The sequence below is a fragment of the Ostrea edulis genome, chromosome 3, assembly GCF_947568905.1.
Source record: "Ostrea edulis chromosome 3, xbOstEdul1.1, whole genome shotgun sequence".
NCBI classification, from domain to species: Eukaryota; Metazoa; Mollusca; class Bivalvia; order Ostreida; family Ostreidae; genus Ostrea; species Ostrea edulis.
Window position 1 is genome coordinate 36,303,383 of NC_079166.1, and position 72,089 is coordinate 36,375,471.

General features: G+C 34.5%; 4 protein-coding genes, 2 long non-coding RNA genes and 1 pseudogene across 8 annotated transcripts; 1 reads left to right on the forward strand and 6 right to left on the reverse strand.

The window, feature by feature from the left end:
- Nucleotides 1–11,535: 11,535 nt before the first annotated feature.
- Nucleotides 11,536–20,096, reverse strand: LOC130053402 (uncharacterized). Of its 3 annotated transcripts, XR_008801980.1 has the most exons (4): nucleotides 19,698–20,096; nucleotides 16,875–16,897; nucleotides 14,855–14,923; nucleotides 11,536–13,041 (listed from the first exon to the last, which is right to left on the reverse strand). It is a non-coding gene; the product is annotated as an uncharacterized LOC130053402 (long non-coding RNA). The 3 variants fall into 3 exon arrangements; XR_008801979.1 differs by lacking the exon at nucleotides 16,875–16,897 and having other exon boundaries at nucleotides 19,698–20,087; XR_008801978.1 differs by lacking the exons at nucleotides 16,875–16,897; nucleotides 19,698–20,096 and having other exon boundaries at nucleotides 14,855–16,651.
- A 5,245-nt stretch (nucleotides 20,097–25,341) lies between these two features.
- Nucleotides 25,342–28,398, reverse strand: LOC125676980 (uncharacterized). The gene is made up of 4 exons (XM_048914875.2): nucleotides 27,115–28,398; nucleotides 25,793–25,895; nucleotides 25,577–25,635; nucleotides 25,342–25,357 (listed from the first exon to the last, which is right to left on the reverse strand). The coding sequence occupies exons 1-3, from the start codon at nucleotides 28,327–28,329 to the stop codon at nucleotides 25,598–25,600; spliced, it is 1,356 nt and encodes a 451-aa protein (XP_048770832.2). The 5' UTR covers nucleotides 28,330–28,398; the 3' UTR covers nucleotides 25,342–25,357; nucleotides 25,577–25,597.
- On the reverse strand, nucleotides 28,385–29,937 carry LOC125672427 (uncharacterized). Its single transcript, XM_056160568.1, has one exon. It carries the CDS (start codon nucleotides 29,771–29,773, stop codon nucleotides 28,385–28,387), a length of 1,389 nt encoding a protein of 462 aa, XP_056016543.1. The 5' UTR covers nucleotides 29,774–29,937.
- A 1,312-nt stretch (nucleotides 29,938–31,249) lies between these two features.
- On the reverse strand, nucleotides 31,250–33,383 carry LOC125677008 (uncharacterized). Its single transcript, XR_007370892.2, has 4 exons — nucleotides 33,106–33,383; nucleotides 32,583–32,783; nucleotides 31,785–31,844; nucleotides 31,250–31,576 (listed from the first exon to the last, which is right to left on the reverse strand). It is a non-coding gene; the product is annotated as an uncharacterized LOC125677008 (long non-coding RNA).
- Nucleotides 33,384–33,752: 369 nt separating this feature from the next.
- LOC125676991 (uncharacterized) lies at nucleotides 33,753–34,500 on the forward strand (annotated as a pseudogene).
- An 11,971-nt stretch (nucleotides 34,501–46,471) lies between these two features.
- On the reverse strand, nucleotides 46,472–50,146 carry LOC125676985 (toll-like receptor 4). Its single transcript, XM_056160569.1, has one exon. It carries the CDS (start codon nucleotides 50,090–50,092, stop codon nucleotides 47,843–47,845), a length of 2,250 nt encoding a protein of 749 aa, XP_056016544.1. The 5' UTR covers nucleotides 50,093–50,146; the 3' UTR covers nucleotides 46,472–47,842.
- Nucleotides 50,147–64,456: 14,310 nt separating this feature from the next.
- On the reverse strand, nucleotides 64,457–67,227 carry LOC125676974 (toll-like receptor 4). The gene is made up of 2 exons (XM_048914864.2): nucleotides 65,797–67,227; nucleotides 64,457–65,445 (listed from the first exon to the last, which is right to left on the reverse strand). Exons 1-2 carry the CDS (start codon nucleotides 67,151–67,153, stop codon nucleotides 64,901–64,903), a joined length of 1,902 nt encoding a protein of 633 aa, XP_048770821.2. The 5' UTR covers nucleotides 67,154–67,227; the 3' UTR covers nucleotides 64,457–64,900.
- Between the last annotated feature and the right edge of the window lie 4,862 nt (nucleotides 67,228–72,089).

The following is a 72,089-nucleotide window of genomic DNA, read 5'->3' on the forward strand; positions in this document are numbered from 1 at the left end:
TGAACAATCAATGGTGAATGGTCTCACCGACTGTGAGCCCTATATCCTGATCAGGTAAACAGAGTAATCCGTAGTCAAATCACTTTGCCAAGAACGACAAAACAATCATTATGAAACACGTCACACAACATTTGACCCAATCATAGGTTGTGTTTACAAATTAAATCATTACAACGACCATAGAATTTGCAAAATACTTACTTTAAACGAGATTGTTGAAATTCATGTACCAGTAGCTTGTTTCTTAATAGTCTGCCTCGATTTAAAAACTGACCATAGGCAGAACAAGCTCTTGTGAATCGAATCAGTTGAGAGATATATATGTAAACACCAAATGTAGGTGATAATAAAATATTGCTACATAAACATGAGAAATTGAACCATCAAGGGTATTGACAGATCTTGAAAATGAGTAGCATTGAAGATGATGACTTGCAAGATATTTCAAACACAATGATGAGCACGGATGCTGCCAATTTTGTGACGTAGTTACTTAAACTATATTCAGTGATAAAATTGTGTTCATCCATTTTCAAAATAAAATAGAACATGAATAGAACATGAATAGCATCATCAAGTAAAGAACAAACGAATTATTAAATCCAAATTTTGTTATTTTCTATAGATGAGAATATGATAATAATTGCCCAGCGAAAGAAAAGGAAAATCAGATTGTCTGACGTGGATTGTTGATTGATTGTATATTGTTTAACGTCCCCGTCGATAATATTTCAATCATATGAAGACGTCACCACTGCCGGTGAAGGGCTGCAAATTTTGGCCTATAATCGGCACTTACGGCCCTTGAGCAGGGAGGGATCTTTATCGTGCCATACCTGATGTGACACGGGACCTCGGTTTTTGCGGTCTCATCAGAAGGATTGTCCCATTTGGTCGCCTTTTACGACAAGTAAGGGGTACGGAGGACCTATTCTAACCAGGATCCCCACGGGATGTCTGACGTGTAAGTGTTTATGATACTTCAATTGTATCAAGTTCACCTGTGTTCTTGGGTTAAGATTAATCACAGCATAAAGATCGTTAAAGGACAATTATAATCAGCTTCTGGAAGATGCAAAGAAAACGAATCTCGAATGTGGACACAGGCAGCTGAAAAACAGAAAACGTGAAGGCATCAAAGATACACTTTACTTGCATATCAATAACGCAGAACTCATAAGCGCTATAAAAATGTTTTCTCCAGCTTCCAATCTTTAGACACAAATATATGTACTTTACAAACGTTTTAATACTGCACATCTTGTACAATACTACAAAGTACAGAGCATATCATTTTGACTGCCAGCCAATTTCATACAAGCTGTAGGGGATGGTACAGTGAATCTATTACCAAAAAAGGTTCTGAAGCTCTTGAAAGTTCACGGGGTCAGTGATTCTGCATCAACAAATACATTTCATGAACTATTAGTTTTGTATTTTATGAAGATAAATTGGTCGATAATTCAAAATGATGTTATAAATGTAATTTTGTTAAGGAAGGTGAATGGTAAGCTGAGAAATGCATAAACGGACCCACAAACTTGCCATAAAAAGACAGATTGATTTTAAGTTTTACTGTATATCGTAAGTGTTCCACAGTGTGCTTACTGTATTGAGGGTTTTTTTTATTGAAGAGACACCATTTACATCTTGATTTTTTTTCTCCTCGACTGTATGAAAGGTGAAGGTAACGAACAGTGATCAATCTCATGGCTCTTATAAGCAATAAAAAACATAGAGTTGGGCATAATTCTACCACAGCATTCTCACTGTAAGCAAACGAACTTATCCTGACATTTTTAGATGAGTTATTAGCCCTGAAGCGGAAAAGTTTCTAGTTAACAAAACCAAACGCAAATCACGTGATTGAAGTTTGTGGTTGACGAGACACCTTTTACATCTAGAGTTTTGTGGCTCTCCAAAAATATAGCAACCCCATCCCTACACCTTTGGACGGCAGCTCCATACTACATTCAAAAGTTGGGGGAGGGGCATGCTGGTCAAGATATATTTTTAAATCCTAAAAACGATGCTACATCCTTGTTCCCTTTTTCGTTTTGAAACCCTTGATCTAGATGTGTATGAAATCAATATGTGATAATGTGTGTATTGTATATAGATGTATATTAATATACACTGTGGAATCACAATATTTGCGGTGATTCAACATTTCTTGATTTAATGTTTCCCCTTTGTCCACAATTCATGATACCCTATGATGAAATGCACATATACTTCTCATATCTATATAGCCCCATTCCATTATCACCTACATGTGGTGTTTATATCGCATAACTAATTCGATACTCAAGAGCTTGTTCTACGTCTGATCAGTTTTTCAATCGAGGCAGGCTACTGACAAACAAGTTGATAGTGTAGAGGTTCCAACATTGTCGTTCAAAGTGAGGATTTTGCAAAGTATATGGTTGTTATACATGTAACAATGGAGTTTGCCAATACAACCTATCATTGAATCAAATGCTATCTGACTTGTTTCATACCGATTGAAAGGCCGTTCTTGGCACACTTATTTTGACTACTGATAACTCCGTTTACCTGATAAAGATATAGAGCGCACGGCGGGTGTGACCGGTCGAAAGGGAATTCTTACTCCTCCTAGGCACCTGATCCCACCTTTGGTATATCCAGGGGTCTGTGTTTGGCCAAATATTTATGTTGCATTGCTTATAGGAGTTATGCGATTGATCACTTTTCGTTATCTTCATCTTTCATACATGAATACCTTGATACTCACTAGAGTTTTACACAAAATAAGCAATATACAAAGTAGAACCACCTTTACACAACAAAGTCAACAATAAACTACAGGTTAAGAAATTTGGAAGCTTTGTTGATAAACTGAAATTAAATTGATAAAAAAAATGAAGTAGATAAACTTAACTCAGAAGTGTTGAAGTAGAATATATTTAAAGTATAGCAAACGAAATTTCATACAATTTTGAGAACTTCCAGTTACTTAACGTCTGTTACACGTGCCTGCTACGACCAAACTGACCAAAATATACGTTGCAAACCTGCTCGGATACAAGCATTTAAAAATAGATCTTGCTCAGTGAGCAATTTTAAAAACCTGATTTAAACGCACGGGTGAAAGTTTGGGAATAAAATACTTGATTATCTGAATACAAATTTGGATATGAGTAAATGAAAAGCAGTTTTGACTTTAAATATGAAATCCCCCATGAAGAAGTATGCAGTACTTTTAAAGGTACACATTTAAGTACAAGCACATTTATACAACATACTCACAAATACAAATCAATAATTGTTGATTCAAGGATTTTATCAATTCACTTTAATGTTTGGAATTTGATTCAACCTTACCTAATTCGGATTAACAAACGACTTAAGAAATATGCATCAACATTGTAGTTTTCCTTGGGTTCGTGTTTGCCCAACTCTCTATTTTATATTGCTTATAGGAGCCATGAGATTGATTACTATTTCAGATTTGTCATCTTCGCCTTTCATGGAAATATTCAGATACTGAATTTATCAGTTTATTTTTGAAAATGTTTAGCAATACAATACTTACGTTCTCTTGCTGGTACCCCTGATGATTTGGTTGATGTAGCATGTTGTTCCAACTTTTTGTACTATAAGTTTCTAGATCAGATGCGTTCTATTGTATTTTTAGCATGCAAGAAATGTGGATTTCAATGTATTTTCATTTCTAGACTTTTATAAATTAATGATAAATTAATGATAGCTGCTACATTTTACAAAGTTATTGAATGATACTAATTTAAACTTAGATTCGTTTTTCTTTTTAAATTGTGACATAGACGTACATTCCATACGAAGTAGTGGAAATTTGTTGGATTAAAAACCAAGAGTTCAAAGTCTGACGATTCAAAATAAAAACCTGACCAAAAGGAAATGTTTGAATCTTCCAATAGTATCTGCCGACCGAGAGATTTATTTTTCAACAATTCTGACCATGAGTTTATCATTTTTATCATATTGCAGTCATATTTGTAACAAGTATTGGCTATATTTCTAAAGTTATACAGCCATTGCTCATGACATTCGATTGATTGGTTGATTGTTTATTGTTTAGGCCTATGCTCGGTGTTACGACCTATGAACAGGGAGGAATCTTTATCGTACCACTCCTGTTGTGACATGGTTCTCAGGATGTTTTTTTTTTTTTGGTCTCATCCGAAGGACCGCCCCATTTAGTTGCCTCTTACAAAAAGCAAGTGGTAGTGAGGACCTATTCTGACTTGGATCCCCGATCATCCCATTCCAATATATAATCTTCAATAAATCTTTTGACGAACATTGGAGCTGTTCTAAGCAAAAATCCCACTTACGTCAATCACCGTATGTTTACGTCACAGTAAAAATATGCGACGCAATTTTATGCGGAAAAAAAGTATTTAAACATGTGACAAAATGAAAACGTATTTACATTAATCAAGACGCTACATAATCGATTAAACCAACGTGATCAATGAAATTTAAGGTGCTGTGAATTTCTCTCTCCAACAATATATTGTTTATTCAATACCTGTACATAGGCATTCATACATTGAGAAATTTCAGAAACATCGTGTGTATGTATTTTGTGGTTAAATGTATATCGACTGCCGTATATTTTTTAACGAAACGCATTGTCATCACATTGTGCTTGTTCTTTGCTTGTAATGAATGACTTACAGGCCTAATGTTTTAGGAAGTATCCCTGAAAATAAAGATGTGGGAGCATTTCAAGAAATGACCCATTCACTCATTACTGTGTACAGTATAAAAACATAGGCCTATTAACGAAAGCTCTAATAAATTTCCTCCGCTATTGATGATTTTTTTTTAATTGGTAAAATATATGGCGCGCTATGCAGAGATTTAAAATATGAAACGTAATTTCAATTTATAAATGTAATTAATTTCTTTAAAATAAAGCTTTTAAAATAGAGTTACTATTGTTTTGTCTTAACATATCTTCGGGAACAATACTTGTTTGTTTTTATTGTTATTTTGAAGTAGATTCATTTGATGAAAAGAAAAAGTATTCATGTGATAAGAATATTCCTTAAAATTCGCCAAAATACAAGTCAATAAACTAATTTATATTTCAAACATTATTGATTAAAAGATTTATTCTTTTGAACTGTGTTGATTACTCGATTATAAATATTAAGATTATAACGGTTTTTTGGATTTTTTCCTTCTTCTTTGTTACCTAGTGGAGGCGTGACAGGGATAGACACTGGGGAGTTGCTTGGGTTATTATTTTATTTATTTTTTTGGTATATAAGTATACTATTTCTGAATGGCTATTGAAGTAGTACATGTGTTTTAATGTTGTTTTAGATATAAAGTTTACACTCCATTACAACGTGAATAAAACAAATTAAATGCAGTGTATTTTGAGTGTATATGAATAATATGTAGTTGACATAGTTTGAATTGTATTATTGAAAGTTGAACGTGTTTTATCTTCCTGTCTATTCTTTTCTAGGAGTAACAAACCAGACCTATTTGGATCATTATAATTGATTAGATGGGTCTTCAGATTCTTACTTTCAGCATTATTGAAAAGTAAGCTCTCCTTAAAATGATGCATGTATGGAATGCGGATGTCTTTAGAAGGTAACCACCCCCACCCACCCCAAAAGAAAATATGAGGCAATATCTGGGAAATGCTTTGTGAATAAACGTATGTTTTATCTTACGTATATTTATTTCGTTTATTATTCGGGGGATCCTTGATTATATTCATTTATTGATTTTCTCCTGGGCGAGCTGCAAAGTTAAGCTGCCAACAGTTTTCATTGACCTCCATCCCTCCTCAAAATCTTTAATCGCTTGTATTACTTCCCTTCCATAATTTCTCACTCACATTGAGAGTCACCAACTGTAGGTAAAATACCACAAATTTATGCTTACACGTCTATGCTTAGTACCCAGGACCGTAGCAGACCACGCTTCACTCGGAACTCTTTGATCAATCTAAAAGCGTCGATATCGTTTCAGATATAATTCAACTACCGTGATTAATAGAGCGAATTTTGAACAAACATGTACGAGTAAAAGGTTGTTCGAAATAATAGAAATATGGCTAATTTCTGTAGTAGATGGTTATGAATGGTTTTATTGCATTTTGTCAATTGGACACGTCTCAGTTATCGACGGATAAGTGACGAATTTGTCGCTTTTTAGGTGCTTTACTTATCGTGGGGCACTGAAGTGGGAACAAGGTAGTTGCAAATTTTGTTTCGTTCTGTATACGTTGGGTGACGACAATTCTCAAACGTTTATGAAAATTATTTTTACAAAATATTACATGTAGTATATTCTAAGCAAAATATATCACAGAAAACTAAATGTCCGCTTCAAGGAATAGAGAAAAATATCGCGATCATAGCTCGAGTTTCCTCAATAGCTCTATTGTCTATATTTACACTATTCATGATCCGACAGCCTATGGCCGCGACAGGGGACTTTCCTTTTTAAGGTATTATCTGAAAGACCTGTGATTATCATTTCTGAATGTCGATGGTTTGGGTTGCACTACATATGTTTACGTCTTAGGTTTGACGCGGTCACTACCTCCTGGTTACGAAGCAAACGCTATATAGGCACATATGAAAGGTGAAAATTACGAACAGTTTTCAATTTCATAACTCCTATAAGGAATACAAAATAGAGAATTGGGCAATCACGGAGCCCTGGATATACCAGAAGGGGATCAGATTCCTAGAAGGAGTAAGCATCCTCTGTCGAACGGTCACACCCGCCGTGAGCCCTATATCTTGAAAAGGTAAACGGAGTTATCCGTAGTCAAAATCAGTGTGCCAAGAACGGTCAAACAATCGGTGTGAAACACGTCGGACAGCATTTGACCCAATGACAGGGTGCATTGGCAGACTAGATCGTTATAACGACTATAGAATTTGCGAAATGCTGACTTCAATCGAGACTGTTGAGGGCCTTCCACCATGAATGGCAACGAAAATAACTTCCTTCATTTTTTTTTGTAACTGTACAGGGGGGTGCAGTTTTTACTATTAATGCCCAATGCCTTGCTAAATAGTTTTCATTCGTAACTTTTAAGCTTACATTCTTCTTAATCATTTGTTCTGTTAAAAAAATTGGTGGGAGAATGTGGGCAGTCACTCAATATATCCTTTTTTGCATTGCATAATAACAATTAGATTAATAATAATCAGTAACACTTACACATCTAATTGTAAGGAAGAACATGATGTTACGAATTGAGATTTTATTAAATGGGCATTGTCTAAAAGGGTGAGGAGCAATCTTCTCAACTACTGAACTACCGCATCCAACAAATGAAATGTGATAAATGCTGAACTTAACACTGTAAATAACATAGGTTTCTTTTATTTCAAGCACCAATGGCAGAAAGTTTCAGACACAGTATACGTATGCACTTTGAAGGGTAACTAATTTCCAATGTCGGACAACAAAACCTGCTAGATTTTTTACTCCAACCCACCCCTCAAACTAATGGAATTCAGCTTTTTATCATAATTTAGATCAAAACATGACGAACCAAAGCATAGGATTTTCAAAGGATTCTACTGAGATGTGTAGAGGCTGGGAACATTATCTTGGTAAGTGGCTAAATATGTTTTTATTTTCTAAGACATACAATTTTGATAGGAATAGTTATAACGATACATGCACTATAAGTAAGGATAAACATGAATCGCACTTACACATCTAATTGTAAGGAAGAATATGATGTTACGATTTAAATTTTGTGCAGATAATCAAGGATATATGCTCGATACACACACACACACACACACATACGTGCATAATGCCGAAACTCACTACACAAGACTTTACACCTGAAACTCACTACACTATGTTCTAGTTATGCTAACCAGAATATAAATTCATTTTTACGTAATGTGGGACATCTGTATATTGTTCTGATACTTGAAATATAGAAAATCCCTCTCTAAAAATATTGAATTTACACCGGATACCTACGACACGGTGTCACATGACTCATGTGAACACACACAGGAAACTCACTACAGAGTGTTTAAACGTGATATATTACCCGAAAGTCACTACATTTAGTCTGGCGATTGATTGAGAGCACAGGAAACTCAAGCATTTCAACCATTTTAACAAAAAAAAAAACACAAAAAAAACCCAACAATTTTTATTTTACAGTCTCCCCCTTTACAGCAAACAGGACTATTCCGGATACTAAAGTAAAGGGGGGGGGGGCTTTACTTTAGTATACGGAATAGTCCTGTTCGCTATAATTTACATGTGTTTATTGAAATAAAATCCCAGTCATTTATGCATTGTTTTACTTCAGGTTATCACAAAATATTATCCGGAAAGTTGGTACCTTTAAAAGAACTAGTTTTTATATCAGACGATATGGCTTCTCAGCCAGTGCATGAGGTTGTGTTTAGCAATGAATATTTTCATATTTCAATGACTTCATATCCGAAGGAGAGCCTCGGTTTGAAGTGTCACCGTGTAACCTATCTATTTGATCATAAGTTAATTAAAGGTATTTGATGTTCTACCAAGGAGTGGATGCAAGGGTTGGAGGACGTGTACCAATCCTCAGAAGCAATGGGTCTGAATAGTCCGACGTTATGCCTTCAGTGCGTCCATGGTTAAGCCCTGGTGGGGCATGGGATGAGACACCTGGTGTTGTAGCGTATACCCCCTTCAGTAGGTTCATCCTCCAGAAAATCTGCTTTATGCCTAGCCATTTAGTAATTACTTTCAGAGAATTTAGGATAATGGAGGATCCAGATGGATATTTACGTCCTAGGTTGAAAATTTAAAACGTTTCTATTTACCATTTTATTAATCGTCTATCATTGTATGAAAGTCCTTTTAAATATTGAGATTAAACTATTTTTTTTTTATATCTTTGGTATAAAAGAAAAAACTCCTATTTTTTTCCCCGACATAAATTTTGAAAAAGGTTCATTTATCATTCGACAATATAGAGCCTTTCATCGAATCACGAATACTGGTTCAATATCCGTTTTTAACATTTTCTATGTCACAGTATAAGTTGGATTTCATAATATGTCCTGTGTTACACAATAATATCAAATAAAAATAAGGTCTGATGAAAAGACGAAGATGGATATTGAAAATGTACATACACAGTAAATGTATTCGTCTGCTCATGCAAAAAAGAGTCCTTGTACAGAGTACAAGAATAGCTTTTCCCCCAAGCTATTTAACTCCCCCCCCCCCGACATTCTGGCTATAAAGCCAAATCCACAGGAAACCTGGCTAACTATCAGTATTACCCCTAAATAAATTTGGTTATATAGCAAAATGCATCTTATTAAAAAATGATCCTTCATAAGCGCAATGAGCATTCAATTCAGTAGTTGAACGACTGCCAAAAGAATTTACCCCTTTAATCAATATATCAAAGATATTAATGAAATTGCAACCAACCACGTATGTGTATTGTAGGGAAGTTTCATTACCAGGGTTAGGGGATATAGCCACCCCTCAAAGGGGGTGACTCACTAAATGCCATAGCCAGTCTTCCGATGGAAATCCAGACCAAACACGAAGGAGGGAGGCTCACTATTGATAAGTGTGGAGGTGGGTGGGGTCTAACTATATTGCCAGACTCCTCTGGGGGAGGGGGGCTTACTATATATAGCCAATTTTCCGGGGGGAGTCTCATTATATAATACCGGTAATTAATATTAAGCAGATCTAAACAAGGTGTTCAGTCTATGAATCACCAAATCAACGTAAACTCAAATAATTCAAGACATCTTTAAGCATTTGAAAATATCAATTCATTTGATGCGCGCAACAATTCAATTGAAGATCTCTTCAAATAATTAATAATATCTACTATTCTAATTTCTAGCGCGCATTGATTAAATTGTTTATATTGCTCTGATACTTAAAATATAAAAAATCCGTCTTTAACAAAATTGAATTTTCACCTGATACCTACGACACGATGTCACATGTGAACACACACCCGAAACTCACTACAGAGTGTATAAACTTGATATATTACATGAAAGTCACTACATTTAGTCTGGCGATTGATTGAAGGAATTAAAAGGGAACTCGAAGTGTTTCAACCATTTCTCAAAAAACAACTTTTTGGGGAATTTATATAAATAGAGAGAGAGAGAGAGAGAGAGAGAGAGAGAGAGAGAGAGAGAGAGAGAGAGAGGCTGTCTAGTGTTTTGTCAGTTGAACTAAAATATACTTTTCTGTAACAGAAATTAATGTTAAAAAGATTTGAAAAAGGTTTTCAGTCTAAGAAGATAAATTCAAGATAAGTTTAATTATTTGAAGATATCATCAATTCATTTGATGCTTGCAACAATTCAATGAAACATGTTCAGATAATTACTAAAATCTACAATTCTGAATTATTGTGCGCATTGATTGAATTCTTTATAGCATTGAATACTTTGATGACTTGATTAGGCTATAGTTGAATTGTTGTTCTCTTCAAATGAATTACTGATATCAACAATTGAATTGATGCCCTCCACAATTTAATTAAAAAGAGCTTCAATTCAATTACTGTGTGCAATAATTTAATTATTGCTCTCTTCAATTGAATTGATATTTATTCAATTGATGCATGCAATACTTCTTCTAGATACAACTATCTAATTAGATCTGTCTTGAATTCATTATATTAATTGAAGTGTTTCTCTCTATATAAGAGTTGATGTGCTCATGAATTTCTTGTACAAAAATCGTTGTAAATAATTAAGATATTTCAATTGAATTAAAGAGATTATTAAATCAATTATACGGGGCTCAAAATCACATGCCGAGCATCAACTGAAGTATTGTAGTCATCAGTTAAATAAATGAGCGCAGCAAACTCATTATTGCTCTCATACATTGAATTGATGGGCAGCGCGCATTATTTAATATATGGGCACAATAATTGATGTGAACACCTAATCAATTGATGAGAACAATGATTGATTTGATGCGCACGTCAATTGATTATTACGGGTAATAATTGAACTGATCTTTTTATTTGAGTTTTTGTTGATTTGGCGCTCCTTATCAGTCACACTTGTAATATAACCAATGTTGCATTCAAAGGCGTCTGTATCCTGGATGTCCTTTATGTCGAAATACGACCCCAAAGGCCATTTAAAGGTGACCATAAAGGAAATATTCCTGGTTACATGACAGTGTAATACAGTGCTTTGAAGATCTTTTTTGTTTAAATATCTGAATACAGACACTTCTCAAGTCACAGGAAGAACTTGTACCAGGACTTTTAAAAATACTGTATGTCCCTGCATCCATCATGAATCTGATCGTTCAGAGTTCAGGATTTTTCTTTACTACTCTTTCAGCAATCTATCAAGAGATACTGAATTTATAAGACTCTATCAAATTGTCTTGATTTTTCATTAGTATTTGAGAAGACACTGAGTAAAATACTCCCAATCCAATTTATCACTTGCAAGTCCAAACCTAATGAAAACTACACCACTTTTAAGACCTCTTTAAAGCAAAGTACAATCAACTGCAAAATATAGGTGTACATATTTATTTCATAAGCATACAAAGCTGATCAATTTAGCTCAAAAAACCTCATATGTAAATAAAGCTACTCTTGAGTCTTAAAACAGCAAACACTTAATGTTCATTCATATTTGAAATTTGAGTTAGCTATCAAACTTGAAATATCTATTGAATATAAATGAAAACAAGTTACAAGTAAGAGTGTGGTACTATCAATTACATCATAAGTACATTATTGTTAAACTGCAGTTAGTTTTAGTTAAATACTGTTACATTATCTTAGTATATTCATTCAGTCTTTCAATCGCACATGAATATAAGGCCATGGAATACCATTAAACTTTTTGTTCAATTCAAGATATAGATGGAGAATTATTTCATGTGTACTGCTGTTGATTATATATTTATCAATTTTGAATGAACCAATGTATGGTGCACAATGAATGACAAATGCTGATAATACATCTTGTATATAAAACTAGAATCAAAACCATTTACAAGAAAGATTTAAGAAACATATATGCCTCCATATTACAATATTGAAAATGATCATTTAGAATGTTTGTAGCAAAAGTGAAAATTAAGGGTTACAATGTATCTATTAGTCAGAGGCAACCATTATATGTGATTTCTAAAGGTTCTAAGCAGACATTTTCAAATAACCAGTTATTTGAGTCCTGACCTTTGACCTTGAGAGTTTAAAACCAATGGGGGCCATCTATTCTTTAGGCGGCATCAGACTACCAAGTTTGATGTTTGTCAAACAAGGGTTCTCAAGATACTGAATGGACAAAATCTGATGTCCAGAGTAGTTTGACCATTGACCTTAAAATGAATACTAGATATCTACACTTATGATGTGTCAGTGTACCAAGTTTGATGTCTGTCAAGAAACACAAACTCAAGATATTGTGTAGACAATATCTTTATTATGTACAGTTTGACCTTTGTCCTTGTGACTTCAAAATGAATAGGGGACATTATGGGACATATACTTCTTAAAAGAAACCATCTACTTCTTAAAAGAAACCAGTATACCGAGTTTGATGTCTGTCAGGAAAGCGTTCTCAAGATATTGAACAGACAATATCTTACTGTGTCCAGTTTGACCCTTGACCCTGTGACCTGTAAATTAATATGGGTCATTCACTATCTAGGGGCAATCATTGTACCAAGTTTGGAAACAGTCAAGCAAAAGAATTCATTAGATATTGAGCAGACAAGATTTGCTCTACAGACCGAATTAGTCATGTAAAACAATATATACGTCCCCTCTCTTTCAAATGGAGGGGGCATAAAAATTGGATTAACTCTTTGTAACATCTCTGCAAGGAAGTAATATTTTAACAGCAAACTTTCCACGACACCATGTTAAACTGGACAGTGATTTCTCCTTCCAAATGGATTTTAGACAGTCAACCTGAGCCAGAGTTTTTCCTAGTTTGATGAAAGTCTCAAATTGTCTTTACAAAGCTGCCTTTTCTGCAGTGGTCCAAGTGTGGCACTGAACATTGGCTGTAATAAAGAATGGACAGTACATATCACTTGTAACAGTTGTACAACAGTTTCTTGAAAGATTGTCCAACTCATTTTCTCTGTCATTTACCATAACTAAAAGTAAATGATTTCAAATCAATAATATATTTTTTTTCAAAAATGTTCTATCCTAAACCTTTAGTAAACTACCAATAGATATTTAATATAAAATAAGAATATTGATAAAACTGATGTATGCTCCCCAAAATACATCTCACCTGAATGAACTATTTCAAATAACAAATGATTCACACAATGCTCAATAAATGTTGATATATTGTTGGAATGAAGGTTTCTTTATCATATATAAGGTATATGTTGAGCGATGTTGACCTTTAAAAAATGACCTTGAGTGACCTTGTCTGAAAGCCATTTGCCTATTACCTATTTGCACGATTTATGATCCATACTTGTTTAAAAACTAATGAAATAAGGCACTTTTCCTTATATATAAGGTGTATATTCTGAGTGAGCCTGACCTTCCCAAAATGACATAGGTCCAAAAGTCTGGTCATGAGTAAACTTTGAGTAGAGTAACAGAAAAATATGACTGTCCAAAATTCCAGCATTAAATTGATGCAGCCTAAAGAACATTTGACTTTTGAGTCATGTGACCATGACCCTCTACAAATAACCTGGGCATAAGGTTTATGACATACTTCTTGGCTATAAGCAGCCTCTGTGTCAAGTATGACTTCCCCATGCACCTCTAACTTAGAATATTAACATTTCTAAGACTTCATAATCTGAAACTCCTAAACTGTGCCCCTAAACTTGTCTGAATGACTTGTGTTCAGGGTCATGACATTTCTTTGATAATATTTAATCTTGTATAATTTTCTAAAGTTATTTCATAATAAAATTACATTATAGAGTAGAATTTTGCATTGCACACCCAGAAACTTTGACCTTGTCCAAATGATTATCATCTGATGCTGGTTGTTGCATTCTTTGAATACAAGCAACCTCTGCACCTAGTATATTATTCTCCTGTTTATCTCATCTTGCAATTTATGGCAAGGACAAACAAGATGTGTTTGTGAAACACAAATGCCCCCGATAATGGCCAATTCTGAAGATGGCCAAGGTCACAAGGACAAATATCTTGGTACCAGTAGAAAAATCTTGTCACAAGAAATGCTCATGTACAATATGAAAGCTCTAATATTTACCATTTAGAAGTTATGACCAATGTCAATTTTTTTTCAAAAAGTAGGTCAAATATCAAGGTCAAAAGGTTTAGTACCCACGGAAAGGTCTTGTCATAAGGAATACTCATGTGAAATATCAAAGCTCTAGCTTTTACTGTTCAAAGGTTATTAGCAAGGTTAAAGTTTCAGACAGAATGACAGACAGGACAAAAACAATATGCCCCCCCCCCCCGATCTTTGATCTAGGGGGCATAAAAATTACATATTTCTTATATATGTAATCTTGTCCAAATGACCCTCTGCTAAGGTCAGGACATACCCTTAAGTTAAAGCAAACAAGCCTCAAAATTTTTCTAATTTCAAAGAAACAACAAAATGATCTAAATTAAGTAAACTTTGTCCAATCATTATGAAAACCCTAGGTGCAGATCTTTATATGTCTTTATGATTTGAGAGAGTGTACAAATTTTAAGAAAATTCCATTAGCTAGTCTCATAAAATGAGTACAGCCAAAATTATGCCTACAGACAAATCGACAGACCGACCGACCAACAGACAGACATGGCGATTCTAATATACCCTCCTAAACTTCATTTGCTTGGGAATAACAAAATATAATACAAATTATGACATACAAATACCTCGCTTTTTTCTTCCCGACTTCCTAGATGAGCTAGGATGTCTCAGTATCTGCATTCCCTCTGAATAGTCTACAACATTGAAGAGATAAAGCTTTAAAATTTTTGTACTGCTGTAAGTTACTATTAACAAAATGTAAATGAACTTTAAATATGTAATATACATCTCGCGTTTTCCAAACACATAAACAAGTTACTGCCACCCTGTGTATGTGGGGACTCAGGCAAGTGTTGATGTCTCTATTTGAGTGAAATCCAATAACAAGAATATTAGTAATTACTTCCCCAAACTGCATCTAACCAATGAAGTTGAACTACTTCATGTAACAAATGACTTGCACAATGATATATAACTTTTGAAATAAAGGTTGACTTTTCTATATAAGGTACATGTTGAGTGACCTTGATCTTTCCAAAATGATCTTTAGTGACCTAATCATTTGAAAATTATTAAGTTGACTATTTAACTTATCTGTGTAATATATGGTCAATACCTGTTCAAAAACATTTTCCTCGTTAAATATAGCCTTTTTTTATTACCGAACATTTTGTCTTCACGCCGCACAACACAGTACACGTTAACATTATTTCACATTAGGAAATACTGGTCCAATCATTTTAAATATCGAATGTTCTTAAATCTTTTTTTTTTAAATGCATTCATTATTTCTAAGTTACATTTTAATTTCTGAGGTGCAGGGTGGTGAGTAGGAATGTTATTTTTGAAATCATCAAAATTAAATCATATCAAGATTGTGAAATTAAATTCAACATGCTTTAAACCAAATTTCAATGTGTTGATTGAGAGACAAAAGATTTTTGAAATCCAAATATAAACTTTGAATATTTTAGAAAGAGATAACAATGTTAAAAAGTTCTTGGATATCAACATGGTTGGTTACTACAGGCTTCTCAAAAGAATTGATCACTTTGTATTGACATTGAAACTCACTACAGTTTAAGTGTGTGAAAAATCTGTATTGACAATGAAACTCACTACATGTGTGATAAATCTGTACTGGCATTGAAACTCACTACATGTGTGTGATAAATCTGTATTGACATTGAAACTCACTACATGTGTGTGATAAATCTGTATTAACATTGAAACTCACTACATGTGTGTGGTAAATCTGTATTGACATTGAAACTCACTACATGTGTGTGATAAATCTGTATTAACATTGAAACTCAATATATGTGTGTGATAAATCTGTATTGACATTGAAACTCAATATATGTGTGTGATAAATCTGTATTGACATTGAAACTCAATATATGTGTGTGATAAATCTGTATTGACATTGAAACTCACTACATGTGTGTGATAAATCTGTATTAACATTGAAACTCACTACATGTGTGTGATAAATCTGTATTGACATTGAAACTCACTACATGTGTGTGATAAATCTGTATTGACATTGAAACTCACTACATGTGTGTGGTAAATCTGTACTGGCATTGAAACTCACTACATGTGTATGATCTGTACTGACATTGAAACTCACTACATGTGTGTGATGTGTACTGGCATTTAAACTCACTACATGCATGTGATAAATGCGTACTGGCACTGAAACTCATTACATGTGTGCAATGCGTACTGGCACTGAAACTCACTGCATGTGTGTGATAAATATATATTGACATAAAACTCACTGCATGTATCAGATGTGTTCTAACATTGAAACTTGCTACATGTGTGATAAATGCATATGTATATTGGCATGATATCACATGTGTGTGCATTGCATGTGTGTGATAAATGGAATCCTTCATTCGTATGAATGGGAGATAGGGAAATTCCACCGAGGGGACAAGATTTACAGTCAAGGACTAGGCTTTGCTGAGTCTTAAGCAGCGAATCTTGTTCCAGAGGTGGAATTTCCCTATCCCACATGAGCAAATAATAAAGTGTTATTTTTCTCATATTTTATCAGTTCAGTACTTTAATTCAAGAGCTTTGAGAAAATTCAAAATTATTGAAATCCTACTTTGAATATATGCAAAAAATAATTACATAGTATGAAGATCTCAGCATACCTGAAAATGGTTTACAATATAAGTGTAAAGTACAAAACCCAAGGTTGTCCATAAAAAAGCTATACATATATATATCAAATTGAAATTTGAAGAAAACAATACAAAATATTTTTCTTTATCGTGTAATGTAAATCAGAAAATATACGACATACATATGTACATCACAAGCAAAGATATGTCTGAGTGTAAGACAGAAAAATCTTGTATGGCTGTCTCACATGGGTTGAGTTGGTCTCACACTAGTGATTATGTGAGAAAGATGTATATTGCCTTATACTGGCATGAGACTCACTATTGGGAGTTCAATGAATATATAATCAATTGAAATATAGTCTGTATATTGATGAAGCAAACTAAAGGCCAATTTCATTTGTCCAAAACTGGTGTACACTGCATTACATACGTTATAAAACTGGTGTAAAACAACGCATTGAAAAATAAAATAAACTGTCGAAAACAAAAATATGGCAGAACATGTTATTTTCATTCTTGCCACTTTTATAATATATGCAAATCATCCAAATCCTTGACATAATTCACAAAGATCCCATAAAAGCATGAACATGATACATGCATGCAAACTATATAAACGGTGAAGCTGTTATGCATGAATTCTCATATTTTCAGTTGATGTTAATTTGTTAATCACCTCATATACCCTGACAAACTAGACAGTGATTCCTTATATTTATGTTCCCATAACTTAGGGTATACTCTGTTCTCAATAACTATACAAGAGATCCTTTATATGCAATCTTTTTAAGATGATTGTACGTACATGTATATCATTTGGATGTGCAGAACGATAGTCTTTTAGTCTGAATGTGCATGCATTGGATTTTGGTACACTAACTTGGGAATCAGTCTAAATTTTTTGTTGTTCTTTGAGATTGTTTAATATTCATATTGTAGGCATTTATTAAGACTTGTAATTTTTAAGATTTTTATTTTTAAGATATTTATTAACTGATCTGCATGTTCAAAATGACCAATCTGCACATGCATGCATTTCATTTTGATTGGATTTAATACTAGAATGTCTGTAACTTTCTTATGAATAAAGTGAATGAGTTGATATCACAGCATAGTAGATAGTATGTGTATCTATAGATTGGTGTAATACAAAAATGCCAACACTCAGTATATGCATATCCTGTCTTTCGAAGGTTCTATATTTTTTCTATATTTCAAGGACCATAATGTTTATGTTTTTCATTAAATTCTTCTGAAGTTGAGGATTTTAGTATGTCTTGGCACTTACAAATTGGTATGGTTAAAATTACTAGCCAGCATGTGCATGCACAATTGTGCTAAATTTTGATTAGACAATTTCAAAATATCCACAGCTTTCAATTGTATATGATGCAAACATGAAATTCAAACTAATTATGCTAATCATATGTACATGATACAAATACCTGTTGGATGACATCAACGGAATTACAGATTGACATATGAACATAACGTGCATTGCTTTCTTTCATTTTTTGGTACTGAAATGACCACAACTTTCTTATTAAAGGGTAAATTAAAATGATTTTTTGCTGTTGATTTACAATATGAATTATAATGCTTACACATGCACATGTCAAGCATTTCATTCTGATTAGTTGCATACGTAATATTTATATAACTGGTAAATCTCTTATGAATGAGAAAAATGGAATTATATTGACATATTCCAGGTACAATTACTACAAAAACTTAGAACGTAAGATATGATTAGTTGTGCAGAAGCACAATGACATAATTTCTTAAATGGGGGGATGTTTGCTTAAACTACTCTCACACATCCTAACTGAAGAGCAACTTGAACTGACCAATGCAAGTCTGTCTTCCATTTTGAGTGATTGATGAAAAGTTCCTGTGGTTTTAAAAACGATAGAAAATGCATTGTTCCTTCAAATATATTGTTGGTGCGAACAGATATTCTAAGTATTTTTACAAAATATGGTCTTTCTCTGATCGATTGAGAGGGGTCGTAAAATCTTATGTCAGTAAAATAAAGGAGACATAATAGAAATTTGAAGGAGTGATTATTGGGATACCAGATCCCCCCCACCCCCTCCCCCCTTGTGTAAATATAGAAGAGAGAGGGTTAATTTGTGATGAGCCACTGTGATGAAATCTCCAAATGTTTTAGATATACATATACAACAATATAAGATAAACAACTTTGTATTCAATATTTGTATTCACCTGAGGATGGATGTTAAAATCCAGAAAGCGCTAGCGATTTGAATATATTTTGGAACTGCATATTTTCCTGCTTTTTTATTTAATTATTTTGACTGTGTGATATCAACTCTTTCTATTTGGATTATATAAATATATATATATATATATAGAGAGAGAGAGAGAGAGAGAGAGAGAGAGAGAGAGAGAGAGAGAGAATTAAATACACACTAACAGTCTTAAGGTTCAAGCCACATAATGCTGTAAATTGTAGGTGGAGGACCTCTGGATAGTGAGTACATGCTGCATAGATGTTCCCTATGACCCCCACCAATGATATGTTGCCTGATAATTCATTTAAAAATGTTTAAGGAAAGAAATTCCAATCTTGTTTTTGATATTGCACTTTCTTCTCATTTATTTTGATAAAAGGGGTGCTTAGTTTATTAAATTCCTGAAAAAAAGCAATCGATTGAAAAATGCTGGTTAAATTTCGAATTGGAGCCTAGTAGGAAAAGAATACAGTACCTAAAATTTCTTGTGGTTAAAAGGTTAATTTCGATCTCATGGTGACATTTCAAAACAATAAACCATGGATGATTTATATGAATAATTTGTCACATACTTGACTCCAAGGAGGTTAGGTTCTTCATAATGATATCCCAGCTAGTTCCTCTCTTCTTTCTATGTCTCTACTGGCATTTTGAGACGCATAGTTTTTGGGTGGTTTTCCACTCCTATTACAAGCTTCCTTATACAGCACCTGGGTAGCCACTTTCAGAATCATTTACATGGTTCCCTGCATGTTTCATCTGTATCTCATAATCTGTTGCGTCAACTATGAAAAAGAAACTTGACATTAAAATCAAATGCAAAGAATCTAGTGAAACATTAGCTTGCATATACACATGTATTTATTCTATTTTTCAATCTAACATTGCATGGTGACACATATGATTAACATAACATGAAAATATTTCCTAAACATGGATTGTTAAAGTACAAATACATGTATGCATATTTAAGAAATAAGTTTAATTTTTGAAAGTATTTAAGGGCATGAACTGCTGCGCTTTACGCCAGCATACTTCATGAAGAGTGTTGGTGCTTCATGAAAAGTATGCTGCATGTTTATGCCCTCTGACATGTAAATAAACATCATGATCTGAATTTTTAACAGATTATGAACACTCAACTTAATATATTTAGTGGTACCAGACTACTATATATAAATGTAAGCTTAAATATTTCTTGTATGTGTTGCTCTATTTCTACTGAATAGAAGTAGAATAGTATTCTTACTAGGCCTACTATATTCATGAACCTTTAATTGATACCAATAGAATTCGAATGCTGGACAACTCGCCCCCAAGACAACTCGCCCTCAAGACAACTCGCCCCCTCTTAGGACAACTCGCTCTCTCTCAGGACAAGTCGCCCCCTTCTCTTGAGTCACTCGCCCCCCAGGGTTTGACATTAACCTTTTTGGGCACTAGACCAATCGGGCTACTTAAAATGATTTTTGCTAGACCTGACCTTACATCCACTAGCCCTGACCAATGTTCCAGAAAAAAATCTTATAAGAGTCTCCATATCTAAATACATGTACTTAATTTAAATGAAAAACGTTAAGTTTGAACTAAAATGCATTTAATTGTCTCAAAAAAATCTTTAATCTCGTCATTCAATTTGATGCTTTTACTTTCAACCCTATTTTCAGTTTCTTTAAATTTTTACCGGCATGGAAATTCTTTAATTTATTTAGAATAAATTGACCTCTATATTTTTTTTTAAATTTCTATTTCATAAGCCCTGCTTTGTTTCTTCCCAACGTTTTCCTTTTTTTTTTTTTTTTTCTTGAGACATCTTTTGCTTTCATTGAGGACGAGATTTCATATTTGATTATATAGACATTCCCGCACATATGTTTAATAAACACTTTCTTATATTCAATTCAAATGAACTGTTTTGGTGGTTTTTTTTAATGAAAATGAATTCAATAATTCTATTTAACCAAAACATAACTTTACACACATTAACAATATGTAGATGTCGTAGAACATCACTTACGACCGCGACTTATTAGAACTAAAGACAGAGATTATGTCATCATGCGGTTCAAAATTGCTCGCAAACTCTTTACAGTTATTTTGTTTATGAATAAAATATCTTATGATTTAAAGTAAAGTTTCTTAACTTTGTTTATATTTTTAACACGACCAGTCGGACTAGTAAATAAACATTTTACCCGACCGGACCTATCATTTAGTAGTCTAGGTCGGTCGGACGTGCCTTAGTGTCAAACCCTGCCTCCAATATTATATATAAATATATTATCACATTTTATTTTATTTTGTGTGTGTTATTTACACTTTTAACCCTATAAAGATACGTCTTTTTCTTTCATACTTTAACACAAATGGTAAATTCTAATAGAATTATACACATATTTAATTATTGCATTTTAGAAAAAGTTATATTTTTCATAAATCAATTGGCAAGGAAAATTATATTTACTGATCTTCAGGTAATTGTCTCTAATACTGAGAATATTTTGAGGGTGTGGGTGTTTCTTTTATCAATATAGTATACATAAGTGTAAAGGTGAAGCATGAATATTCTGATACATGTAATTATCTTTTAATGCATTTCTCAACTAATACCCGTTGAAAAATAATAAAATTCCCATTTTAGAAATTTTATAACAGCTTTACTTTACTGATTCTTTTTACGCGGCGATTTCATCAAAGTGTAAAGAACTCTGATGATGAGTAACTCATAACGTTTGAAGTAAATTTATAACAGCTTGGGGGAAATCAAACAATTAGATTTAACAGACGCAGATTATTGATAATTATACAACGTCAGCTGTAGACCAAGCTAATACTCTCCCTATACCAAACGCTAACGTGTTTCCGCTGAAATTATATATTTTACATGTACATAAAAGTGATGATGAATTTACTGAACCCAAACACTGGATTTCCACTAAAATCTTTCGTCTTGCATAAAAAGACACGAAGTTCGGTGTTTATGTGAACACGTCTTATTGTCTGTGATGTATATACTATCTATAATAAATTCATTAATTTTTGCTAATACACCTTTTGGATTTAGACCAAAAATAATAATTGTAAACATGTATGATATGAAGGAGCGAATTATCTCAAGAGAGGGGGCGAGTTGTCCCGAAGAGGGGGCGAGTTATCTTGAGGGCGGGTTGTCTTAGGGGCGAGTTGTCCCGATGAGGGGGCGAGTTGTCTTGGGGGCGAGTTGTCCTGATACCTAGAATTCATATACACACTATGGCAAAAATATTACAATGTAGGTTCATTGTTAATATTATTAAAATATCATACATACGTGTATATCATACTATTTTACCACTACCCCTACAACAGATATGGGCAATACTCACTATACTGCACAGGTATTTTAATCAATAAGTATATATAAATAAATAAAAGGGAAAAACTCTATCTATAAAAATAGATGATAAATACACTATCTATCTATCTATATGCATTCCCCCCCCCCCCCCCCCCATTTTTCTATTTGTATCTATTTACTGATTAACAGCTGATTAAAAATTCAGATACCTGTAAATACTGGTAAACAGACAGACAGACAATGGTAATACATGTATATGCAGCACTTACTGATGTCTATAAACAATGATATCCTCATTTTATACTTACTAATACATAACTTTACACACAGCACTAAGAAAATAATCTGACTCCTTTTTTTCTTCTACAGTCGGTCTACGGCACGAGAAAAATAATCTCCAAGTGCTGACAAATTCAAAAACTTCTGAATTTTTAACAATACTATTTTACATTTGTAAATGGTGCAAAATACAGATAATATTTTGAAACAAAGGCTACACAAAATTGATTTACATAACTTCATTTATTTGAGAGTGTGAAATAACAAGAGTGTGAAGATTAAAACACTGTTACGTAATCGTTAGAAAAGTCTCGCACAGATGTCTATGAAACTCACGATAACATACACCCAGTTCAAATCTCGTAATGGATTAAATTTTTTTTCTTCTATTTTATTTTTAGAAATACATATAAATAGTATCTGAATTCTTACAATTGAATAAGTAAAAAAATAAACAAAGATAAAAAAAAAATGTCATTTCTGCAACTTTATATGAAATTTACAAAAAGCCATGGGGATCTTCCCCACTGGATTGAACAGTCTGTACACATGTTCTGGTGCCGGTGTAGCGGTGATCGCTGTCGCTAGTGCTCAGGGTCGCTCTAAAAATAGCGATGGCCCTTGACCGAAACCCCTTTATTTTTAAATTTAAGTTACACCGATTTGGCAACACTCTGAGAGAGAGAGAGAGAGAGAGAGAGAAATCTTGCCTTTTCATAAATTCAGTGAACTAAATTGGAGTTTCCATTTACTTAAAAAGTATATCTTCTTAACAGGACAAACATTGATAATTTAACATGAATTTGGTCTGGTATGAAAACACTGGATCTAGCTGCATGCACAAATGGGGATGGGGTTGGAGAGAAGAAAGGGGGGGGGGCTTCATTTTGGGACAAATTACTTTATTTTTCATTCTATTCATATTGATGAGAGACACTTGGACCGCACATACTTTAAATGTCCTTGTCCCATTTGATTTCAACACCCTTTATTTGGAAATTTCTTTCAACGCCTATAAATCAACATATTATATAAAGTTGTTTATAGCCATGGCGTAAAGTCAACCATCAGATAAATTCACCCAAAATCTTTGCAACTGGTTGATGTTGGAATAAAATGAAATCTAAACAATTTCTTAAAATAAGGTAAACAATATTTTCCCAAGAACTTGTTTAACCGCGCTTGACCACACCTTCCTTATTAAGGGGAAAGAGGCTGGAGCTATTCACCGGTTACCAGTTAATAATATCCAAAAATAGTGGTAATAAAGACCCAATTTTTTGGAGCTATGTACTTGTTTAATTTTCTTTGATATTGTCGCTATGAAACGGGGTTTATATCTTTGAAAATACTGAAAATATTTTGCCAAGCTAAAATAGAATATTCTAAAGAGGAAATTCCAGTTGTTCGTCAGTTTGTTATATATCAATGTTCTACATTAAGATACGCATATTCATCAAAGAATGACAAATATACTGTGTATAATAATTCAATTCTCATTTAATATTTAGAGAATTGTTGCTTTTAACGATGTTCATATGTCTAAAAAAAAAAACGTGTACAAAGATATTGTATTGAAGAGGAAATTCTAACTATTCCTTGATTCTGTAAAACATTTTGTCAAATCAATGATAAACCAAAATACTGAAGATAATCATGATGATATAAAACAAACACAAAAACATACAGAAAATGAAAACCATTGAACTATTTAAGCTTACACGCATCTAATTGTATCTTAGTCGTGTCAAAGGTCAACTTACGTTTTCTCATCATTACTGCAGAATAACGATACATCACATACCCCAATGTATTCAAACTAAACGGACGGGAACAAAATATCAATTTTAAATCATTAATTGACTACTTATATTCAATTAAATAAACAAAAACACTTACATTTGTATTGTCATCCACTCGACCTTGTTTCCGTAGGAAATTTTTTTTTGTGCATGCGCGAATATGGCAAGGAAGGAAAGTGTGTAACTACTCCATTATGGCTCGGTTTTGTGTGTCACAAAAATCATGTGTAAACCGGAAACTCACACTATACAAAATTTTGTATTTTCTGGGTAAAACACGATGAAAAATTCCGATTTCAAGGGGTCTGCAAACCTACGACACACTTTTGTGTCGTAGGTTCTGAAAATGTCATACGTTGCTCGTGTGTAACCTTATACGTGTCGTAAGTCCCGGCATAGTGCGCGAACACACACACACACACACACACACACACACGCCCGCCCACCCGTCCACCCACCCATATATATATATATATATATATATATATATATGTATATGTAACACACAAGTTCTTTTCACCTTTTATTCACAGTTGTAGTGTAATGTGATCAATCAATGAATGAATCAATGACAGTGCTCCTATAAATATAAATAAATAAAAACACATTATAATTTGTTCTAGTGACTTAACCAATGTACAAGATTTGCTTGACCTCAATCATATATACAAACATATTTCCTATGCAAGGATTCATATGTAGTACATGTATTATAAACATGCATAATTAGCAACATGAACAAATAGCAATTCCAAATTAGAAAAAGGTTGCAAATACGCAAAGTTCACAAACCTAAACAAGGTAGCTATTCCACCTAAAATTTAAGAAAAGAATAATCACCTTTAACATTGTACCAGAAAATGTCTTACTGTAGAACTAAATTAAAAATAAATCTATATTTATTAATTTAAAAATAATAGACATATAAATGAGATGAAATTACTGCAAGTACTAAAAATTCTTGGAACCAAAGGGGAATAACTAAAATATCTTTTTCCTTTTTCAAAATTAAGTAATGAAAAATAACTCTTACACTTTGTTTCTATAGTCTTTTTCAAAATGCTGTGTAACAATGGTCCAATTTTGTTGTATCTACAAATTTTCAAAATGAAAACATATATATATATATATATATATATATATATATATATATATATATATATATATATATTGATGATCAGATGGAGTATATATATAGGCCTACAAGAAATATAGCAATTATATATGATGGTTGTTTTCATAGCTATACCTTTGATAAACAAATTTCCCTGTTCTATGTCTGTGTTTATTTCTCTTTCTGTCAGCTCATAGACACTGCTTTTTCTTTTTTCTTTATCATTCCAATATAGAACCTACAACAAAAGCACAAAAAATGAAGAACCTTTTCTTATTACAGTATCCTTAAGTGTAAATCAATGCAAAGATTATATGTTTATTTATTTCAAACTTCTAGTCTTAGTAATTGCATATTTCACGATCATACTACATCTGGATATGGATACATATATAAATATTTCATTGCTCTTGTAAGCTATTTATATCACCATGCATCATACATTGATTTTTAACCTGAATAAGTATATATATCCATGTTTAGCACAATTACTAAGTAATATGTATAGTCATTTCAATAATTTACATTTATAATAAAAAATGAAATATCGAAAGATAAGTTAAAATGCAGAATTTCACAACACTTTAAATTTTACATTAAAATTTTGAACATATAAACAACAAAAAACATATACATAAATAATATTAGTAGTTGGGGGGGGGGGGGGGGGTTACAAGATTTCTTAATATTTCTTTTAGTACACTATTATACCATTGAATTCCAAAACTGATACATTTGTCAACATTGTTAAAATGAGCAGAGCTGAGAATGTTAATACATAAAGTGTGCATGATCTGTGTGTGGATATTATAGAGGGTAAAGGGATCTTGTTTACATTGTACCCTAGTACCTTATCCATAAACACATTCATAGAGATATGTAACATCCTATTCAGTTCATTATGAATCTATCTTACACATGTATATGCATATGTACAAGATGTAGAGTTCATAATTTTTAGAATCAATTCATATATGCACATATATGAGCAAGAAATATATTACATATGTAAAACCTACTGGTATGTAATTAATCATTCATGTTATAGACTTGATTCAAATACTTCAGCTCTGAATACACAAGTATTCAATCAACCTGTATGCTACATATCCCTTTCCATAACTTTGTTATAAAACCAGGAATTGTATATTATATGTGTACACATTCCTTCAGAGTGTATTTTGTAAGAGTTACAGTTTGTAATTCTGATATTAAGGAGGGATGCTACACCAGAAAAATTTGATGCAGATGAAAAGAACCTACAGTTCAGCAGTCAGTACAAATATGCTAACTTACTGAGCAACTAGGCTAGGCATTTAAATAAAAAAAGGAATAGACAAATATTGGTAATATTGATTTTTTTTATCCACATTTTGAAAGAAGTCAACCATTATGATGCTGTAGAGTACCTCCTTAATTCAAGTTTGAACATTGATATTTTGGAATGATGAAATTACTTTAAACACGCCATTGTTATGTGTCAAAATCTTTCCTTCCCAGTCTTTGTTTTCCCCATTCTCATCTGTCCAAGTATGAATGATTTCCTTATTTACCAATTCCTTAACCGAGTAGTTGTTAATACTTCTTCTCAAAGTCCAAAGCATTTTCAAATTTTCTTTCAGCTGCGCAATGCTATATATTTGTCCTTTAGATGAGAACTGCAGAAGGTGCTTGTTTTTCTTGTCAACTTTGTATATTTTCTTGTATATATTAATCTGTCTTTTGATTGCTGTCATTTGATCCCTTTTTGTCTTTAATTTACTCAAGTGTTCTTCCATATATTGTACATCTTCCCACATTCCATGTTTTTCTATGTCACTTATAGCACCATCTAATTCCTCCACCCTTTTTTCCTTTTTTTTCTGTGTTTCCTCTTCTTTTCCTTTCAATATTTGTACCTGTTGTTCATATAAATGGTCTTTTCTCTCTTTTTCTATCTTCATGAAATGTAAATTTTCCTTTCTAGCATTTTCAATAATCATTTTCTGTTCATGTTGTTCCTTCTCTTCAATCCATTTCTGAGTCTTGTTATCACTAAATGTTATTGTGCTTTCAATTGTATTTAAAGTTGAAACTGGAGCTGAATTTAATTTAAAATCAAGTTTACCCATGAGTCTTTCAAGACATATATTATTAGTTGTACAGGATGAACATTCTTCTAAACTATCTGAATTAACATTAAAATACTTTCCTCCAACAAGAAATTCATTAAAAATCTTTTTGACTTTCGCATTAAAAACAATACATAATTTCTTTAAAAATACACAAGTGAGGTCATCATAAATTGATGTTTGAAATAAAAATTCTGAAACTCCATCATACAATTCAGGCCCATAAAAGAACTTCACTTCATTTTTCAATGCTAAAATTGGATTTTCTGAAAACATATCTAAAATAGTTGAAATTCTTTGGTAAATCAAACCCATGTCCAAAATATTTTTCACTTCTGTTGCTTTTACTAAATATGGTTGTGTAATAAGTTTACATAAAATTCCCAAAGCTTTTAAAAGTGACAAAATAATTTTGTTTTGCAATGATAAAACAATACAATTCTGAATAAAACTATAAGAAGTCTTTAAAGAATGAAAATACTGCAACAAAAGTTTGTGCAAAAAAAATGTGCCTGCAGCATTGTAAAAAGAGACATTGAACCTGTTCCCTCTAATATTCATGATAGGAATCTTTTCTACACCTTTTTCTTTAAAATAAACCTGAGATATATTTGGATCACCAGTTCCATCTTTGTAAAAAAAACTTTGAAACACATCTTAATAGAAACATAGTAAAAGGTTCTTTGGCACAGCTTGAGTAACTTTCAAATTTCACATTTAATTCTTTTTCAATGTTAAAAACTTCTTGAAAACAAACATCAGAAAATTGTAATAAAGGATGAATGGCACATTTAAAAGAATGGACATCATGTGAAATTTGCTGACTAAAAATATCATTAACTTTCTGTTCTGTGGCACTTCTATCAGTCATAAAACAAGAAATAGAATCTAAAATCATATGAGTATCACAATCTTTAGAACTAATATCAGATAAAATTTCTTTTGTGGTATTTACATATGTCTCTCCTTTCCCATCACACACTTGTCTTATACCTGTAGTTAATAATTTATCTCCTGTGTTAATTTGTACACCATAATAATGTTTACCTTTTTTCGTAGTTGCATCTCTATGCATTGTAATTTTGTTCGATTTCTTAATTTCTTCGTTAACATGTATTCTAGATAAAACCCCCATTTCACTCGTTAAAACAGCCACAGTGCTTTTGCTTGGTAAATTCTTTACATGAATATCAAATAAATCTAACACTGATTCAACAATTGGTCCAATATGTACAATACCAATATTTCTACTTCTAAAAATATAATACAAATTTCTTAATTTAAAATTATATGGTTTTCCTTTGGAGTCATCTCTAAAATCTACAAATTTATTAACATGTATAAAATCCTCACTTTCATAAGTCTCTTTTTCAGACATTAAAACATCAATTTCATTTTTTAAATTTTCAACATGTTTTTTAAAAATATTGCACTGTACACCCTTATCATTTTTAACTTTTTTTCTTTCAAATTCTCTCTGTTTTAAAACATTCAACTCCTGTTGCATAAGATCAATTTTTTCTTTCTTTCTTTTCAAATTTCTGTTTGAATTTCGTGTATTGATGCTTTTTAATTTGTCCTTTAAAACCAAGTTCTCTCTTTTTAAATGCTGCATCTTAATTGTTAAATCACTGACTGTCTTGATAAGGGAAGACACATTTTCGGAGGTTACAGGCTGGGAAGTATGTGCAGTCGCATTTGCTGGGGATGTCACATCTGCTGGGGAGGTCCTCAAGGTGGTATCACTTGTTGTTGCTCTTTTGGAACTTGGCAGAATAAATATTTTTTCTCCATATTGGTGATATTTGTCCTTGTTGGTATATCTATTAAGCCTTGTCATTTCTTTCACAATTTTTTTCACTTTCCATACCAAACTAACTCTGCTTATTTGTGCAGGATTTACATGAAGGGCATGACAAATCTCTCTCTGAAGTTTTTGCATGTAATTCGAACTATCTTTGTGTGTGTTGTAAATGTCAACAATATGACTATATGTCAATGCCATAATGAAAATGGTGACGAATTGAACTAAGTGCCAATCTTAAAACTTTACCATATACGCTGTGTGAGATGAAAATGAAGACAAATACACAAAACAAAAAGGTGCAAACACATGTATACATATATATACTAATACACATATAGAGACAAGACAAAAAAGATTGACAGTTACGGATATCATTGACACCAAACATACAAAAAGTACTTGTATTTACGTTATATGGAATAATCTTTTCTTTTTTAATGAATCCTGCAAAAGAATACAATTTTTTGAAAATACAAATCACCTTACTCAACAATCACAGCGAACTTTTCACTTCATTTACTTACTCACCAGGGGCTACCACTGTACCAAGGCTGCAAAGTGTTAAGGAAATACTACTAGCCTGATGTCATAACACCATGTCACACACTCAAATATTCAGTGGACAAGACTTGGTTTACAGACTAACAGGTGCAAAACAATATAACCCCTCTTTTGAAAAAGAGGACATAAAACTCAAAGAAACTATATTACAGGCAGACAGACAGATGAAGTGAAACCAACAAAGTGTACATTCTAATAGATGTATAAAAATTTGGCAATCTCCTAATGTGGTCTCACCAGCTATTGTCCTAAATTGAACAAACTTGAATTTGAATACCTAAATAATGCTTGTAAGGCCAATTCAACTTAATTAGTAGATTATCATCCGGGGGCACAAAAAATTATGGGGCTGGTGGGAGGATTTTATGTTTCAATTTTTATTTCCTGATAAAAAAAATTAATGACAAATGGCATCACAAAAAGTGTTAATAAAGTTAACATTCTAAGAATCCTTGGTAGAAGATAAAAAAGTAATATTGTGTGACTTTAATCATTCACTCATGTCACTGGGAAGCAAGTTTGTATGAAATCGTAATTTTTACAAAAATAAAAAAATGGAGACGAGCCCTTTTTTGAGGGGGGGGGGGGGTTAATGTATCAATTAATTCTAATTGCCTAATTTTATGCCTTTTGTTACTGAGATGAATATCTATATATATATATTCCCATATTAAACTTGCATCCCCGAATGTGGACCCATCCAATCCCATACATTACAATTTGTACAAAAAAGAATCTGCACTATGTCAGGAAGCTTTGATACAAGTTTCAGCTTTTTTGACATATTGGTCTATGATAAGATTTTAAAATTACCCATTCCAATTGTAACCTTTTCTTTATTATTTCCCCTCTGAAAGGATTTTCATTCGAACAAACTTAAATCCCCTTTACCAAGGATCATCTGTGCAAACTTTGATTGAAAATGGATCAGAAGTTCTAGAGAAGATAATAAAAATGTGAAGTGATTAAAACAGACAGACATATGGTGATCAGAAAAGCTTTCAGCTAAGGTAAGCTAGAATAAAGAAAACAATAACAAAATATTGCAGATTTCAATCATAATTATTTTTTATTGCAAGTAAGATAAATTCACTTTCTTTTCAAAATGCTGACTGACTTTGATGATGAAAATGAATCATCTGAATTGTTAGTGGTTTCAGAATCCAATGACAATGTACAGCTTGAACTGACATCTGACATTGTTTCGGTTCTGTCACTGTCTATATCAGAAGGATTTGTCATAGGCAGAGAACCACAACTGCCTGCATGGCTTGCATGAACAATGCACAATTCACATTGACATTCTGTTTCACTGAAGTTTTCGCCGCCACAGCCACATAGTTCCGTGCAAACATTAGCACTTGGTGTCACAATTATGAATTCATTAGTGATGAATCTTTGCATGATGGCATCTTTAGCATTGGTGCTCATTTTAAACTGCTGTGGATTAATGTCATAATAAGTGGGGATGTTGATAATAAACTTGTTAGGGAAATGGGGAGACTTAAGATATACATATCTCTCCATCACACTCTGCATAAGAAAAGTTGTTACATGATTTGACAGATAATGCCCTCTTTACTGTGTATAAATAGATATCCAACAATTGATGAACAGAACAAGATCAAGTATAAAAATTCATATTTACCTTTCAGATGAAATTCTCTTCACACTAACTCAAACTGGAGATATGATGATTTTGATCTGTCTGAAAAAAGAGAATATGAATTTATAAAATCATTTTGATATGCAGTAATATCACTTGTGTTTTACTCTTTTTCACAATTTACATGTATTCATTTATAAAATGAATATGCATGTAAGCAATAAATATAATAAATATAGAAACTGAAGTCTTTAACTCTTTCAAACATATCCCAATATTTAAGCAAAGTTATATATCTAACAATAAAAATCATTCATGACCAATATAAACAGCAATATATATAGAGAGAGAGTCTGAGAAAATATACAATTTAATATTTTCACTATATCAACTATAAAAAATCATTTTGAAATTGTTTAAGAACTTTATTGTACGTAGAGCATGTACATGTATATATAGGTCTATAGGGTTATGCGAAACAGACTATACCAAGGGCAGATAATATATTCATGGGAAGAAAGCATGAACACAAAAGTTATCTCGTTTAAAAAAATCGTGACCAAAAGTGACATTTTCAAAATTCTTTTTATGATAACTATAAATGACAAAAACATATTGTCTGTCTTTATAAACAACTAAATTTGACCTTCTGTGAACGTACCACAAAATAAAATCGAAAATGTACACCGTGCCTTACATCTTTCAAATCAACATTCCTCTTAATTAATGCTTTTAAATAATCCGATGGAAATTTTCTAAATGATCTTATGTAAGCAATGTATTATTGTAACGAAAAGAGAAGGCATGTAACAATGACATGAACGAATAATCTTTACTTACATGTAATTCTAAGCTGCCTCGGCTTTTCTATACACTTAATAGCATGAAATATGGATACTTGGTGCCTTCCGGTTGTGGCTATTTTTGGCATAAAATGGCGGTAACTGGAATAGCTAAACAAGGCACGCAATATCCGGCCCAAAAAATGGCCACCACGACAGGTCAAGGTCAACGTAATACACTGATCACCTACATTTAGACCTATTAATAAAATAAACACTGTAAATATACTGAAACACACATAACTCAAACACCGTTGTGTCACCGAAGTACATGTATGTAAAACTCAATTATATTCTCCCATTAAGTATAAATAGAAAACATTAAGCTACAAACTAGTTCTCAATTCTATATGTCTGATTAAAGCAAATGCTAAATATTGAATTCTGCTTCCTAACAGCATTGTTTAGCAAAGAATCTCCTACAATACCTTACACACGATATAGTGAATCTATGCACTCAAAATATTCACTGACAAATTATTGTGTACTTGAAAATGACAAATATATCAACAAGAACTTACACAACATCAGACACGTCTTTGTTGTTCTGTATCTCGTGCAAAAATACCGCCAATAGCAGGTTCTATTATTACACACACTGACCAATCACTGACCGTCTTCATAAGTGTGAAAAATATTACACGAAATTATTTTAACTCAACAAGAGATACTTTTACCCAAAATTAATAGAATATAATACTCTTCAAAGTCAATTATAATTAATTTTACAATAATAATCAGACACACAGAATACCAAAAATATCTACGTAGTTGCAGAGTCTCAATGGCGCAGAGGTTAATGCATATTGTCCATCACACGCGACCTTCTCTCGGAACCCGGTCCGAATCCCATCTGATACAACTTATTTTATTTTTTATATAAAAAATGTTCTCCCCTTATATATATATATATATATATATATATATATATATATAACAATGAATAAATAACAATTTGCCCTAGACATCAGTTGAGACTGAAGGTAATACTATACAATTATTGCTGTTTTTGAGGTCAATACGTTGGTTTAGACAATAGTACAATATTCACCAAGCCCGAAGGCCTCTAACAAGTCAACCCGATATGGAGTTAGAACTTCCACCCACCATACCACCATCTGACACGTCTTCACCAGTAACACCAGTGAGGTTCAAACCATACCGACCGTCCACGGTGAATGATGACTTCAAAGTGGCCTTAATGAAAGAAATGGCGGAAATGCGGCAGTCTATAGATCTGTTACAGAAGAAGACGGATGCGGCAAATCGCCGAGCATCAGCTTGCGAATCGCTGCTGAGGACTGTTCTTGGGAACACGAACGTCATTGTAGACATTGCCAGGAACATCAAAACGAAAAAACCAGCAAGTTGCCAGCAGCGATAACAATACCGTGTGCGATGTATTTGCTGATGTTCCAGAAGAGTTCCAGATAACAGAATCGTGACTCAGAGAAATACAACGGGATTTTAAAAAAAAGCCGGCAACTTTGCTGTAAACCTTGCACGAAAACTCTGGCCTGAACTATTCGGGGAGGGGAATCTACGCTGGACATACAACTGGTATGGCGGAGGGAAACATAACAAGCAAGAACTGGACCAAGTAAGAAAGACTCCACTCAAAAACTATGTTTGCTATTTTTATCCGGAGTTCAAACCTGAGGACGTTTGGAGAGAGAGGATTATGACGAGGATCAACGAGTCACTCCGAAGAAATGACAAACGAAGCAGGAAGGAGAGTGCAAATACAAGTCTGTTGGATTTATCCATCCCGACAACCGAACCAGCTTGTCCTGACGACGTGTACGATTTCACAGACTAAGACATCGTGCTGTCATGTGTGAATATCATGCCCATGCAAATAAACACATTTTGTAGAACAGTAGAGAAAAATGCACATACATGTATACTCAGCTTTATTATTAAATTATGGAAAATGAAAATAATATATATAATATATTGTCATTATTACTACAATGGGTTAAGTAATGGTTATCTTCTAGCATCCGAGTAATATTCACATTATCTGATAGATTATCTGTCACGAATTTTTTCAGGAATTTAATTCTATACATGTATTTGTACAAATGTTTGAAGAAAACATGTATAACACAAATGTTAAAGTAGGAAAATGATTAAAGATTTGCATTAGCAAACTCTTTATAAAATGAGAGAGAGAGAGAGAGAGAGAGAGAGAGAGAGAGAGAGAGAGAGAGAGGGGGGGGGGAGAACTATTTATCGTTACTGACTGGGGGGAAAACCGGTCACAGGTATGTGTATATCTGTTACATAATTCCTGTCTGCTTCAACGCCCATCATCAATCGGCGCACGCTTTACCCGTAAAACAACAAAACTTTATTATCCCTGGCAGTATCTATCACATATTGGTGGCTATATAAAGCAAATATTAAAGCAGGAAAAGGATTAAAGATTTGCATCAGCAAATTCTTTATAAAATGAGAGAGAGAGAGAGAGAGAGAGAGAGAGAGAGAGAGAACATTATTTAACATTACTGACTTTATCGAATCAAGTCTGTGTATTTGAAACCTCGGGCTCGCGGCTTGATAGGAAGCATTACGCAACCATAAAGGAACAAGGGTATCTTCACATTGACTTGAAATACATTTACCACCAAAATGTGCGTTTGTCAACGGAGAGAATGAATTATACAACTAAAATGTATTAATACAAATACGAAATCAATGTTTGGACAAATTCTTTTTTTTTTTTCTAAAGTTTTATGTGCACTCTCTGCACAATTTTAAAATATTACTTGTGCTTGTCAAGAATCTTAGACAATTGTAAACTGAAGTAATCTCCTCCGTCCCGCCCCTTTACCACACTTTACAGCTGTAAAATCAGGAGGTTCGCATAAAGTTGTCCACCACCCCCCTTTCAATTCCTGGATCCGGAGAGAGATATTATCCTATCTGTGCTGGCCATGTTTCAGGGACAGAATTTACAAAGAGTCGAAGGGACAACTATGTCAAATGGTCAAACCTGTGTATTTACGCAATCACAAAACAACGCTTAAAACTACCAGAGAAACGTACGTCGTACAAAGCAGAGAACGAAGTACATGTAGAGCATGAACGTATCAAAATAAATACGGGTGGATTAAATGAGTTTTTCTTTTTGAATCAGGATTTTATTCTTTTCTTACTGGAGAAATCGTTAATTTGATTTTATTCCCCGTAGAACTCATACAATTAATTATTTTACCTAATTTTGAAATTCATGAAATGTATGTACTGGTAAAGGAAAGACAGGTGTCCATACACGTGGAACTTGCATGTTTGATCCCTGCAGCATGCTTACTTGAAAACTCGACACTGTAAATAATGATTGACATAAATAAAAGGTATAACATTTTTTGATCAATTTCTTATGGAAAAAATGTTTCCACAAATATTAACTTTTAACTTACTGCTGATTCCCGATTTATTAAATTTCAGCACACACAACTCGCAGGAAAAAAAGTTTTATTAAGTTGTGAATTATTCGGTAACTACCGTACATATATGTTCTAAAAATTGCGAAAATTAATTCACAAACATATACAATTTCAATTCTACTATTTAGTTCATTCTACATGCATTGATAATAAGTATGCGTCATCAACTATCAACAGTGTAAATACAGGTACATTTGTAACTCACACCCGCCGCGGTGTAAACGTGGTCCCGCGAAGCCCCGCTATGAAAACCACGACGGTGTAATGCGGAAAGGATTAACTTCCCGTCGCGGGGACGCGGGAAATAAGGGAACTGCGACGGCTGTATTGTAAATCATCGTATTGACCTCAAAAACACCAATAATTGTTTTATTATATGATTCAAAAACCCTTCAAGATTGTTAATGTGACGACCGGAAAACAAACCTGCTGAAATCTTAGCCGAATCCAGTGAGAAACGCGGAATTTCATTGGACGGCAAAAATAAGTATAATCGATCGCGTCATATTGGAAGTTCCCGACCTATTTTTGGTCCTATGTGGAAAAAATAATTCCTTATGTTCACCTAGTATGATTTCTACATTGTTGGATCTCAGCCAATTAGGGAGCTAGGAATTATTCAATCATATAATAATATATTTTATTTGCACGATTTGAAGGCAAACGTCGAATACAATATCCGGCTGCCCAAGTTAACGCAAGATTGATCCTTTCATCGTAGTCCAACAGATGTCTACGTTACGCGTAACAAGGTATCGCATCAACTCTCAATCATATCAGTTAATTTATCCCAGAAATCATCATAAGCACACGATTCTTCCGGATATTCAGTGTAACAATTTCTCTTCACCAAGTCCATCATTTTTCGAGGATAACCACTATTATACACTTCTGGTAACAAAACTAGGATGACAAAGTCTAGGCGCCCGCGATCGACAATGCCTTTTATCTTTACCATGTTCAGTTCATGGTCGCGCCACCTCGACTCCAAGTACTTTTTCGACATGATGCAAACAGTTTTTCGACTCTCTTCTTTACTGTACATAATATTATCGGTGTCTAGAACCTCAGGCAAATAATCCCGATCTCTGATAATAAGCTTCATATTCCTGCTTCCTTCCAGACGATGAATGACCTCATTTAGTGCAAACATCAATGGACAACACTGTAGGACAAAAATACATAATGTTTGTAATTCACGTTGGCTGACCCATGAATACTTGGTTGCTTTACCCATCCATATTTCTTCACAAACAATTTTCCTTCAACGAAGCTGTAAACTATAGTCAGTGTTACCGTAGTTCCAATGTACCACTCGAAATAAGATTCTCAAAATGTTGACAATAGAATTAGAGATGATTTTAATGTTTTAAAATGAAATCTATCGTTTTGAGGAAAGCATGTGTAATTGTCCGTATCGAAAAATTGTTGTTTGTAATCTTTCATCCATGTGAGGAATTCATGATTCTCACATGAGCAAGCTAGCGCATTTTTAGACAAATCAATGGATAAATTGTAGTGTTTGAAACCTCTTTCAATGTTAGTGAGAGAGCGTTGTTAATTTGTTTTGAGATAAATCAAGCAATGCTAAGTTAAACATACCACTCACACTAATCTCCCAGTCAGAAAATCGGTTGTTACTAACCTTAATGTACTTAATCCTTTTCAAATTTCTCAGAAGAAGCTTTGGTAAAAAAGAAATTTTGTTAAATGACAAATCCAAAACCTCAAGTTTCCCAAGATTTTTAAACAGTTTGCGTTCGGTGTCTTTTTCCAAGTCTCGTCCTAAGTCATTGTGAGATAAATTCAAATGTCGTACATGTTTTAAGTCTTGAAGACTTCGTAGAAATAGTGAGAGCAGAGGTTGTTTGAAATATCCAAGGTTAATATATTGCAGTTTTTCATTTGTATATTATGACATTGTTTTAAAGGTACACGTGTCGAAGATTTGGAGCATGCACAGAAAAGTCTGGAACATGAAAGTATAATCTACTAGAATGAGCATCATGTTTCAAGATTTGAAGGTAAAGATATCGTCCAGTTCAAGCTAAGAAAACAATCAATATCGTAATGGTCTTCTTTAACTTACAAATCGTTGATGAAATCATGAGCATCATCATCGAATTGTTTTTCCACTTTATCTTGACAACTATGTAAAACTGATACGGTACCAATTTTGATGCACCAGATGCGCATTTCGACAAATAATGTCTCTTCAGTGATGCTCAACCGAAATGTTTGAAATCCCAAATAAGTTTTAGAGGTATTATAGCCAAAAACAGCGTGCCAAACAAAGTGGAGTCAAATTCCTCTAAGGATAAGACCTATGCATGGGGGAGATAATCCTTAATTTTGAAATGAATTTCTAAATTTTATAACAGCAATTAAATATACATCCGTATTTTCAAGCTAGTAACGAAGTACTTAGCTACTGGGCTGTAGAGACCATCGGGGACTAACAGTCCACCAGCAGAGGCCCCAACCCAGGGGTCATAATGTAAAACTTATACGGTACCAATTTTGATGCACCAGATGCTCATTTCGACAAATAATGTCTCTTCAGTGATGCTCAACCGAAATCTATCACATCAAATCTATCACAAAAAACCGGATATTTCGGTGAATGCAATTCTAAACTTGCGATCAATATTCTTAAATTAGTCATTGATGCAAATTCTAGCAGATACACGCCTGTTGTCAATTTAATTTTAGCCAATGAAAATACCTCTAACGTTTTTGGTAAGTTTCTGATCACGCCTTGTTCACAAATTTCCAATATATTGTTATTGAGGGAGAGTTCTGCAATATCTGATGTTTCTCAAATGATGACATCTTAAGGTTGTACATGTTCTTGTCTTACACGTGATCCCATTCAGATGCAGGGAACTTATCTTTGTTTTGATGAGACCAAATATCAGATTTGTCAGTGACGCAAATCCTAAGTTTCCATTGAAGGAAACATCTAAGTGTTGCAAATTATCCAAATTACCGAAACATCCTTCCTCGACATGACTTACACTGCAATACGATAGATCTAGGAAGCGGAGTTCTGGTAAAGAATTGAAGAATATTTTTGTCACATTTGTAAGATTATTCGAAGAAAGATCAAGATATGTTAAATGTTTAAGCAGTTTCAATGGATCAATTTCTTGTATGTTGCTGTGACTTAAATCCAACCAAATTATACTATTATTAATTTTAGGAATCGTCTTTCCAATTCTTCCCGAGCATTTAACATGGAAACCATTGTGTTGATGTATGATACAACAGATACACTTCGCATTTTCAAATATACATGTTTTGGCTAAGGTTGAAATCGATTCCACGTGATAAAGACATCGCTATATGAAAATCCAATACAACAAAGGCCCCATAATATGCATTGAATAACGACAAGATTCAGCTGCACTATAAACAGCTTTAAAGAGAACTCGCTCTATGAATAATTAATCTGTTTTCATAACATTGTAAAATAAATCTGCAGCTATCAGAACCAGGAAGTGTAAACTTATGATTGTGCAAATCTTACATAACAGCAAGTTTTAAATAACTCAAGGCAACGCCACGTCTTGCCCCATTTCCTATTTTGGTTGGAGATATTCTGATTCGAAATGCTTATTGACACTTGAAAATGCATGTGAATAAATCAGCAGGTGTAGCTTCCATTGTAGTTTGTAAGCCCACTTCCATCTTATTAATGTTAGCACCACTAATTACACGATTCCGTCATATCTGAAACAAGCTAAAGTCACCCCTTTTTAAAAAGGGCGATAAACGTGATCCAAGTAACTACCCACCAAAATCAACCTTACCAACTTATTCTAAAGTCATTGAAAATCACATAGCCTATTAAGTACGTGAATTCACTGGAGCCTTTGATCTTATTGTGAGCTCACAGTCTGGATTTGGGGAATCCAATTCTTACGAAACAACACTAACCAAACTTACTGACGTCACATGATTGTCGCATGCAATGGACCAAGGAAATCTTATTTCCATAACGTTTTTAAATTTTAGTTAGGCCTGATTTCCCACTAAAGAAATTAGGATACTATAACTTTGAGTCACACACAATAAATTATTTTCAGTCTTATTTGAATAACAGGTCCCAAAGGCTAAAATTGGTCTACGTTCTTCTCAGTTCAGACTTGACGTTCGATTAGAACAGGCTTTTCTATTGGCACAAATTACACACGATGATTTTAGTATGTAGACGTTTTGTTTGTTATCAGCTTTTGTAGTTCAGTTGTAGTGTTAGAGTGTATGACCTCGTATCTACTGTTAAATCCGACTATTTGGATGTTGTGTGTTGTTGGATTTTAATGCCTTTATATATATATATATATATATATATATATATATATATATATATATAAAGGCACTAAAATCCAACAACATATAACATAAAATCCAACAACTTATATATATATATATCAAGCACAGAAAATATCACTTTATTTGGATACCAATTTCGCCCCTACCCGGGGTTGAACTCACGACCTACGGAACCAAAGCTCCTAGCAGTATGTAACCAGCGAGCTAGATATAATGTCAAAAAATGAATGAAGAAATCGGCACAGTTTTTAAATAATTTAAAAGAATAACTGTCTGAAGAGCCGTAAGGCCAAAGTACTAGCAGGAACTGATCGTTAATTATTATGTGATCATTTTGGATTTTATTCTTTTAAATTATATATATATATGAAACTCTCAGTACCTTTTCCGTCCAGTAATGTGCGTGGATTACGCAGGTTTTTTCTTCTTTAGGACAGACATGAAGATTAAGGTTTAGGGACATGCTAGCGTATATTTTTGTGTTAAGTATCAAATTAGGATATTCTGACTGAATGACAACTCCGATGACACCACTTCTCTTAAATGCGTACACTAGCCGTAAAATGAAATGGATTACAAAATGCATTTGTTCTCATGGTATAACTGTATGACCTTTTTAATGAATTGAATTAACGACTAATTAGACATTTTTTGCAATATTTTCTTGAACGTTGTATATCTAAAGTTTTCGATTTCTAGTATTAAAATTGCGCATAACTCTAGATTACCATGATACGAGGGCGAATCAATAAGTTACCAGCCTCACTTATTTCCGTTTGAGATCCACCTCTTTTTATGTAATTGTCCTCTAGTGGGATGCACTTAAACCGAAGGTTTTCAAGTGTCATCGGCCCAGAACTGAATAAGTCAGGGTCCTTTCCATTGACCCACTCCTCAACTGGCGTCACAACTTCTTCGTCACACCGGAAACGACGTCCATGGATATCCTTTTTCAAGTTTGAGAATAGGAAGAAGTCGCTAGAACCTAAGTCAGGTGAATAGGCAGTATGTGGTATTAATTCATACCCGTTTCGCTGTACAGCATCCATTGCAACTTTCCAAGTGTGGACTATCTCGTTTTCCTGTTGCAGGAAAACACTTAGAGAGTTTACCTCGGCGTTTTTCACGGATGGCGGTCCTCAGCTGGTTTAGCAAGTTAGCATAGTACACTCCAGTTATTGTACTTCTCTAGGGTAAAAGTCCAACATAATAACGCCTTTTGCTTTCCATAATACGTTGACCACCACCTTGCCTTCAGATGGTTGTGTATTGAACTGTGTTGGCCTCGGAAACCCAGGTCCTACTTACTGACTACTCTGAGCGTTATTATCTGACTCAAAATAATGAACTCAAGCCTCATCTACAGTCACCAGACGCAACTCGTCAACTTGGCTCTGCATACTGATGCTCTGGTTGCCATTCGCTCATCGCAAAGGGATTTGGGGACCCAACTGGCTGTTAGCTTGCGAATGCCTAAACGATCATGTAAGATTGTTGAAACGCTACCGTGTGAAATGTATAATGCCTGCGCTATTTCTTCCATCTTAATTCGCCTATCAGAGTATACTAGATCCCTAACTTTCTTACATATTTCTTTGTCGGTGGCATCCAATGGGCGTCGATACCTAGCTACATCTTCTGAAGACGTTGAACTATCCTAACCAGAATTTAAGCTGAGCATAAGATGGTGCAGAAAACCCATAAACATCGGCTAACTCGCCGTGTATTTCCTTGCCTGTTTTACCTTTTAGATAGAAGTACCGACTTGTTGCACGGTACTCAACTTTAGATGAAAAGCATGCCTTTGCATCACTAGTCATGTTTGATATTCAATATCTTATTAAAGAATGCCTCGATGCGCGTGCAGTTTTGTACCCCGGTAGAAAAAAAAACACGTATTGAAACAAGGCATGAAAATCGTGACCGCCTCCGTCAATCGAAAATGGGATAGGCTGGTTATTGACTCCCACTCGTATATGTATGGATAGCTTTTAAAATCATACACTTTCAAATGACTTACATTTTCAAAATCTGTTCTAAAAACGAAAATAACAAATAGAGTTATTCTCAAAAATGCAATAAAGAATACAAAGGTAAACACAAACCTGTGGAAACACCAACATTAGGATCAAGTGCCTAGGAGGAGTAGGTACCCCTTGTTGTATGGTCACACCTGTTATTGTTAGCCAATGAAAATACATCTAACGTTTTTGGTAGGTTTCCTGTCTTACAGATGATCACATTCAGATGCAGGGAACTAATAAACTAATACTCGTTTTGATGATATGAAAGGGCAGATTTGGAAGTGACGCAAATCCTAACTTTCTATTGAAGGATAATATCTGAGTGTCGCAAATTATCCAAATCACCGAAAGACTATTCCTCCACATGGCTTACACCGTAATACGATAAATCTAGAAACCTAAGCTCTGGTAAAGAATTGAAGAACATTTCCCTCTCATTTGTAAGATATATTCGAAGAAAGGTGAAGATATATCAAATTTCTAATCTGTTTATTTGGATTGATTTCCTGTATGTTGTTGTGACTTAAATGTAGCCAAACTACATTTTCATTAATTTTAGGAATCTTTTTTCCAATTCTTCCTGAGCAGTGTACATTGTCACAATTGTATCATTGCTAACAGATACACGTCGCATTTTTAAATATGCATGCTCTGGATAAGGCCGAAACGGATTACACATGATAAAGACATCCACAATACGATAAAGGCCTCATTTCTATTATATGCATTGATTAACGACAAGATGCATGTGTACATTTGGACTATAAACAAATTTAAAGAAACCTCGCTTTATCAATCATCTGTTTCCATAGCATTATAGACAAGTTCTGCTCATATCAAACCAGGAAGTTTAGACCTATATTTGTGCCAATCTTACACGATAGCAAAGTTTCAATAAGCCAAGGGAACACGCTTAAGCATAGCGTTACCCACTTTGCCTCTTTTGGTTGTAGAGTAGAGATTCCAATTCTAAATAATCGTTACAAAGGTTATTTTTTAAACATTATAGACATGTGTAACCATGGGGAAAGTATGTTTTTCAAACTTATTAGAATGACAACAGATTATCAGTAATATCATTTATATCGTATGTCATTTTAGTGCTTTGTAAATTTTTGTTGTTGTATCCACATTGTGGATTCGCCACTACTAGTATTGGGTGTTGTTGGAACTTGATGTATATCTATCTATCTTTATTTATTTATGTGTATGTCTGTGTACCTGTGTCTGTGTGTGTGCACTAGATCAACGACATTCTAATATCCAGTCAGTATTTCGCAAATTTTATGGTCGCTAACCTGTCATTGGTTCAAATGCTGTCTAACGTGTTTTGAAAGTATTAATGGTTAGGACGTTCTTGGCACAATGATTCTGATTACGAATTACTCCGTTTACCTGATCAAGATGTAACGCTCACGGCGGGTGTGACCGGTCTACAGGGATGTTCACTCCTCCTAGACACCTGATCCCACCTCTGATATATCCATGTTCCCGTGTTTGCAAAACTCTCTATTTTGGATTCCTTATAGGAATTACGAGATATATTGATCACTTTTCTTTGTATTCATCTTTTCATTTATATACAAGAAATAACGATATGAAATAAATCGACAAAATGCAATAATATAGAACATTTAATTGAATACACAACTTCATATATAAATTTAAATAAACAAAACAAAAAAGAAAAATGGAGAATCGGGGTAATGGGAATTAAAAAGCAAAAACATTAATAATAAATGAAGGAAAAGAAAAACACAGAGGCATTACTTATCATATATCATGCCTAGGAGGCGTGATGTAATATGATTATTCATCTACTGACTGATCCAGACTATTGACATATAAGTTGATGCCACAGGGGTTTAAACAGTTTCGCTAAAAGTCGGATTCTATAGTAGTGATAGGGATATATCAGTTATCATTGAGTCAAATGTTGTTAGACGTGTTTCATGGAAAGCGAAGATAACGAATCGTGATCAATTTCAAAACTCGTCTAAAGAACACAAAATGGAGCCCCTGGATGTGCCAATTCCTATGCCGTTCTTTACATACTGATTTTGACTACGGATTATTCCGTTTACCTGAACAAAATATACAGTTCACAGGGAATGTAACCGGTCAACAGTAATACTTCCTCCCACTAAGCACCTCATCCCACCCTTGGTGTGTCAGGGGGTCCCTAATTGCCTTCTCTTAATTTGTTACCTTTTATTTGAGATTGATCGTTGTTTGTTATGTGCACTTGTTCATCTTAAAGTTCTGTGCAAACTCTACATTTTCTGTTTCTTTTCATATAATTTTCATTATAAATGACTACTAGTACTGTATGAAGATGCTGAGATACAGAATATTTCATAAACTTACACAGGAAAAACTGGTAACACCTCTCCAAAATATTTCATTCGTGTACCCTTAATTGTCATTGCATATTAATTCCGTCTTCACAATTGAGGGGGTTGTCTTACAATATCCATGTTAATACAGATCATGACAAGTTAGTCAAAGTGTAAATGTCTATCCTTCAAAATATTGTGCAAGAAGAGATAACGGCAATTAATTTGATTTTAAGGTGAGTACACGTTCAACATTGCAAGAAAAAGTTCTGTTCCTGAAATTCCGAAACCCAGTGCATGCAGATGTACCCTAATTGATGTTACAATTGAAAATCATACGATGATTGATAAGGTTTAGTTCATGATATCTGTAAGTCACTGTTGACATAATGTTTGTTGTGTGCAAGTATGCTGTGTTATAGCAATATGTTTGATGATGACTTCAAAGTAACTGAAGAGTATTTCATTTTTTTTGTCTAAGAATACTTTAAGTCATCAATCACATTTGTGCATAACAGTGGAATTATAATTCATTGAAGGAATTGGCATCATAATTGAAAATATTCTACTCAAATTTGATAAGGATCATAGATATTTTTCTGTTTAAAAAATTAATAACTGCATAACTGACAATATTGTGTCCAAGTGAAATCAAAAACGTCTTCAACAAACTTGCACGTGCATTTCATGCCATGGGAAATGAGTTTCTCATCACAGTTTATGCTTTTGCTACCATTGCACGATTTTCACTCAGGCATCGGTGTCTGATTTTTTCTAAAATTTCAAACTCACTTGAGTGTTTACACTACGTTTATCAACACAATGCCCCATCAATGTGTAAGGCGTCGCCTGACGACAGAACAACTGGGCAGATGTATTGGAATGCTTGACGCTGGCTATTCACAACGTGACGTTGCAAATGCACTAAACGTCAACCAGAACGTTGTAAACAGGGCCTGGAACCGACAGCAAACTTTTGGTACAGCAGCACACCGACATGGGAGTGGTCGTCAGAGGTCGACAACCCAATGCCAAGACCATTTTGTGGCTCTTCAGGCACGACGCCATCCCTTCTGGACAGCAACCAGCCTGTGTACGTAACGACCTCCTGAACGTCTCGGGGGTGAATGTGTCCACTCAGACGATACGAAATCGGCTTCACAATGCAGGTCTCAACTCGAGAAGGGCATGTGTTCGAGTCCCTCTGACTGTTCGACACCGACGGGAGCGATTGGACTGGGCTGAAGATCATGTCACTTGGACACAGAACGATTGGGTTCAAGTTCTCTTCACCGATGAGTCCAGGTATTGTTTGGACTTTACAGACATAAGGCACCGAGTGTGGCAACGACAACTTGAACGTTTCCATGATGCCAAAATCAGTGAACATGACCGTTATGGTGGTGGTTTCATCATGGTCTGGGGTGGAATCAGCAGGGATGGAAGAACAGATCTTCATGTCCTGGAGAGAGGAACAATGACGGGGGTGCGGTACCGGGATGAGATCCTTGATGTTTACGTCAGACCCTACGCTGGTGCTGTTGGCCCTGAGTTCATCCTGATGGATGATAACGCCCGTCCTCATCGCGCCAGGGTGGTGGAGCAGTACCTTCAGCAGGAGACAATTGTCCGTGTGGACTGGCCAGCGCGCTCGCCGGACTTGAACCCGATTGAGCATGTATGGAACATGCTGCAGGTTGCCCTTTCACGCCGTAGAGCACAATCCACGACTTTGGCAGAGCTCGGAAACGCCCTCGTGGAAGAGTGGAACAACCTTTCCGGGTGCTTATTGACAGCATGGCTCGACGTTGTCAAGCGGTCATTGATGCAAGGGGAGGCCATACCCGGTATTGACACTTCATCGACTAAGTGTAATGATGGACTATCCCCAAAAACTGTGTAATTCTTTCCCTGGTTTGCGGTTAACTTTTTGTAATGAAATGCCTTTTGGTGTTGTTATCAGATTTCAAGCATTCCGTATTGATAAATGTTCATGCCGTTCATGAAGTTTCATTCATAACCTGTGTAAACACGTTTCTGTCTTTTGTTATGTTAGTGGTAAATTACACATATAACCTAGTGATCCTTATCAAATTTTGAGTAGTATATTTAATTACATTATAAAGTACTTCAACCTATTACTGTTCGTGAATCCCATACATACATCCTACTAAATGCAGAGGGAGAAAAAAAACCCATACAGATCATAAATGACGTTGATGAAATATAAACACAGAATCAATGAAATATGCTTTGTTTTCTATCCACTACTATCTCGATACAGAAAAAATGTTTTTCTTAAACAATTTTGACAACTAGGTTATATTTCTCATTTTCTTCTACTACAATATATACAACATGTACAAAATACGATGCTTTCGAATATTCCTGATGTCTTTCAAGAATAACATCTTCAATAATCCATATGACGTGATATAGTGATTTCTTTATATATTTAGGGTTTTGTTAGAAACCTAACACACTGTTACAACTAAATCATTCTTGAAATATTCCATTTTTATCAAACAACTATATATATTATATGTATTCTTTTATCAATAGTTTATGAACGTGAAAAAAAAAAAAACACTGGGAGAAATGTTACAGACCGGGACGAGAATTAGCTACACGAAAAATATAAGACTTGGAATAAAAAAAAACATGGTTTAAAGTAGAATGTGATACTCTGTTAATTCATGGGTAAAGAGTTGTAACGATTTGTGTTAAAGAATTCGAATGTTTTAATCAATAAATGCGATTAAGTCACTGGGTTATCTAATATATTACTCCAAATCATTGTGTATGTTTGTTTATGCCACACCATAGGTGTTTTTATTGAATGCTTTTAATTTTTGTGAAAGGTTTAGATTTCATCAAAGCATACCTTTCTGAGACCCGACAGCCAGTATTCCATGTGCTATCACTCGTATATTTGATCCCATATTAAAATATTCGATGTACACTGATTCAAAACCATACATCGTTTATTCCACCCATTACTTTTGTGCTCAAAATGTAAAATTAACGCAAATTGTATTATTTCACCTTGCTCCGACAGAAATATATATATATATACGGAAACAGAAACAGAAGCAATACACTGGCATTAATTTAGCTTTCAATCATATTGACCAATTTCTCCCAGAAATCGTCATAGGCACACGGTTCTTCCGGATATTCAACATAACAATTTCTCATCACCAGATCCATGATTTTACTAGGATAACCGCTCTTACACACTTCCGGTAACAAAATAAGTATGACAAAATCTAAGCGACCCCGATCGACAATGCCTTCTATCTTCGCCATGTTCAGTTCATAGTCGCGCCACCTAGATTCTAAGTATGTTTTGGACACAACGCAAACAGTTTTTCGACTCTCTTGTAGACTATGCATTATGTTATCGGTTTTTGGAAATCCTGGCAAATAGTCCCGATCTTTGATAATAAGCTTCATATTCCTGTTTCCTTCCAGACGAGGAATGACCTCATTCAGTACAAACATCAATGTACAACCACTGTAGGACAGAAATATATCATGTTCGTAATTCACGCTGGTTGACCCATGTATACTTGGTTGCTTTATCCATCCAAATTTCTGCTTTGACTTGTAAATAATATATCGGATTTTCCATTTGTTCTTGACAAGCAACCAACCTGTTACAAAGCTACAAAATACTGCCAATGCCACTGCACATCCAACGTACCAGCCTAAATAAGATTTGCAAGATTTCGACAACGAAATCACAGATTTTTTTAATGTTTTAAAACTAAATCCATCGTTTGGTGGAGAACACGTGTAATTATCGATGTTGATAAAATGGTGTTCGTTTTCGCTCATCCATGTGAGGAATTCTTCATTCTTGCATGAACATTGTAGTACATTCTCTGACAAATCAATGGATAAATTGGAATGTTTGAAAACTCTTTCAATGTTAGTACGAGCGTTTTCATCAAGCGTTGTCAATTTGTTTTGAGATAAGTCAAGCAATACTAATTTGGACATACCACTCATACTAATCTTCCAGTCTGATAATCTGTTGTTACTAATGTTGATGAACCTAACCCTTTTCGAATTTCCCAGAAGAAGCTTTGGTAAAGAAGCAATTTTGTTGAATGATAAATCCAACATCTCAAGACTCTCAAGATTTTTAAACAGCTGGCCTTCGGTGTCCTTTCCCAGGTCTTGGCCCAAGTAATTGTGAGACATATTCAAATGTTTTAGATGTCTAGAATCTTCAAAGATTTGTGGTGACACGTGCGAGCAGAAGTTGTGTGAAATATCAAAGGATACTATACTGTTGTTTTTCATCCGAAAATTCTTAGTCAAAGACACAATGAAATTGTGTTGAAAGTACACGTGTCGAAGATTTGGAGCATGTACAGAAACATCCGTATTAAGTAAGTATAATGTACTAGAACGAAAATCAAATGTTTCAAGATTTGGGGGGGAATATATCGTCCAATTAATAGTTTGGGGAGAATTATAATCGTAATGTTGTTCGTAACCATTGATGGAATCACCAGCTGTGTTTGCAAAATTTTCTTTTTTATCCCTACATGGATCTAGCACACACGCCGGACAAAATGACGGATTCTGCTGAAAACTTGTGTTCAATACCTTTAAACCAGTCATCAATGCAAATTCTAAGACATATATGCCTGTTTTCAATCTATTTTTGGCCATTGAAAGTAACTCTAACGTTTTTGGTAAATTTTTTATCACATCTCGTTCACAGATTTCCAATCTGTTGCTCTCTAGGGAAAGTTCTGTAATATTTGTTCCTATGAGATCTAAATGATGACGTTTTAGGGTTGTACCTGCTCCTGTCCTGCATGTGATACCATTCAAATGCAGGGAACCAATCCTCGTTTTGTTTAAATGAAAGGTCAGGTTTGGCAGTGACGCAAATCCTACGTTCCTATTGAAGGAAATGTTCAAGTGTCGCAAATTATGCAAATCACTAAATGACCCTTCCTCAACATAATGTATTTTGCAATACGATAAGTCAAGAAAGCTGAGCTCTGGTAAAGAATTGAAGACCCCTCTCGTCACATTCTTTATTTCATTCCAAGAAAGATCAAGATGTATCAAATGTTTGGGTATTGTCTGTAGACGGATTTCGTTAATTCTGTTATGACTCAAATCCAGCCAAATTACACTATCGTTAAATCCAGGAATCGATTCTACATTTCCTCCTGAGCAGTTGACGTAGACAGCATTGTATTGATGCCAACATATACACGTCGCATTTTCAAATGTGCATGTACTCCTGGCTAAGGTCGAAAGAGATTCCACATGATAAAGACATCCAAATAAGAGAACACAGTAAGAAAATTTCATCATTCCCATTATATGCATTGATTGGCTTTAACAAGAACTCGATTTCAGAATTATCGGTCTGTTTTCATAACATTATAGCATACCTCTGCATTTCATTTCTTGAAAGTGTGAATTTATAAATCTGACACAAAAGGAAGTTTTGTATGCGATAAGGTCACATGACAGGAACTGTTACTCACATTGCATGTTTTTGTTTTAGATGTTCCTATTTGAAATACTCATCAAAAAAGTGAAATTTTCAAACATCTTTCTGCACCTTCATAACCAGGAAATTTAAAGCAATAGATGTGCAAATCTGACACAAGAGCAAGTTTCGTATGATACAATGTCACACTACTGGGGATTATGTTACCCACATTGCCTCTTCTTTAGTTACATTCTGATTCGCAATACGCATCACAAAATTTAATATTTTTTTTCAAACACCATTACGCACGTTCATAACCAGGAAACATCAATTTATAGTTGTGCAAATCTGACACAAAACCAAGGTCACACCACTGGGGAAAGTGTTACTCACTATCACATTTCTTAGCCAGGAAATACAACACTTACATATACTGTTACATCTACATATTTTAAAATCATGTTGTCTTTTACCCTTTGAAATATCACAATCAGATAATGAAGCATACTTTTATGATAATTCACACTGATTTCTATGGGTCACTTTTATGGCACTGTGATTGTTGCAATCATTACACTTTGATCACGGTGATGGTAGTTGTGTACAATGGCTATGCATGGAATTTGACTCCCTGTGTCTACTGACCACCACTGCACTACTGCTTGCTTTCTTTATAACCATTTTGAATCTATGAAATAAAGTTGCACTATATCAAGCACACATATTGTGATATTCCATCTTAATATATACCCATCAATGTATCGTTCTTTGATACTGTGGATTTCACAGCGTGTGATCCGGTTTACTGGATCACCACCTTCTTGTTATCCTCTGAAACTGATAACGTTACAATGACGTCACAATGCATCAATGCAATGTTTTTTGCTTAAAATATTGGCCGCGTCACAAACACAACTGCATGTACACAAAACATAATTTCACTGTATGTCTGTATTTTTGATAATTTGGATTACATTTAGTATCATATAAATGTGGATTTAAAATATTTATCATTACTACAGTAACTTTATCCGAAGAGTTGGATCACGTCTCGTTGACAGGCGAGGATCATCAGAAGGTGCCACATCTACTAAGACACCGGACATCCATATCCGAGGACGCGTGACCTGATGCCGAGCGTTTGGCGATGGAACTGTCATTACCTGTTTTAACGACTTAGGGATCTCTCGTGGCCGGAAATCGAACCCCGACCTTCTGCATGCGGGGCAAACGCTCTAGACCTCCGCAGCGGTTCAGACACACCTTATATATGCTTCGCGTCTCGTGTGATCTGATGATCCGCGCCTTTCAACTCGACGTGATCCGACTCTTCAGATCAAGTTTCTGTAGTAATAATATATATGTACCTCGACATAGTGCGCATTTTACGCATCACCACAACACTGTATATTTCTTTCTGCATCACCAACATGATACATTTGTAAATATTCAGATATGTACTATTTACTTTACTCATTACTCCAATGTGATCTCACTTCTTGTATATTCAGGGATCCGTGTTTGTTCAATTACTCTCTATTTTTAATAAATTCGATCAGTGCATACTATCTATTCAAGATTTATTACTGGATTCAGGTACTTTTCACACAATTGCTCTGAAAAAATATAGTTCCATTCATGATCAGCAGATACAACATTACAGCAAATGTTTAGAATATCGATGTGTATGTAATACGTAGAAGAAAACAAAATTAACGTCAAATGATTTTAAGAAAATCATTTTTTCACCCGAAATGTAAATAAGAAGTATTCATATTCCTACGCTAGCTGCCTTCTCAGTGTATTTCACGAAAATATATAGGTCATTCTTCCATTGACAATTATATTCCTTTCATGATTATTGTTCGTTAATTATCATACAATTTCTTCTGAGAGAGAATGTTAATCATTAATGTGTGTGTGTGTGTGTGTGTGTGTGTGTGTGTGTGTGTGTGTGTGTGTGTGTGTGTGTGTTTTTTTCTTTTTTACAAAGATTTCTATGTATAACAGAGCACTTCTGGTATATGCCGATGATTTTGACATCGGCAATACGTACGACTACGAGTTATCGACCGTTATAAAAAAGCATGACGCTTTGTCAACACGGCTTCATAGACGCTGGTATTAAATATATGTAATCAGAGCAGAGGAAAACAACTGAACAGAAAAGAGAATAAATGTGATATCTAAAGAAAAACATGTTACCACTGGTAACGGTAGTTTTGAAAGACAAAAGGCTATCAAATCATTTCATTAAAGTAATACATATATGTGGGGTTTTCCAACTTCTAAAAATATAACACATGTAAGAAATTTACGAGTGACGAGGTTTTGTTTTTCTTTTTTAAAGGTACTCAACTTATGTAATATTTAGAGTAAAAGTTTATTTAAGTCTTTCGTTTACGAAATTCCCTGCAATTCAAAATGATTCCCATCTTGTTGTTTTTTTTTTCAATATATAAATAACATTTATTAAGGCAATGTATACATTTCTTGTTGAATAAGTGCATAGGTTGTGATCCTCATATACAAAATTTATGGATTCATAAGGATAAGAAAATACAAATTTAACCATAACAGAGAAAATTTTCAAAAATAGGAGGGGTGGATTAAAGGTTTGGAAATGAGATATTTCTACTATTTTTTATTATCAAGAAAGGGGACACACATTTGATTCTGGGGTGGGCATTTTTTCAATTAAAAAAGAAATAACCTAATTGGGCAATTTATTTTCTAGGAAATAAAATTAGATGGGGAAGGGGGTATCATAGTAAATATCTACAAAGTGATTTTCACCTTGATTTTTGCATTACTCTATATATGTATTTTTCAGCTAATATAAAGACAAGATTTTAAATTATCCTTCGTTAGTATTGTTCATGTAATTGTACATTTGTTTTCAACGTTAAAAGGTCAAGGACAGGTGTGTGCACTGTTTGCTAGTGAAGCAAGACTGGTCACAGTATTTTCGACGAGTAAATTAAAAGTCGAATTTCTTGGATATGGGGTAACCCATATCTATTCTTGTGTATTGCTAATAGGAGTTATGAGATTGATCACTGTTCGTTACATTCACCTTCCATATATTCTTGCACTGGGCTTTTGAATCGAAAAACATTCAAGATTGTGCGCATGAATATTTTGTCGGCAGATTTATGTTTCAAAGGCGAATACAGATATTTTTCGAAGGGGATTGACTTTCCTACCCAGGTTTGTACCTTTAAATGCCCAAGAAAGAGGGAATTGAAGATCCCAAACTGGAAATAAATAAGGTTTAAAATTATTCAACTCTAGGGGAATACATCCCCCGTAACTTTCTCTATTATTAATTATGCATTGTCACTTCTGTTTTATTTGAACTTTAAACGACAAATGAAATACAAGGATGACTCTTAATTCTGAGGTCAAAGGCCAAACCTACAAATATTTCATATTTATTACAGTTCTAGCAGGGAGACTTCTAATGAAATATTTACGTGTATTAAGATTTTCTTTTTTAAGAATCTGCTTTGAATACGCATGTTTATTTCAAATTAAGACTTCAAATTTCTGTTAAAAATACATACCTATGGTTTACATACATGTACTGCAGTCCCTTTTTAAAGGACAAAAACTTGTTCTTTTTAGATTTGTTTGACATGTTTGTTCTGTGTACAGAATGGAATGTACCACAAGGACGACTCACACAATGCAGATAATAAGCATTAGTACAGTAAATACAAAAAGGACATTCACTTGGAATAAACGTGCTATAACACAGTGGTGCCAACTAATTTCTATAGTAATTTGTAATTCATCTAATAGTAATTATCTTGTGGAGAAATCCATATTTAAATGGTGCATGTAACATCGTATACAGTGGCTTTTACGCTAGTCATGTTCAGACACATCACTAATTACAGCTTAATCATTGTTCTTGTACCTACACCCGCAGCGAGAAAACCAACTTCACAAAGTTGTCTTCTTTTTTCCTCCACACGTTACTTGATATTTATAATATTTTAATCTACCAATTGAGCGTTCAACAAGGGAACTGTGTGCTGATAAGATGCGATTTAATTTGAGATCAAGACTGGTATACGTATTTATAGTCCCTATGTATATTTACAATATGTTTAAGGAGTAATTCGGTTCATTAAAAAATCCGATAGGGTATCTGAGTAATTCGGTTCATTAAAAAATCCGATAGGATATCTGTATTTGTAATCCTAGTGTATTTTTTTTCCCATATGTTCAAGAAGTAATTCGATTCATAAAAAGTGCTTTATTAATGCTTTACTAATTCAGATTTGTAGTAAATGATGTCTACAGCATGACAAAATTTATACCGATCTCCTAGTCCCAAAAGTTCAGTAATACAGGGTCGAAAGGTCGACACGTCCGCAGGTCGACTAGTCGACAGGTCTACACGTGAACAGGTCGACAGGTATACAGGTCGACTTTATCGTTTCGAATATTGTACGCTTCTTAACATTTATTTCTGTATTATGAAATTGAAATCAATTGCTTTCAGTTTCCAATAACACAGAAGACTTGAAGGCATGCATACTCATAAACAGACTGAATATATTAACTTGTCTGCCCATAACCCCTCACAAATATCAAGATGTCGACCGATAGACCCTTAAATATATTAAGTTGTCGACCTGTAGACCTGACGACCTGTAGACTCTTGAACATATAAACCTGTCGACCTGTAGACCCCAGGTATATAAACCTGTCGACCTGTAGACCCGTAGACCCTAAATATATAAACCTGTAGACCTGACGACCTGTATACCCTTGAATGCATAAACCTGACGACCTCTAGACCTGACGACCTTACGAAAACATACCAGATTTTTTCTTTCGCATAAGATTAACAACCAAATTAGATTCTTTCTGAAACATGTTGGTGGCTCCAAAAAGAACCGTTTTTGAACGTGTCTGTAAACTCCTTTGATTGTCATTCTTAGCTTTGTTGTATCTCTGTTGAAGGAGTGGGGTTTTTTTTGGCAAGGCCTCTATGTTGCACTTCAGCTTTCATGGTTTACGTAGTCATATATTTTGGCACTATAGAGTTGAAACAAGCTCTGCCGTTCGAAATGATGCTACTTGGTTATATAACTCAGTGATTGACACCTAAAATTGAGAAACGTCATGGAATCGGAATAATTGAGTAATTGTGGTGCATGTATGAATCTACAGTTTGGTGTATGAATTTTTTAATAGTACGCGTTGTTTTTTCTAAAGGCCGGGACTACTTAAACTTAGGCCTTAGTTTGCGACACCTTCATTCAAAAACATTTCTTCCATTCATTTGTTGTTCAGTAAATGACGTATCTCGGGGTGACGGTTAGGATATCTTTAATACCCGAGTAAGATACATTCATCTGGGAAAGGGAGTTCCGGTCTGCTTATTTCCGGAAGACGGGAATACTGCTGAGCGTCATCAGGATGACCCAGAAAACCCTCTCAGCAAACTGGTCCCATGAATATCAACGATCATTTGCGTATAAATTTCGTGAAATTGCCAAATTCGAAAATAAAATTGTTTGGATTCTGTCTGATTTAAGTGTTATAGATGTACCATCAATAGCTCTTACAACAAAGGCCTATATGTGGTCATATATCGTGGTTTTTCCCGCCATTCCTCAACTGTTGCCCATTTAATAAAAGTTTTACATGCAGAAAATGATTATCGTGTAATCGTGAATTTCATGTTTAACCGTCACCACACGGATATCCAATACTGTTGATAGTACATGGACATGATGATATGTCGAGTAACACCTCAACCATATCAGAAATAAGAGATTCCCATTTCAAGGAGAGAGTCGATGTGAGCTGCGTCTTGTATGTAAATCTTCTCTACGAATCATGACGAGGAGGTAAATCTGCTTTCATAAAAATCATTATAATTCTTATAAAATAGATGAAACATATGAAAGGTGAAGGTAACGAACAGTGATCAATCTCATAACTCCTATAAGGAATACAACATAGAGAGTTGGGCAAAGACGGACCCCTGGGTATACCAGAGGTGGGATTATGTTTATAGGGGGAGTGAGCAATCAATGGTGAATAGTCTCACCGACTGTGAGCCCTATATCTTGATCAGGTAAACAGAGTAATCCGTAGTCAAATCACTTTGCCAAGAACGACATAACAATCATTATGAAACAAGTCACACAACATTTGACCCAATCATAGGTTGTGTTTACAAATTAAATCATTACAACGACCATAGAATTTTCAAAATACTTACTTTAAACGAGATTGTTGAAATTCATGTACCAGTACCTTGTTTCTTAATAGTCTGCCTCGAATAAAAAACTGACCATACGCAGAACAAGCTCTTGTGAATCGAATCAGTTGAGAGATATACATGTAAACACCAAATGTAGGTGATAATAAAATATTGCTACATAAACATGGGAAATTGAACCATCAAGGGTATTGACAGATCTTGAAAATGAGTAACATTGAAGATGATGACTTGCAAGATATTTCAAACAAAATTATGAGCACGCATGCTGCCAATTTTTTGACGTAGTTACTTAAACTATATTCAGTGATAAAATTGTGTTTATCCATTTTCAAAATAAAATAGAACATGAATAGCATCATCAAGTAAAGAACAAACAAATTATTAAATCCAATTTTTGTTATTTTCTATAGATGAGAATATGATAATAATTGCCCAGCGAAAGAAAAGGAAAATCAGATTGTCTGACGTGGATTGTTGATTGATTGTGTATTGTTTAACATCTTCGTCGATAATATTTCAATCATATGAAGACGTCACCACTGCCGGTAAAGGGCTGCAAATTTCGGCCTATTATCGGCACTTACAGCCCTTGAGCAGGAAGGGATCTTTATCGTGCCATACCTGATGTGACACGGGACCTCGGTTTTTGCGGTCTCATCAGAAGGATTGTCCCATTTAGTCGCCTTTTACGACAATTAAGGGGTACGGAGGACCTATTCTAACCAGGATCCCCACGGGATGTCTGACGTGTAAGTGCTTATGATACTTCGATTGTATCAAGTTCACTGTGTTCTTGGGTTAAGATGAATCACAGCATAAAGATCGTTAAAGGACAATTATAATCAGCTTCTGGAAGATGCAAAGAAAAAGAATCTCGAATGTGGACACAGACAGCTGAAAAACAGAAAACGTGAAGGCATCAAAGATACGCTTTACTTGCATATCAATAACGCAGAACTGATAAGCGCTATAGAAATGTTTTCTCCAGCTTCCAATCTTTAGACACAAATATATGTACTTAACAAAAATTTTAATACTGCACATCTTGTACAATACTACAAAGTACAGAGAATATCATTTTGACTGCCAGCCAATTTCATACAAGCTATAGGGGATGGTACAGTGAATTTATTACCAAAAAAGGTTCTGAAGCTCTTAAAAGTTCACGGGGTCAGTGATTCTGTATAAACAAATACATTTCACGAACTATTAGTTTTGAATTTTATGACGATAAATTGGTCGATAATTCAAAATGATGTTATAAATGTAATTTTGTTAAAGAAAGTGAATGGTAAGCTGAGAAATGCATAAACCGACCCACAAACTTGCCATGAAAAACAGATTGATTTTAAGCTTTACTGTATATCGTAAGTGTTCCACAGCGTGCTTACTGTATTGAGAGTTTTTTTTATTCAAGAGACACCATTTACATCTTGATTTTTTTTCTTCTCGACTGTATGAAAGGTGAAGGTAACGAACAGTGATCAATCTCATGGCTCCTATAAGCAATATAAAACATAGAGTTGGGCATAAGTGTACCACAGCATTCTCACTGTAAGCAAACGAACTTATCCTGACATTTTTAGATGAGTTATTAGCCCTGAAGCGGAAAAGTTTCTAGATAACAAAATCAAACGCAAATCAAGTGATTGAAGTTTGTGGTTGAAGAGACACCTTTTACATCTAGAGTTTTGTGGCTCTACAAAAATATAGCAACCCCATCCCTACACCTTTGGACGGCAGCTCCATACTATATTCAAAAGTTGGGGGAGGGGCAACATTCTTGTTCCCTTTTTCGTTTTGAAACCCTTGATCTAGATGTGTAGGAAATCAATATGTGATAATGTGTGTATTGTATATAGATGTATATTAATATACACTGTGGAATCACAATATTTGCGGTGATTCAAAATTTCTTGATTTAATGTTTCCCCTTTGTCCACAATTCATGATACCCTATGATGAAATACACATATACTTCTCATATCTATATAGCCCCATTCCATTATCACCTACATGTGGTGTTTATATCTCATAACTAATTCGATACTCAAGAGCTTGTTCTGCGTCTGATCAGTTTTTCAATCGAGGCAGGCTACTGACAAACAAGTTGATAGTGTAGGGGTTTCAACAGTCTCGTTCAAAGTGAGGATTTTGCAAAGTATATGGTTGTTATACGTGTAACAATCTAGTTTGCCAATACAACCTATCATTGAATCAAATGCTATCTGACTTGTTTCATACCGATTGAAAGGCCGTTCTTGGCACACTGATTTTGACTACAGATAACTCCGTTTACCTGATAAAGATATAGGGCGCACGGCGGGTGTGACCGGTCGAAAGGGAATTCTTACTCCTCCTAGGCACCTGATCCCACCTTTGGTATATCCAGGGGTCTGTGTTTGGCCAAATATTTATGTTGCATTGCTTATAGGAGTTATGCGATTGATCACTTTTCGTTATCTTCATCTTTCATACATGAATACCTTGATACTCACTAGAATTTTACACAAAATAAGCAATATACAAAGTAGAACCACCTTTACACAACAAAGTCAACAATAAACTGCAGGTTAAGAAATTTGAAGCTTTGTTGATAAACTGAAATTAAATTGATAAAAAAAAAAATGAAGTAGATAAACTTAACTCAGAAGTGTTGAAGTAGAATATGTTTAATGTATAGCAAACTAAATTTCATACAATTTTGAGAACTTCCAGTTACTTAGCGTCTGTTACACGTGCCTGCTACGACCAAACTGACCAACATATACGTTGCAAACCTGCTCGGATACAACCATTTAAAAATAGATCTTGCTCAGTGAGCAATTTTAAAAACCTGATTTAAACGCACGGGTGAAAGTTTGGGAATAAAATACTTGATTATCTGAATACAAATTTGGATATAAGTAAATGAAAAGCAGTTTTGACTTTAAATATGAAATCCCCCATGAAGAAGTATGCAGTACTTTTAAAGGTACACATTTAAGTACAAGCACATTTATACAACATACTCACAAATACAAATCAATAATTGTTGATTCAAGGATTTTATCAATTCACTTTAATGTTTGGAATTTGATTCAACCTTGCCTAATTCGGATTAACAAACGACTTAAGAAATATGCATCAACATTGTAGTTTTCCTTGGGTTCGTGTTTGCCCAACTCTCTATTTTATATTGCTTATAGGAGCCATGAGATTGATTACTATTTCAAATTTGTCATCTTCGCCTTTCATGGAAATATTCAGATACTGAATTTATCAGTTTATTTTTGAAAATGTTTAGCAATACAATACTTACGTTCTCTTGCTGGTACCCTTGATGATTTGGTTGATGTAGTCAATGTAGGAAGCTGACGGGGGATTAGAACAACCAAATCATGGTTGTTCGAAACTTTCCATGAATAGACTAATCTCACCGAGAAACCATCACAGATCCATTTCGATAATTCACTGTCACGTCCGAAGTAGGTGATATTTTGGAAGCATCTCCAAGTAATACATAACCTATACTCCCACTAGGCACCTGATCCCACCTCTGATATATCCAGAGCTCTGTGTTGTCCAACTCTCTATTTTGTATTGCTAATTTGGCTCCACTTTTTTGGTACGCTGTTTTTTTTTCTATATTTAGCTCTAAGACTTCATAGTTATTTCGGATTTCAAACATTTTGGTTGAGCATCACTGAAGAAACATTATTTGTCGAAATGTGCATCTGGTGCATCAAAATTGGTACCGTATAAGTTTTACATTATATCACTGTTCGTTATCTTCACCTTTCATAGTCAAACACAGTCCCCCACTATCTCGCAGGCGTTTCTTGGTAATATGTAAGCCGATAGTGGATATTACACTATTTGATTTGCATTTAAATTCTTACCATGTCTGATAATAGGGACCACTGCTTTCTGAAATGTGACAGTCGAATGTTGCATATTGTTCCAACTTTTTGTACTATAAGTTTCTAGATCAGATGCGTTCTATTGTATTTTTAGCATGCAAGAAATGTGGATTTCAATGTATGTTCATTTGTATACTTTTATAAATTAATGATAGCTGCTCCATTTTACAAAGTTATTGAATGATACTAATTTAAACTTAGATTCGTTTTTCTTTTTAAATTGTGACATAGACGTACATTCCATACGAAGTAGTGGAAATTTGTTGGATTAAAAACCAAGAGTTCAAAGTCTGACGATTCAAAATAAAAACCTGACCAAAACGAAATGTTTGAATCTTCCAATAGTATCTGCCGACCGAGAGATTTATTTTTCAACAATTCTGACCATGAGTTTATCATTTTTATCATATTGCAGTCATATTTGTAACAAGTATTGGATATATTTCTAAAGTTATACAGCCATTGCTCATGACATTCGATTGATTGGTTGATTGTTTATTGTTTAGGCCTATGCTCGGTGTTACGACCTATGAGCAGGGAGGAATCTTTATCGTACCACTTCTGCTGTGACATGGTTCTCAGGATGTTTTTTTTTTTTTGGTCTCATCCGAAGGACCGCCCCCATTTAGTTGCCTCTTACAAAAAGCAAGTGGTAGTGAGGACCTATTCTGACTTGGATCCCCGATCATCCCATTTCAATATATAATCTTCAATAAATCTTTTGACGAACATTGGAGCTGTTCTAATCAAAAATCCCACTTACGTCAATCCACCGTAGTTTTACGTCACAGTAAAAATATGCGACGCAATTTTATGCGGAAAAAAAGTATTTAAACATGTGACAAAATGAAAACGTATTTACATTAATCAAGACGCTACATAATCGATTAAACCAACGTGATCAATGAAATTTAAGGTGCTGTAAATTTCTCTCTCCAACAATATATTGTTTATTCAATACCTGTACATAGGCATTCATACATTGAGAAATTTCAGAAACATCGTGTGTATGTATTTTGTGGTTAAATGTATATCGACTGCCGTATATTTTTTAACGAAACGCATTGTCATCACATTGTGCTTGTTCTTTGCTTGTAATGAATGACTTACAGGACTAATGTTTTAGGAAGTATCCCTGAAAATAAAGATGTGGGAGCATTTCAAGAAATGACATATTCACTCATTACTGTGTACAGTATAAAAACATAGGCCTATTAAAGAAAGCTCTAATAAATTTCCTCCGCTATTGATGATTTTTTTTAATTGGTAAAATGTATGGCGCGCTATGCAGAGATTTAAAATATGAAACGTAATTTCAATTTATAAATGTAATTAATTTCTTTAAAATAAAGCTTTTAAAATAGAGTTACTATTGTTTTGTCTTAACATATCTTCGGGAGCAATACTTGTTTGTTTTTATTGTTATTTTGAAGTAGATTCATTTGATGAAAAGAAAAAGTATTCATGTGATAAGAATATTCCTTAAAATTAGCCAAAATACAAGTCAATAAACTAATTCATATTTCAAACATTATTTATTAAAAGATTTATTCTTTTGAACTGTGTTGATTACTCGATTACAGATATTAAGATTATAACGGTTTTTTGGATGTTTTCCTTCTTCTTTGTTACCCAGTGGAGGGGTAACAGGGATGGACACTAGGGAGTTGCTTGGGTTATTTTTTTTTTTTTTTTTGGTATATAAGTATACTATTTCTGAATGGCTATTGAAGTAGTACATGTGTTTTAATGTTGTTTTAGATATAAAGTTTACACTCCATTACAACGTGAATAAAACAAATTAAATGCAGTGTATTTTGAGTGTATATGAATAATATGTAGTTGACATAGTTTGAATTGTATTATTGAAAGTTGAACGTGTTTTATCTTCCTGTCTATTCTTTTCTAGGAGTAACAAACCAGACCTATTTGGATCATTATAATTGATTAGACGGGTCTTCAGATTCTTACTTTCAGTATTATTGAAAAGTAAGCTCTCCTTAAAATGATGCATGTATGGAATGCGGATGTCTTTAGAAGGTAACCACCTCCACCCACCCCAAAAGAAAATATGAGTGGCAATATCTGGTAACTGCTTTGTGAATAAACATATGTTTTATCTTACGTATATTTATTTCGTTTATTATTGGGGGATTCTTGATTATATTCATTTATTGATTTTCTCCTGGGCGAGCTGCAAAGTTAAGCTGCCAACAGTTTTCATTGACCTCCATCCCTCCTCAAAATCTTTAATCGCTTGTATTACTTCCCTTCGATAATTTCTCACTCACATTGAGAGTCACCAACTGTAAGTAAAATACCACAAATTTATGCTTACACGTTTATGCTTAGTACCCAGGACCGTAGCAGAGCACGCTTCACTCAGAACTCTTTGATCAATCTGGAAGGGTCGATATCGTTTCAGATATAATTCAACTTCTGTGATTAATAGAGCGAATTTTGAACAAACATGTACGAGTAAAAGGTTGTTCGAAATAATAGAAATAATAGAAATATGGCCAATTTCTGTAGTAGATGGTTATGAATGGTTTTATTGCATTTTGTCAATTGGACACGTCTCAGTTATCGACGGATAAGTGACGAATTTGTCGCTTTTTAGGTGCTTTACTTATCGGGGGGCACTGAAGTGGGAACAAGGTAGTTGCAAATTTTGTTTCGTTCTGTATACGTTGGGTGACGACAATTCTCAAACGTTTATGAAAATTATTTTTACAAAATATCACATGTAGTATATTCTAAGCAAAATATATCACAGAAAACTAAATGTCCGCTTCAAGGAATGGAGAAAAATATCGCGATCATAGCTCGAGTTTCCTCAATAGCTCTATTGTCTATATTTACACTATCCATGATCCGACAACCTATGGCCGCGACACGGGACTTTCATTTTTAAGGTCATATCTGAAAGACCTGTGATTATCATTTCTTAATGTCGATGATTTGGGTTGCACTATATATGTTTACATCTTTGGTTTGACGCGGTCACTACCTCCTGGTTACAAAGCAAACGCTCTACAGGCACGTATGAAAGGTGAAAATAACGAACAGTGATCAATTTCATAACTCCTATAAGGAATACAAAATAGAGGATTGGGCAAACACGGACCCCTTGATATAACAGAGGTGGGATCAGGTTTCTAGGAGGAGTAAGCATCCTCTGTCGACCGGTCACACCCGCCTTGAGCCCAATATCTTGATAAGGTAAATGGAGTTATCCGTAGTCAAAATCAGTGCGCCAAGAACGGTCTAACAATCGGTATGAAACACGGCAGACAGCATTTGACTCGATGATAGGTTGTATTGGCAAACGAGATCATTATAAAGACCATTGAATTTGCAAAATTCATACAGCATATCATCGTTTTCCAAGCAGGGCTTGAAAAAAATTCTTAAATCGTAAAAGAGGAGGAGTAGTTTAGGGCGTTCTACCATGAATGACAACGAAAATAACTTCCTTCATTTGATTTAATTGTTAAGGGGGAGGAATGTAGTCTTTTACTATTAATGATCAATGTTTCGCTAAATAGTTTTTATTCGTAGCTTTTAAGCTTACATTCTTGTCAATTTGTTCTGTTAAGAAAGTTTGTGGGGGAGGTGGGCAGTCACTCTATCTATCCCTAATTTACATTGAATAATAACAATTAAATAAATGATAGTTATTAATACTTACACAACTAATTGTAAGGAAGAATATGATGTTATCAACTGAGATTTTGTTAAATGGTCATTGTCAAAAAGGGGGAGGGACAACCTTCTGAACTACTGAACTACCGTGACCAACAAATGAAATGTGATAAATGCTGAACTTAACACTGTAAATAACATAGGTTTCTTTTGTTTCAAGCACCGATAGCAAAAAGTTCCAAGCACCGTATGCACTTTGAAGGGTAATTAATTTTCAATGTCGGACAACAAATCCTGCGAGACGTTTAATCCCCCCTACCCCTTCAACTAATGGATTTTAGCTTTTTATCAGACATCAATCTATTATAATAAAATTCAGGTCAAAACATGAAGAAACAAAGGGTAGGATTTTCAGAGAATTCTACTGAGATGTGCAGAGGCTGGAAACACTATCTTGGTAAGTGGCTAAATATGTTTTTATTTTGTAAGACATACAATTTTGATAGGAATAGTTATAAAGATACATGCACTATCAGTAAGGATAAACATGAATCGCACTTACACATCTAATTGTAAGGAAGAACATGATGTTACAATTGAAATTTTGTGCAGTTAATCAAGGATATATGTTCACTATATACATGTATATATCGTCCTGAACGTAATTTCAGGCTAATGGTCTCAGATGAATCATTTAACCACATATATTCATAACCAAACAAACAATAAATAAATAACAATTTGCCCTAGACATCAGTTGAGACTGAAGGTAATACTATATTTTCTTTGCACAATGTGAAGGAAAACACCGAATACAGTACCCGGCTGCCCAGGTTAACGCAAGATTGATCCTTTCATCGTAGTCCAACAGATGTCGACGTTACGTGCAACAAGGTACGTCCTCAGCTCTCAATCATATCAGTTAATTTCTCCCAGAAATCATCATAAGCACACGATTCGTCCGGATATTCAACATAACAATTTCTCTTCACCAAGTCCATCATTTTTTGAGGATAACCACTATTATACACTTCCGGTAACAAAACTAGGATGACAAAGTCTAGGCGGCCGCGATCGACAATGCCTTCTATCTTTGCCATGTTCAGTTCATAGTCGCGCCACCTGGACTCCAAATACTTTCTGGACACGATGCAAACAGTTTTCCGACTCTCTTGTATACTATACATAATATTATCGGTTTTTAGAAATCCTGGCAAATAGTCCCGATCTCTGATGATAAGCTTCATATTCCTGTTTCCTTCCAAATGAGGAATGACCTCATTCAGTACAAACATCAATGTACAACCACTGTAGGACAGAAATACATCATGTTCGTAATTCACTCTGGTTGACCCATGTATACTTGGTTGCTTTACCCATCCAAATTTCTGCTTTGACTTGTAAACAATATATCGGATTTTCCATTTATTCTGGACAAGCAATTTTCCTGTAATGAAGCTGCAAAATACAGTCAGTGTCACCGCAGTTCCAATGTACCACCCGAAATAAGATTTACAAAATTTTGACAATAGAATTAGAGATGTTTCTAATGATTTAAAATTAAATCTATCATTTCGAGGAAAGCACGTGTAATTCTCGATATCAATGAAATGTTGTTTGTAATCTTTCATCCAAGTGAGGAATTCATTATTCTCACATGAGCAAGCTAGCGAATTTTTAGACAAATCAATGGATAAATTGGAGTGTCTGAAAGCTCTTTCAATGTTAGTGCGAGCTTTCTCATCAAGCGTTATCAATTTGTTTTGAGATAAATCAAGCAATGTTAAGTTAGACATACCACTCACACTAACCTCCCAGTCAGATAATCTGTTGTTACTAACGTTAATGTACTTAATCCTTTTCGAATTTCCCAGAAGAAGCCTTGGTAAAGAGGAAATTTTGTTGAATGACAAATCCAAAACCTCAAGATTAACAAGATGTTTAAACAGCTGGCCTGTGGTGTCCTTTTCTAAGTCTTGCCCTAAGTCATTGTGAGAAATATTCAGATATTTTACATGCTTAAAGTCTTGTAGACTTTGTGGTGACACGTGGGAGCAGAAGTTGTTCGACATATCAAAGGCTAATATATTGGAGTTTTTCATTTGTATATGCCCCGTCCATGACATTATGAAATTGTTTTGAAGGTACACGTGTCGAAGATTTGGAGCATACACAGAAAAGTTTATAACATGAAAGTATAATCCACTAGAGTGGAAATCATATGTTTCAAGATTTGGGGGTAAGAGTATCGTCCAATTAAAACTAAGATAAGAATCATTGTCATAATCAATATGGTTTTCTGGCATATTGTTGGTGGAATCATGAGCAGCATCATAAAACTGTCTTTCCAATTTATCCTGACATCTATCGAACACAGAGTCCGGGTATTTCGGTGGATATCGCTGAAAACTTGCGTTCATAATTCTTAAATTCGTCATCGATGCAAATTCTAACAAATATATACCTGCTGTTAATTTATTGTTAGCCATTGAAAATACCTCTAACGTTTTTGGTAACCATCCGATTACTCCTGGTTCAAATATTTCCAGTCTATTGCTGTCTAACGAAAGTTCTGTAATATTTGTTCCTCTTATATTTCTTAAATGATGAAGTCTTAAGGTTGTACCTACTCCTGTCATACATGTGATCCCATTCAGATGCAATGAACTTATCCTCGTTTTTTCTAAGTGAAAGGTCAGGTTTGGCAGTGACGCAAATCCTAAGTTTCTATTAAAGGAAATGTGCAAGTGTCGCAAATTATCCAAATCACCAAATGACCCTTCCTCAATATCATGTATATTGCAATACGATAAGTCAAGAAAGTTGAGCTCTGGCACAGAACTGAAAAACTCTTTCCTCACATTCTTCATATTATTCCAAGAAAGGTCAAGAGATGTCAAATGTTTGGGTAGTATCATTGGAGGGATATTTGTAATTTTGTTGCGACTTAAATCCAGCCACACTACACTATCATTAAATCCTGGAATCGATTTTACATTTCTTCCTGAGCAGTTGACGTGGAAACCATGGTACTGATGCCAACAAATACACTTCACATTTCCGAATTTGCAGGCTCTCTTTAACTCCGAAACAGATTCCACTTGATAAAGTCCAAAAATAAAAACCCAGAGAAATAAATACAACATCTTATGCATCGCCTAACGAAGATATATACCTGCCCTCTAGACAACTTTATCACATCCCTGCTGTATGCGATATATGTTGTAACCTTTTTAAATGCATAGTCATGCATCACAACCAGGAAGTTTTAACATATCTGTCATATTTAGCAAAATTAGCAGTAAAAACCATGATCCCTCTTGAGATTAAGTATCTGTTTCGTCTGTCACACATGTGAAAGCTGATTTTTACAAGAGGGCATTAAATTTCTTAAGAATGAAAATGCAGTACTAATGATAACACAATTGAAATAAGATGGTTAAGGACGTTAGGTTCTGAGCTTATGCGCACAACTGCACAGGGTGTTACAACTAAGTATTCACTGGTCCAATACTGATCCTATTGGTGCGAACGTATTACACAACTATATCTGAACCCTATCCAGACATGAAAAATGTGTCAATTTTGAAAGGGTTTTGCAGAGACTATATTTGGTGGCTGAAAATGTTATTTTAAATCAAACAATTCTCAATCTGTATGATATTACAGTTTCTTTTTAATCCAATATATCTTCTATTTTTATACCCCTATACAACATACATGTATTTCAGTTTTATAATTTATGAGTTAAGTAGTTAAGAATAGGAACTAGTTAAAAATTTGTGATTTATAAATTTGGTCGGCATATCTTTCCAAACAGAACACCAATTCTTTAAAAAAATCCCTAAATTAATTTACTCGACAGTTTGTATAATAATTCAGTAATTCAATTTTGGCCAATAATTTGACAATTTGATATATAAACGCTATTTTTCAGTTCCATATTAAATTCAAAGACAGGACTTTGAAAATTATATGAAATTTTAGGAATTGAAATTGCTCCTAATATGTCCTTTTAAACTTTCAAAGTCGATATGATGAATTCTTACATATCTTGAGTGTAAAGGTCATTACTTATTTTCATTACTAGTTTTAATTTTTGTATATCGGTATTGTTGGAGGATATGATTATGTATCTATTTTTGCAATGATTTCTTTGTGTTGCTTATGTTGTATTGACACCAACAGCCAAAACAAGTTTTAAGAAATAATGTTGAGCAAAATGTAAGTGCAAAAAGCTTATGTTTAATGTATCCGATCCATAAAAGCATTTATCTTTTAAAAAGATCAATATTTGTAGCGTTAAATCTAAGTTTAGCGAAATAAAGAAAACAAGGAGAGTAGATGATGTCCAGATCTATTTATAGTGAATTAGATTTTTGTCAGAGTTATTTCCCTTTGTAGAAATTTTTAAAAAAATATTTTCATAATTTACAGCGACGGTCCGACCTTTACTTTTCTTTGCATATTTTGAAAGAGCATGGTATTAGGAATCTTTTCATCATGATGTTTCTTTGGAAATTATATTCTAATTGACTTTAGATGTCAGAAATATGTTTTCTCGTAGGAATAATGTTAATCTCTATAACAGATATTTCTTATATGGTTTGTCAATTTTGAAAAATATTTTCCTGAATCAGTGTATTTTTCATTTGATAAAACATTTTTTAGTACATAGCAATTATTTCTTTAGGGGAAATTAGAGTTTTTAGAGCGTCAACATAAGCAACATTCTTCGTCATAAAAGAGCTCAGTCTTGTATTTCAACATACTTGAAGTTCAAGTCTATACCCTGTATAAATAATGTACAAATATACTTCTACTATTGCATCCAAACTTTTTAATTATAAGCAAACTTTGCAGTGCCTAGATATAGACCATCTTATACTTAATCCGCCTACGTGTTCTTGTTCTTCATCTTCTTTCAACTATAGTCCAGCTGGACATGTCATAACTGGTGATGTTGACATAGTTGAAAATGAGGACCACAAATCACGTATTTTAAAAGGTCCTACATACAGAAAACTTCGGTCTTTCAATTGGCGACAGAGCTTCATTTCTATTGTGAATTCTGTCGAGGATTATGCCAAACGATGGGCTAAATATGAAAAAAGAACTTCATACATTGTCAGAATGGATTAAAAGTATAAGAGGAATATTAAATCCCGCATTAGACAGATCAAAACAAAAGTACGTACCATCTATCCTTCTGTGTTTAGTAAACCAGACGTGATAAAAGAACTAGATAGATTACAGGAGGAATATGTTTTAGTACCAGCTGACAAAGCTTGGAACATCGTCATTGTTTGTTATTACAACTGTATTTTAAACGAACTTGGCATTGATTCCACTTTTGGCAATCGTACTTATACTCCAGCTGACCTGTTTTTATATTCCTATGAATCAGAATTTATTCAAAAACTTATACGTGACAACAAAAAATATCTTCTTGTGCCCTTCAATTCAACATTTAGATATATCGACGATGTTTTATTTATTAATAAAAGAATTGGCTTTATGACCATGACCTGACCTAGGGTGTGTTAAATTTACCTAGAGAATCCATTGTGCTAAAATAAACTTAATATACAGCACAACCAGCCGCAAGACATCTGACCTACTACCCGAATTGAATAGTGACCTTAACCTAATATCTGAATAGACCAGTAGGTGTGTCGAAGCTTAACTGGCTGCCCTGTAATCCCTCATTGGCTGCTTAGCAGCTGCAATGACAAGAATGATACAAGTTTGATATTTATTAATTGGATCAGAAACAGGATGCAAATTTACATATATGGTGGAAAGGGTCGCATGCAAACTTTTTGTGGGGAACTGGGGAGGCGGCCAGTGTGCCAGTTTGACTACCAAAGTAGGGGCAACACAGGGGGCCCTATGTGGACATAGGTGCCCGAACCTGAACGAGTCCCCACGTTCTAAGGGAGGTAGAGATCTCTGCGCATCTCACCGGTCTCCTGCGTGCTACCTGGTTTAATTAGCAAGTGCGGAGCAAGCTTGTAGACCCTCCTACAGTTGTCGCAACATGCACCAGCCTGTAGCATCCCCTCCCTTAGTAGGAGGTGGATGTGGCCCCAGCTATGAACTAGCTGAGAGCCCCACGAATTAAACTTTAGCAACTTATGCAAGAAATTAGTATTTTCTATGAATATCCACTGCCCCTTGACCTAGTTTAATGGTCGTCTGGAGGGTACACGTGAAATACCTGCCCCCTGCTTTAGTAGTAGGTGGGAGGAGAGCCGGTTTTGGCGCAGAATTAGTGATCAACTACCCCAACGCACTCCCCAGTCCGCCACAGACATTGGAACAATGTCCCCCACAAAAATTGATATTTGTATGTTTGTTTCCTTTTTTCTTCATGCATACTTGAAATTGGAGGCACTTAAACAGTGGGGTGGGCGACGTGCACCCTCGTCGTCGCCCAGGGCCCGCAGGCGCGAGGGGAGAACATTTATCTCTACGCTCCCCTCTCCGAACCCCCTGTGCACTCTCAAGCAATGGTTACTAAGACCAAGTTATCACCAAATTGACACATTTCGGTAATCGCTCTCAACTTGAAGATTACCTGCATTTCCTGTAATTTTCGTGGGAATATTTAAAACTTTCAGGATTTCCGACCAGTAATTAGATTGAATTCTGAAGTTGATCATTGCAAAAAGTGTAACCTCGAAGGTAATAAATTAACAAGGTCATCTGAATTCTGCGGGGTGGGCACTATGGGAGAGCGTTTATCTCTATGCTACCCCCTTCGAACCCCCTTGCGTACTCTCAAGCAATGCATGGTGACTTAACCAAGAGGTCACTGGTATCACCGAATTGACACAAAGCGGCCGAGCACAGGCCAAAATTTGGAAACCCATCGCCGACACTGGTGACGATTCTATTCAGGTTGACCTTGAGAAAGGCTAGTAGCGTTCGCCCGGGATTAAACCTCCATCACCGGGTGAATGGGTATCTCCTGCATTTAAAAGAGGGGGGTGACCGTAACGTTGCCGTGTTTCACTGCCTTGCCCTCCTAGTCTCGGACTAAAGTCCCGTGGGGATCCAGGATAGAAAGGTCCACAGCACCCATCGCAGTTGTAACAGGTCGTCAAATTAAACCGCGGGTCCGAGTCACAGGTGGCACGATAAAAATCGCTGAGGCTGAGGCTCCCCGCTAAGTGGCCGAGAAAACGCCTAACTCAGGCCAAAGTTTAGCAACCCATTGCCGACAGTGGTGACGATTTCATTGTTGGAAGAGATGTTTTATTGTATTGCTTATAGGAATTAGATAGGTCACAGTTCGTTATCTTCACCATGGACAAAACAAATCAAAATCCAATCGATCGGTATTGCTTCTATCTGTCCCTTTTTTTTTTTTTGGCTTCATCCTGTTGCTGCACTGATAAAGGATTGTTTGGCTGCGTATACGATTGCACGATGTTAATAAATTAGCTCGATGGCAATGGATTGTCATTAAGAAAATCATTTTTCCCAATGTGTTGAATCTAAGGTTTGAGCAGAATGAAAAGTTAACTCGTTCCCCGTTAGGCGGAATTGTAAGAGGCAAGATAGTTCGAACCAGGTTTATTTCGTAAACGGTACAAACTGTATTAGCCAATCTTAATTAATTGTGGACTATTTGATATGTATCAAATAATCTTGATTAATAATAATAATTTTTATTCATATGTCGATTCGATATATCCCTGTGAGCTCGAAATAAAACACATTACATAGTCATCTACTTCTGCTTCATAATTAGACAGTCTATTGAAAGTACATTGTAGATATTAAAGGTAAACTAACAACTTAACTTTATGAAAAACGGGTTCATTTCACTTTTCCATCGTCAACTTCCCATACTTTTGTAGCAATATTCCATTATCACCTACATATGGTGCTTATATCTCTCAATTGATTCGATACGCAAGAGCTTGTTATGCGTATAATCAGTTTTTAAATTGAGGTAGGCTACTGCCAAATAAGTTGATGTTAGAGGGTTTCAACAGTCTAGTTTGAATTCAGCATTTTGCAAATTCTAAACATATCTTAATTATAACGATCTAATTTGCCAATTCAACCTATCATTGGGTC

Coding starts and splice junctions, on each gene's coding strand:
- LOC125672427 (XM_056160568.1), bottom strand. CDS start 29,773: ATGGCATTGACATATAGTCATATTGTTGACATTTACAACACACACAAA.
- LOC125676974 (XM_048914864.2), bottom strand. CDS start 67,153: ATGCATAAGATGTTGTATTTATTTCTCTGGGTTTTTATTTTTGGACTT. Junction 65,446..65,796: donor CTGGGAGGTTAGTGTGAGTG/GTATGTCTAACT, acceptor GCTTCATTACAG/GAAAATTGCTTGTCCAGAAT.
- LOC125676980 (XM_048914875.2), bottom strand. CDS start 28,329: ATGAATATTAGAGGGAACAGGTTCAATGTCTCTTTTTACAATGCTGCA. Junction 25,896..27,114: donor ATAACAATGGCGTGTTTAAA/GTAATTTCATCA, acceptor CTTTTGTTGTAG/GTTCTATATTGGAATGATAA. Junction 25,636..25,792: donor GGGAAATTTGTTTATCAAAG/GTATAGCTATGA, acceptor GAAAATTTGTAG/ATACAACAAAATTGGACCAT.
- LOC125676985 (XM_056160569.1), bottom strand. CDS start 50,092: ATGCATATAATGGGAATGATGAAATTTTCTTACTGTGTTCTCTTATTT.